Below are 72089 nucleotides of genomic sequence, written 5' to 3'. Positions count from 1 at the left end.
TTCATGTTGTATGGGCTGCGCACCGCCCATTTAAATTTCTGCATAAGGTTGCTCACCGCCTTTCATATGTTACATGGGCCATGCACCGCCCTTTGTAATTTCTGCATAAGGCTAAGCACCGCCTTTCATATGATGCATGGGCTGCGCACCGCCCTTTGCATCGCTTTCATATGTTACATAGGCCATGCACCGCCCTTTGTAATTTCTGCATAAGGCTGAGCACCGCCTTTTATATGTTGCACGGGCCGCGCACCGCCCTTTGAAAATTTCTGCATAAGACATCGCACCGCATCTGCCTTGTTTTATTATTATTTTCTTAATGCCCCTGCGTATGCTCGCAGCCGCATTGCACTGCACCTGCATTGTTTTATTGTTTTCAAATGCCCCTGCGTATGCTCGCAGACGCATTGCACCGTATCTGCATTTGTTTGTTTTAAATGCCCTGCGTATGCTCGCAAATGCACTGCACATACATTGCATCATTACTTTCCGAATGCTCGCAAATGCACTGCACATACATTGCATCATTACTTTGCGAATGCTCGCAAATGCACTGCACATACATTGCATCATTACTTTGTGAATGCTAGCAAACACACTGCACATGCATTGCATTATCACTTTCAGATACCCTTTAAACGCATTGCATCATGCCTTAAAAAAAAAAAAAAAAAAAAAAAAACGTGCATTAGTTATCACCTTTCGAACTACATTGACCTGATTCTCGTGATTGACAAGATATGTAGGAAGCTCTATGCAGAGTTCAGTCACATCAGGGCGAGAATCATTCTTTCCCCAGCAAGTACACAATCTTGCACCTTTCCAGTATCTCGTAGCTCGATACTGGGGCAATTTTGGAAGAGACGACGTGGGTGTGCGAACATTTTTTTTCGGCCCTGAACAATCCTTCCCGTTTTATCATTTTTCTTTTCATTGCAACCCTACCTACAGACTGAGAGTATTGTCAAAGCTCTACCAACGTCTGGCCTCTTTCTCCGTACATATCCTTTTAACAATTCTTTGTCAAGCCAAAATAGGCTACATATCAACGTCTTCGTCCGAAAACTCTTTCATCGTCTCCGGTCGAAGAGGGACAAGTTGTTGACACCTAATTTTGGCTCGACGTGCTTAAAATTAACGTTTTGGGGGGCCCTGATTCGTTAAAGAGCACGAAATACATTTTTTTACACATTTTTACATTTTTTCAACAATTTATTGATGATTACCCTTTTTTAGGAATTTTCTCAGTTTGTTGTCATTTTTTTCAAGAACCATTATTTTGCACATGTATAGCACAATATTACCATTTTCGTGCAATTAAATTGTTTCTTAATTTTATAGCAATACATTTTCATATCTTGCACATTAATATTTATATTTTATACTTACGTTATTATTTATACATGTATTAATTAATTATATTTTAGTGCAGTCTGACAGTGTAAAAAAAATTGGAGCAATTAATTTTTAAACGCGGAGCAAGAATTCGATCAAGTAAAGGTCTTATCACTTTTTTTTTTTTTTTAAAAAAGTTGATTGAGGTGATGTGTTGGGGACAAAGGGGTATGGCTTCATTATTTTTTGGACAAAAAAGAGGTGTTTATTTATATTATAAGAAAAGGGTGGAGTTAATTTAATTATTGGACACACACATATCACAACATCAGATTTTTTGTTTCTAAACCTAAATATTTCTCTCTCTCTAAATATTTCCCTCTCCTCACTTTCTCTCTTTCCATCCGCCGCCACCCACCACCGCGAAACCACCAAACCCCAACAACAGCAGCCGACGAGCAACAACACATGCCCTCTGTTCGCTCCTTTTCTTCTCCTCACTTTCTTCTTGTATTTTTGTTTCCATGTATCTCCGACGAAGCTCGCTGCTCCGACGAACTCGTTGGCCCGACTGATTGTTCCTCGCCCATGTTTTGCTATTTTTGTGCTTCTGTATTGCTGCTACAAAATCCTTTATTGTGTTGCTCATTTTAGTTATTTTTGCCATAGTTTGGTTGCTGCCCATTATAAATTTTTCTTTGTTTGGCTATTTTCCCGTCACACTTTGTTGTTGCTTCATTCTTGTTTTTGCCACTGGTTGTTGACATTTTCGGACCACTTTGGATATTCTTTTGTTAAATTTGTGTTGATTGTTGCTCCTGCTTTTTGTGTTTTAGGACTGATTTTTTATTTTTCAACAGGGAATTTTGCTTCGTTTAGCCACTGCTCATTAAGTTGTTTCGTTTTGTTTGGTTGCGGTCCCTCTATTAATTTTGGGACTGATTTTGCTGCTGCAATTTGAGGCTAACGCTGCAGCGTTTTTGTCCATTTTCTACTATGTTTTCCGTTTTGGGACTGATTTACCGACTGCGTTTTTTTGGCCATTTTCTACTGTGTTTTAGGCCATTTTACACCTCAGTTTGGGACTGATTTAGTGCCAGCATTTTTGGTTGAATGTTCACTGCATTTTGGGGCTAAAAATTTCATCTTTTAGCCATTTAGTTACTATGCAATGGCTGCACTAAAGGGCTAAGTTTTTGCTGTATTTTGAGGCTCATTTGGGGTTGAAATTGCTGGTATATTTAGCTAGTCTTTGTTGATAATTTGAGCCAAGTTTTGAGCAGCTTCGGAGTCATAGGTTGCTGGTTATTAAAGACAAATGGTTACTGCATTTTGGGGAGAAAAATGCCACACTTTGACGATTTGTTTGCTGTACTTGAGACTTCACTTTGCTATGACATTTTTTAGGCTGGGGTTTCTAGAGGGAAGCCTATTTCTCTGCTGCATCTTGGGGCCATGGGCTGCTGTATTTTTTGAGTTGAATCATTGCTACATTTTGAGGCATCTGCTGCTGCATTCTCTAAGCCAAACGTTGTACTTAGTTGCAGCACTTTGTCAAGTTACTGTCCTGTTTTACAAGAAAACAAATGCTGCACTTTGACATTCAGTTTTGCTACTAATGCCTTGATGAATTTGCTGCTATATTGAGGAGTTATTGTTGCATCTTTTGGTCCAATTGCGTTACATTTATAAAGGTAGTGTCACAACTGCTTGGGTCATTTTGCAGTTGTCTTTAAAGGCAAATAGCTATTACTTCGGGATGGACTAGTCGCTACGTTTAAGTCCCAGTTGTTTGATAAAAAATAGCTATTGTTATGCTACTCGATGAATTACTTCCTTCTTTAAAAGGAACAAGTTGCCACTCGTGATGTCCACCTAATTCGAACTGGATACAATACTTATGGCCGATGAAGAAATTTCCGTCGATTTCTAAGGCCTTCCATGTACAAAGACGGATTTTTATTTTTAGTTTATTCATTATTTTTTTAATTCATCCGATAATTATTTATTCTCTTACTAACATTTTTTTATTAAGTCTCATGCAGGTATCCGAAGTTATTTTTTGAAGATGACACTCAAAAGAAGTTCAAATAGCTTCTTAGATTCTTTGTTTATATTTATTTTACATTCTTAAATTATGCAAGCATAAAATATAGTGCAACTTTATTTTTTAGGGTGTAGGTTGGTGGTATTTATTTATGATCTACTTAGCTGATTTAAATTTTATGTGTTTTAGACATATTAATATTAGACAGTTATTATTTTTGTAATTAATATTCTTATAGTTATCATGTTTTGCTAGAGTTTTAATTCAATAGCTTAGCACACTTAAGTGAATAAATAGGGTGATTTGCCTCAATATTTAGGCTTTAGAATATACTCTCATAATTAATTGATTAGGCGTACATACTTAGCTAGTTAAATTAGTTAACTCACTTCGAGGGCAAAATAATTTCATGCCCATTTTTTATACCTTTGTCACATACCCAAGCTTCTAAGTTGCACATAACTTCTTTTTTTAAATAATTATTATATCACATATGTATAAAATACGTATTGCATGATTATTTATGTGAATAGTCATATTAGTTATTCTTTAGTCTAAATTTTATTAATTTTTGTAAATAATAATCAAGCCTTTTTACACATCCCTCGTATAGTTAAATTGGTCCAGCCGGGAACCACATTTGTGGATTCTGAAGGATGCCTAACACCTTCCCTTTGGAATAATTTGAACCCTTACCTAGAATCTCACTTATTTTCGTAGACCATGTTAAGCTGCATATATTAATAATTTATAGGTACCCTAGTATACCTTAAATGCTAGGTGGCGACTCTGTACATAATTAATTATTTCAGAGTTCCATAAGTTGTGCTTTGTTTAGCCCTTGGTAAAAATAGGGCGCAACAACAAGTAGGTTGGTGGTATTTATTTATGATCTACTTAGCTGATTTAAATTTTATGTGTTTTAGACATATTAATATTAGACAGTTATTATTTTTGTAATTAATATTCTTATAGTTATCATGTTTTGCTAGAGTTTTAATTCAATAGCTTAGCACACTTAAGTGAATAAATAGGGTGATTTGCCTCAATATTTAGGCTTTAGAATATACTCTCATAATTAATTGATTAGGCGTACATACTTAGCTAGTTAAATTAGTTAACTCACTTCGAGGGCAAAATAATTTCATGCCCATTTTTTATACCTTTGTCACATACCCAAGCTTCTAAGTTGCACATAACTTCTTTTTTTAAATAATTATTATATCACATATGTATAAAATACGTATTGCATGATTATTTATGTGAATAGTCATATTAGTTATTCTTTAGTCTAAATTTTATTAATTTTTGTAAATAATAATCAAGCCTTTTTACACATCCCTCGTATAGTTAAATTGGTCCAGCCGGGAACCACATTTGTGGATTCTGAAGGATGCCTAACACCTTCCCTTTGGAATAATTTGAACCCTTACCTAGAATCTCACTTATTTTCGTAGACCATGTTAAGCTGCATATATTAATAATTTATAGGTACCCTAGTATACCTTAAATGCTAGGTGGCGACTCTGTACATAATTAATTATTTCAGAGCTCCATAAGTTGTGCTTTGTTTAGCCCTCGGTAAAAATAGGGTGCAACAACATGGCGACTCTGCTGGGGACACTTAGGTTCTAACCATATGGACTCAATTTGTTATTCGAGGTATGTTATCTTTATTTGAGTCTTTGTTTATTATTTTACTTGCCTGTATTTATTCGTCATGTATATCCTTTCCCTTGTTTCCTTATTTGTTTACGTACATATCTGTTTTTAATTTCATACACTGTATTATTGCCTTTATTTTACTAACAAGTTTTATTTACCATATCTATTTTTTACTTTATTGTAAATTATGCATCTTGCTTTTACTGTTTTTTTTTTTTAATTTCTATCTTTTTGTGGTTTTATATTAATATTCATATGTGTTATCGGTTTATATAAAATGGCATTCCGTTCATATTTCCTCCACTCCTGGAAAATTCACACAAATTCACATACTTAAAGCGGTTTCGCGGTTCGCGGCCGTGCACTACTAAATTACCCTTTTAGTTGGATCGATCTTGTGGATTTAGTCGATCGGCGGTGCAGTCGACGGCCACAGACTTTCCACTCCCAAGTTGTCCGCTTGGGGGAGCCTTGTGTCATAGGAAAACCAACTCTTAGAATTCCTAGGTTACTGTACATTCCATTTTGCAGTTGTTTTTAGCTAGGTTGAATTTTATCCTTTATTTCGAACATTCTTTTTATTTTTTTCACATATTCTTTATTTGTTACATGTTTTTCTTTTTAAATAAATATTGTTGTTATTTGCTTTGTACTACCTTAGCACTTTATCTAACTATTTTAGTTGACTTGTGTTGAACCCTGCATTTTGTAAAATATTTTTTCTTTAATCATGCATTTTATACCCTATCTGCAAGAAGTACGCACACCTGATTCTCTTCTTTGATGAGATACGTAGGCAACCCTTTTGGGTTCGGTATTCATTATTCAAAAAATTAAAAAAAAAATCCTTTATTTTGAAAAATCACAAAAATATTTTATTTCTTTCTATCCTATCTGCAAGAACTACGCACACTTGATTCTCTTCTTTGATGAGATACGTAGGCAGCCCTTTTGGGTTCGGTATTATTCTTCAAAAAAAAATCACAAAAAAATCCTTTATTTTGAAAAAAAAAAATCCTTTATTTTGAAAAAAAAAATCACAAAATATTTTATTTCTTTCTATCCTATTTCAACGAACTACGCGCACCTGATTCTCATCTAAGATGAGATACGTAGGCAACCCTTCTCGGGGTACGGTACCCCTATTAAAAAAAAAATACAAAAATATTTTTTTAGATTCATATCTTTGACTTGGTTGGTACCAACATAGTTAGGGTTGTGCATATGAAAGAAACAAGTGATAATCAATATAATGGAGAGGACTGACTTCGTGGTAAAACTATAGATTCTTTTGGTACCTCTCATTCACACTTTAAGGGACACTTGAAAAATTCTCTTGCATGCTTGTAAGACAAGAACAAAACCAACCTCATTGTTTCATGTGCATTGTGTGGTGAGCTTTATATAACGTTCAATTGCATTGCATTGTGATCTAGAACTTGGCCTGAATGTCTGTTGAGGCGAAATTATGAGTAACATTCAGCATAGAAAAGGATCGTAGGCTTTCTTTGACCCGTTTGAGCCTTTCTAGCCTACCAAATGACGTTATCCCTAGCATTCCCCCTTTAATCCTAAAGCCTTTTCTTTGACAACCACATCATAAGCCTATACCGTTTCTGAGTGCTTACATGCACTATCTCTCTCTTGGCCCAACCTCCCTGAGCGCACTAAAAACATGCAACCGCGGATAGAGATCTGAGCTGAAGCTTCAAAAAAAAAAAAAAAAAAAAAAAAAAAAAAAGAGAGATTCGACTGTCCCAGAAAAACAAAGGCTAAAAACGACCTCCAAAGCAAGAAAGAGCCCACAAAAAAAAAAAAACTCAGTCATTCGGGATCTCGGACATACAACCCATTATTTGTTTTTATTTTCACACTCAGGCATACAACCCGGAATTATTATCAAGACCTCGGGCATACAATCCAGGTCAATTCTCCTAATCCCCATAGAGTCTCGGGCATGCAACCCTATACAAAAAAAATGACATTAACTTGCAAAAGAGGTCGCACAAGTACAAAAGAAAGGGACAATAAAATTAAGTAGATCAGCGTCAGAGCACACAAATACCAAGCACAGACATAGTGCAACGCTCAAGGAAGGATTAGTCACTCCTTACCCAAATAATATCCTACCCTTTTCCCAAGCCTACATTACAACCCCATATCAAGCCCTACGTGATCCTATGCTAATGTTTCTCACATTAGTGGATACTTACATGACGGCCAAGCTTATGGTATTACAATTGCAAGCATTGAACATCTTTCTGAGTTTGAGTGTATTTCTCTAGATGTCCCAAAGTTCAAAAATACTGAATATGTGTGAAAAAGGGACTTTCTTTCTGGTGAGGGCACTTGAAACATGAAGATAGGTATAGTTCATAATCCTTGTTTGAAGCAAAATGAATCAATCTTGTCGATCCTTAGGTATGTTTGAGGTACCACTTAAAGCTGTAAAAATTACCAATAAGTCGATCTTGGTTTGTTGGACGATAAATAATGGCGAATTCTTATGCACAATACTAATTGTTCGTACCAATTGAAGTTAAGGCATGTTATATAAATCATTGTTATTAAAAAAAAAAAATCATTTTTTGCTAGATTTTGCTATCATGATTTTGCTATTTTTTTTTATTTACTATTTTTTTTTATTGTTGCACAGTAAATATAGTTCAATGTTGTTGTGTTGTTACTAACTCTACGAGGTATCGACATCTGGTCTTACCATGAAAGATCCTCGTATTTCTCCATTGAAGCATGAAATTGGGAGAACATTTTGAGTAGCAAAAAAAAACCGCAAGTGCACATCGCATTTCGCGGGAAGTATGCAAATTTTTGTTTGTTTTCTAAACTGGGACAGAATTTTTGAGGGGGCCCTCAAAAATTCCACCAATGGCACATTTTGAGAGAAAAGGGACGGGCTCGTCCAGCCCCACAGTAGGACACTTCATTGGCTCGTCCGGCCCCACAGTAGGACACGGCATTGGCTCGTCCAGCCCCACAACAGGACACCGAGGGCGTCATAGTCTAAAGGCATCATTCTCATCGCCTAAAGACACCATTTCATGGCCCAAGGACTTTACCTTCTGCACCTGCATTATTCCCTGCCTTTCATATGATGCATGGGCTGCGCACCGCCCTTTGCATCGCTTTCATATATTACATGGGTCATGCACCGCCCTTTGTAATTTCTGCATAAGGCTGTGCACCGCCTTTCATATGATGCATGGGCTGCGCACCGCCCTTCGCATCGCTTTCATATGTTACATGGGCCATGCACCGCCCTTTGTAATTTCTGCATAAGGCTGAGCACTGCCTTCGTATGATGCATGGGCTGCGCACCGCCCTTTGCATCGCTTTCATATATTACATGGGCCATGCACCGCCCTTTGTAATTCCTGCATAAGGCTGTGCACCGCCTTTCATATGATGCATGGGCTGCGCACCGCCCTTTGCATCGCTTTCATATATTGCCTGGGCCATGCACCGCCCTTTTTAAAATTTCTGCATAAGGCTGAGCACCGCCTTTCATATGATGCATGGGCTGCGCACCGCCCTTCGCATCGCTTTCATATGTTACATGGGCCATGCACCGCCCTTTGTAATTTCTGCATAAGGCTGAGCACTGCCTTCGTATGATGCATGGGCTGCGCACCGCCCTTTGCATCGCTTTCATATATTACATGGGCCATGCACCGCCCTTTGTAATTCCTGCATAAGGCTGTGCACCGCCTTTCATATGATGCATGGGCTGCGCACCGCCCTTTGCATCGCTTTCATATATTGCCTGGGCCATGCACCGCCCTTTTTAAAATTTCTGCATAAGGCTGTGCACCGCCTTTCATATGATGCATGGGCTGCGCACCGCCCTTTTGCATCGCTTTCATATATTACATGGGCCATGCACCGCCCTTTGTAATTTCTGCATAAGGCATCGCACTGCACCTGCATTGCTTTATTATTTTTCAAATGCCCCTGCGTATGCTCGCAGCCGCATTGCACTGCACCTGCATTCTTCGCCGAAGCAAAGGCGTTACATAGCACGACCGTTCTTCATCCTACACTTGCTAGGACCATTCTAACAACACTGGGGCAAAATTTGATTGGACGATCAAAATTTGCCACAGCATCCATTATCTATCACCTTTCGAACTACATTGACCTGATTCTCGTGATTGACGAGATATGTAGGAAGTTCTATGATGAGTTCGGTTACATCGGGGCGAGAATCATTCTTTCCCCAGCAAGTCTAAAATCCTTCCCCTTTTATCATTTTTCTTTTTATCGCAACCCTGCCGACAAACTGAGAGTATTGTCAAAGCTCTACCAACGTCTGGCCTCTTTCTCCGTACATATCCTTTTAGCAATTCTTTGTCGAGCCAAAATAGGCTAAATGTCAACGTCTTCGTCCGAAAACTCTTTCATCGTCTCCGATCGAAGAGGGACAAGTTGTTGACACCCAATTTTGGCTCGACGTGCTTAAAATTAACGCTTTAGGGGGCCCTGATTCGTTAAAGAGCACGAAATACATTTTTTACACATTTTTTACATTTTTATATAATTTATTGATGATTGCCCTTATTTTGAGAATTTTATCAATTTATTGTCATTTTTTTCAAGAGTCATTATTTTACACATGTATAGCGTAATATTACCATTTTCGTGAAATTAATAATTGTTTCTAAATTTTATAGCAATACATTTTCATATCTTGCACATTAATATTTATATTTTTATACTTACATTATTATTTATACATGTATTTATTAATTATATTTTTAGTATAGCCTGACAGTGTAGAGAAAATCGAAACAATTAATTTTTAAACGCAGAGCAAACTTCAATCAAATCAAGGTCTCGTAACTTTTTTTTAAAAGTGAACATTTTGAGGTGATGGGTTAGATTTTGATTAGTTAAAAGAAATAAGGGGACAAGGGGGTATGGCTCCACATTTGTTTTTGGATTTTATGTTATAAAATAAGGGAAGGTGTTTAATTTTAGAAGAGGCCAACACATGTTTACACGCACACACAACACTAATTTTCAGATTCTTTTTTTTCCTTCTTCTCTCCCAAGAAACCCTAAACATCTTCTTTTCCCCTCTCTCTCACTACAAAACCGCCGCCAGACGCACCAAAATCAACCCACCAACAACACCAACCCCGCCTTCTTCCTCCCATAACTGTCGAAGTTCCGACGAGCTGGTCCATCTCCGACCAAACACCACCGCGCCATCACCAACGCGCAAACCATTCCCTTCCCTCTCTTCCCTGCTGCTCTCTCTCATCTCCCCCTACTGATTTTTTTTTGGTTTGATAATGGCTACAATAAAGACCAACAGATCTGGTCACCATGAGCTTGTCACCATCGAAGCAACGCGGTTTGAACGAAAAAAGAAACTCCGGCGTACTACGCCGGAAAATAAATGATTGACGAACTCCGACAGCCTTTGTTCTTACATTTTTGTGCATCATCTCTATTTTTGGTTGTTGGTTATTTTTTATTGTTGAAACTGTTTTGGAGCTGCCCCCCATGTTGCTCTGATTTTTCCGGTAACGTTGTGGTCATTCAGGTGCATTGGATCTTGGAAGGTGGGTGCATAATTATTGCGAAAAGAGTGGAATAGAAATGAACGTTATAGTGAAGAATTCTTTGATTGTTATGTACTCTAAATGTGGACTAGTTGATAAAGCTATCGAAGTTTTTGATTCGTTAACTAATAAGGATATTTATTCATGGAGTATGATAATTTCTGGGCTAGCTATGAACGCAAGGTCCACAGAGGCTTTGCAATTATTTTCATTGATGGAAGAATCGAGTAAAGTAAGTTCAAATGAAATAACATTTCTTGGGATCTTAACTGCCTGTAGTCATGGTATGGTGGATTTGTTGATGAAGGGTATTACTATTTTGAGAAAATGACTAGGCAATACAAATTTCCCCCGGGGTTGAGCACTATGGCCGATGAAGAAATTTCCGTCAATTTCCAAGGCCTTCCATGTACAAAGACGGATTTTTATTTTTAGTTTATTCATTATTTTTTTAATTCATCCGATAATTATTTATTTTCTTACTAACATTTTTATTAAGTTTCATGCAGGTATCTGAAGTTATTTTTTGGGAGATGGCACTCAAAAGAAGTTCAAATAGCTTCTTAAATTCTTTGTTTATATATATATTTTTTTTACATTCTTAAATTATGCAAGCATAAAATATAGTGAAACTTTACATTTTAGGGTGTAGGCTAGTGGTATTTATTTATGATCTGCTTAGGTGATTTAAATTTTATGTGTTTTAGATAAACTAATATTAGACAGTTATTATTTTTGTAGTTAATATTCTTATAGTTATCATGTTTCTCTAGAGTTTTAATTTAGTAGCTTAGCACACTTAAGTAAATAAATAGGGTGATTTGCCTCAATATTTAGGCTTTAGAATGTACTCTCATAATTAATTGATTAGGCGTACATACTTAACTAGTTAAATTAGTTAACTCACTTCGAGTGCAAAATAATTTCATGTCCATTTTCTTTTTATACCTTTGTCACATACCCAAGTTTCTAAGTTGCACATAACCTTTTTTTAAAAAAAGTAATTATTATATCACATATGTAAAAAATACATATTGCACGATTATTTATGTGAATAGTCATATTAGTTATTCTTTAGTCTAAATTCTACTAATTTTTGTAAGTAATAATCAAGCCTTTTTTACACATCCCTCGAATAGTTAAATTGGTCCAGCCGGGAACCACATTTGTGGATTTTGAAGGATGCCTAACACCTTCCCTTCGGAATAATTTGAACCCTTACCTAGAATCTCACTTATTTTCGTAGACCATGTTAAGCTGCATATATTAATAATTTATAGGTACCCTAGTATACCTTAAATGCTAGGTGGCGACTCTGTACATAATTAATTATTTCAGAGCTCCATAAGTTGTGCTTTGTTTAGCCCTCGGTAAAAATAGGGTGCAACAACCCCACCACCCACCCCACCATGCCCCTCCACCCTCACACATTTTATTTTATTTCATATACTTTATTTTTTTTCTTTTTCTGCTATTATCTGTGCTTTGATTATCCTATGTTATTTGTGTCGTTTGCATTATTTCATTTCCATATCGCTTTGAATCTCTTAGCCTTATCTGACCTCTTTTTATGCTTTTTTTTATTGAGTCGAGGGTCTTTCGGAAACAGCCGTTCTACATTGGTAGGAGTAAGGTCTGCGTACACTCTACCCTCCCCAGACCCCACGTTGTGGGATCTCACTGGATTGTTGTTGTTGTTGTTGTATACTTTATTTTTCTTTTATAAAAAGCTTTTAAAAAGGAGAAATTTTTTCCTTACTTCCCACTCCGATCCCTACCCCCCCCCCCCCCCCCCAAAATTCAATTTCATATATTTTACCTTTATAAATTTTATAAAAAATGGAAAAAAAAAATCTTACCCGACACCCCCCCCCCCCCCCAAACCTCAAAAATTTCAATTTCAAATGTTTTACTTTTATAAAAAATGAAAAAAAATTCTTACCCCCAACCCACCCCTCTCCGCACCCCCCCCCCCCCCAAAAAAAATCAATTTCAAATATTTTACTTTTATAAAAGTTTTATAAAAAATGGAAAAAAAATTCTTACCCCCGCGCCACTAGCTCCAGGACCCCCCCCCCCCGCGCAAAAATCAATTTAATATATTTTACTTTTATAAAAAAATTATTAAAAAAAGAAATTCTTACCCCCACTTATATAATATGGGCTAACCCATAACCAACCCAACCATTTATCGCTCAACCCATATTTACCGATATAAAATATGAACGGTTTGAAACCCAACCCATTTTTGTTCAAACCAAATCCACCCATTTGCCACCCTAGTGACCAAGAATGGCAAGGCATAGTAGGACGGTTGCAAGGTGCAACCAGAGAGAGAGAGCACGCTGGACCACAATATAGACTTTAGGAATGAGTCATATTTATTTTATAGCTCTATAATTAAGAATACTTTAACCGAAAGGATTTAAATATCATTAATGATGCTCATATTATTTATCGGTTATTTAAATTAGAAGAGTTCAAATATATACCCCACATATATGTTTAAAAAAAGTCCAGTTTCGAGTATATGGAGTAATAAACACGCAAAGGTGTTGGGTGTTGCAACTTTTTCGTGTAATAAGGCTAGAAATTAGAAGAAAATATGACAATCGAAGAGATGATGATTTCAAAAATTCGAAATGCGCTACTCCTCATTGACTTATGGTTCAAGCACATGAAATCTTGATAAACGTGGAGTTTTAGTTTGGAAAACCTCCTAAATCTCCAATTCATAACTAAAATTTGTTAGTTTAGATAGATATTTGAGTTTTGCATTTCATAGAGGATTTCTGCTATTTATTTACTTTCTTTTATTCTGTACATGACATCTCAATTGATGTACAATTGAACGATTGTCCTTCATACAGACTGGTCTTAAATTTTTGGCCCTCAATTCGTTGGTCTTTAATTTTTGTCCTTTGTTTAAAAATGTAGCCGAAAAATACCCCGAAGTTCTGGGTTCGAAAATCAATAGAGTGAAAAATAATAGAAACCTATGCCTCTTCAGGCGAAGTTCCATAAAACCTATGTCGGAGACGACATACTTTGTCTTGTAAGACAAACTTTTAGTTATGCCTTAAAGCAAAGTCTGACGCATAAGGCAGACTTTTTGCAAAAAGTCATGTCTTGCGTTTTTTTTTTTTTACTGAACGGGAGTTCGAACCTAGAACCTCAGGGTATTTTCGGCCACTTTTTTAAGCAAATGACAAAAATTAAAGACCAGCAATTTGAGGGGCAAAACTTAAAGATCACCCCAAAAGAAGGACAATCCGCGGAAAAAAATGATCAAAACTCACGTTATCAGCTGCTGATTTTCCTTGATATGTTTGTGGGGGAAAAAACGTATATAGCAACCCATTAGTGCTGATTAATTTTTGTAGCCCTAGAATCATGTTTAAAATAAAATAGCCCTAAAATAGTATTAAAATATCCTTTTTTTTCACTTATCTGCTAAAATAATCCTCTGGTATGAAAATAATCCTCACGGGGAATATAAAAATCCCAAAGCTGAATAAAAATTACAATTTCATGTTAATAAAAATTACATCAATTATAACTAAAAAGTGATTATACACCAGATACTTAGTCTTCATATACATTTTACACATCAATTATACTAAAAAGGTGATTTATACACCAGATATCCAGTCTTCATATCCATTTTACACATTAAATATACCAAGAAAGCTTTATGATTTTAAAAAATAACAATTACAGTCTTTTTATCCAATTTACACATCATTTGTACCAAAATGTGATTTTTCCACCATATATTCAGTCTTTATATCCATTTTACACATCAATTATACCAAGAAGTGATTTATACGAGATCGTCATCCATAGCATCAAAAGGGATAGGTTTATTCTCGTTTCTCTGCATGTCTTTGTACTCTTGTGAGAAGCCTTCTTGACTAGAGAAAATCGAATAAAAATTTATGGAGTAAAATTTCACCGATTGAGAAAACTGTGTGAGATGGAGAGATATATGTAAAGAGATATATATGTATCTGTGTTTAAAGGGATAATGATATAATTAGATTCTGTACATATCCTAAACCCCTAAAAAATTGTGATTAAAATCAAATCCTACATTTACTCCTAACTATTTGACTGGCTAATAAAAGTTAAAATCATGTGGAAGGTGATTATAATGGGTTGATAAAAATAAAATAGTAAAATTCTCTCAAACAGCTACCTTTTAGTTGCTTCGAACAAGCTATAACTACAAGTTTATTATTTACAATTCGTAGCTGGTTTTTCCTATATTTAGGTCCTGGACGCGTCGCATAAATATAGCCAAAATACAGACTAAATACACGGAACTGTTAAGCAAATAATGTCTCTATTTGAGGGAAAAAATCTTTTTCAAACTAAACAAAAATCTGTTTTTAATGTTCCATAAATCACGCAAATCTCATTTTCTTCCATATCTAATCATATATCTCATTCAACATCTAATCATTCACATAAAATGTGAATTCAAAAACTCTCTTCATATTTTTTCCCAAAATATAACTAAAAAAAAAATCTCTTTTTAATGTTCCATAAATCTCGCAAAGCTTGATTTGTTCATCAACTGAATTGCATAGTGACAAGTTGAGATTGTCTCATGATGCTATGACCATCGGTTTTGTGTTCGTTATTAAAAATATTCAATGAAATTACATTATTAAAAATCAAAATGTTCGTTACAAAAAAATATTAGTTATTGAGTGCAATAAGCTGATATTGAATATTATTTAGTAACTTTAATAAGATGGGAAAACTTGACTCCATAAAAAAACTTTAATCCCTAAGGGTGACTTTTGATTCACTGTATTTTATCTGTATTATAATTGTATTTTTGAGTGTATTCTAATTGATCCGTAGGATTTAAATCGTAATGAGTATATTTACAATATATTTTGTATGTATTTTAGAAGTATTAAAATTGTTATTTAATTTTTGAAGTATATTGTACAGAAAAATGAATTTTATGGTTCAATAATGAATTCAAGTGTACCATGAATATGTAGAGAAAATGCATAGAACTCTTCATGGTTCATCAATAAAATATAGTGAAAATATGTAGGAAATACAAACTTGATATTGAAATGCACTTTGTAATTTTTTAGCAATAACTATACAAGAAAAATATAAATGTAATAAAAACAGAATTCAAATCTACGATTAGACTATACAACAAGCGGGATCATTACCAAAATACATAAAACTTCTTCTAAAATCTTCATAAAAATAATGTCGCAACAGTGATGTTATACATCAAAAAAAAGTTGGAGAAAAAAAAAACAACTTCAAACATAAACTGTTTTGTCTACAAATCTACTCCTGAACATCTACTATAATCACTGCATCATAATCAACGGTAGCCTTGACAGGTATTGGTGGTTGCTCGTTATCAATAAATGCATTCAGGGTTGCCTTGTCGATTTGCGTCGTATCTCATACGGAGAAACTTTACATCAATTTCAGCTGGAATGCGTCAAGATATACTGAAACTTTACATTAACAAAACATAAAAAAAATAACAAAATAACAAATTAACCACAATAAATAACAACACATTCAAGATATACTGAAAATATACTATAAATATAATGCAAATATATCAATGTCAAATGCACTGTGATTGTCACTACAACAGTGTGTGACTGTGCTGTAAAAATACACTTCAAATACACTGAATATATACTACAAAATATACTTTGATAAAAATTAAACACAAATTCAAAATCGCATATATTTACAAGTAACAAATTAGGTAGAAAAAATATATAACACACAATTAAAAACACAAACTAATTGAAATAATAAAAAATACGACAAAAATATACTTAAAATGTACGCAAAATACAGATCTGGTGAATTGAAAAAACCGGAATTAACTGAAGTTCAAAACACAAACTAATTGAAATAATAAAAAATACGACAAAAATATACTTAAAATGTATGCAAAATATAGATCTGGTGAATTGAAAAAACGGGAATTAACTGAAGTTCATCGAAAAATACGATAAAAATATACTTAAAATGCAAGTAAAATACATATATGGTGAAGTGAAAATAGGGTCATTAATAAGAAAAAAATACCTCTTGGAGAACATGAACATTTTTACTCTTGTCCAATAACAAAAACTTCAGATCTGTATTCAAAAATTCCGGCGGCCGGCGGCGGAGGGCATCTAGGAACAGTCATAGCAGTTAAATGATTTGGTCTTTAATATTTTCTGTTCAAATTTGCTGATCTTTTTAATTGCTACAGATCTGACCGTGTCAAATAGGCTGGTCTTTGTAATTGCTACAGATCTGACCGGAAAAGAGAAGACGACTGACGCCGGTCAGATCACGCCGGAGAAGACGGTGGTCTAAAACGACATGAGGATGAATGATATGTAGATCCCTCAAAACAAAAAAAAACCTTTAAACTTCCACTGAATACAGGGAAAGATGAAATCTGTGGCTTAGTAAAGCCCAAAAAAAACAAAGATGATGTGGGAGAACACAAAAATAATAGAGAATCTTACATATTTTAGGAAATAGAGTTGAATTTTGGTTGTAAAAGGTTGAAATTAATGAGCAGTTAATACAGAGTAAAAAAAGGAAGTGAAAGAAATCATAAACTGATTTGAAAAGCACAAAATTAGGGGAGATGGGAGTTAGAAACGTATATTTAGGAAAAGGGGAGAGAGAAAGTGTACAACTAAAAAATAGGGGCATGGGGAATGGTAAGTTAATTGGTAGAAAAGTGGGTAGCTATAAGTTGTAAAAATATAATATTATAGCTACTAAACTTAATTATTAAAAAGTATAGTTATGTTGCATAAATATGTAACATACTAAGCTATGCCAAGTAAAATTTACAATAAAATATGTTTATATTTAAATGTTAAATGGGCTGCTGATTAAGTTAATTTTCCTATGTTATGTTGGCGCTCTAATTCAATCTGCCAAACCGTTAGTTGAGCGTACCAGCCCACTCATGTAGCATGTAGGCACGTACTCGGTTTCCGTTGCTTTAAACCCAAAATTTGGGCCACCATAATTCCTATATTGGATCAGGCCTTCAATTAGTTTCCAAAGTAAAATGTACAAGGCCCATTTTAAAAAATTTCCCTATGAAAATGTCTAACAAACAAATAATTTAAAAAAAAATAGTGAATTAAGAAGTTCAAAGTGAAGTTTTATTGCGTATATAATTTGAACCTACTAAATTTGGGGGTCGTCCATGACGATATGCACTGGATATGTTGATGTTGTTTGGTTTATGACCGTCTAAAATCAAATACACGTTAGAAGTCATTTGATTAGATTATAAAGAACAATTAATCCTAACATAAAGTTTGCACGATTATATAATATTGCACTAGTCTATTTGGACGTACATTGCATGTTATTACTAATATATATTATACTATATCCAACAAAAATGTTATTAATAACCCTAACAACTATAATTAATTCCTCCTTCGGAGAAGATTGAATATTTACCTACAAATGCTATTTGTCAATTGCCAGTGCAGACATTATATAATGATGTATGTAAATGTGCAAACAAATTCGACATAATAGAAATGACTTATATTTTTAAACAATTATAGCAAGATATCTCGAACATGCTGAAATATAAATTATTTATTGTCAATAAATTAATAATTAATGCTGAAATCTAAACACCATAACTAATTGTTTAACTTCTTAAATTCTTGTAATATCTTTCATTTTCTAAAGATCCATGTTTGGTGAAAGATTCATCCATTTATCAATTAATCATTATAGTATTAAAATTTCTTTGGAATAGTTTGCATTGTTAGATAAGATTTGCTTGGAGAACACGTACACATTCATTGAAAGTAATATAAATCTTATAGAAAGTGTACAAGTAAATTCCCATCTAACTTTTCATAACCATTTTATAATCGACTACAATTTTTTTTTTTTTTTTTTAAAATATAAAATCCAAAACACACAAGAAAAGAATCCATAGCCAAGTGAAGAGAGGACTATATAAAGAGAGTTCTCACAAAAGCCTCCCTTCCTCTTCTTCATCAACCTGTTAAAACCACAGTCTCAAACACTCTCTTCTCCTTCAGTCTTTTTTTTGTTTAAAGTAAAAAAAAAAGAAAGATTTTTTTCTCTGTTTATTGATTTAGAAACCCTAATTTGTGGCCGTAATTAAGTTTTACTCCATTGCTCATTCCAAAACCCTAGTTCTATAATCTCATCCTAATTACATATCTTGTGATTATTGCAAGCATTAATTGAGGTAAGCCCCAAAAGATCTCTGTTAATCAAATTCATTATTAAGTTGTTACTCAGATTCATAAAACTGATCATTGTTGAGGTTTAATTAGGGTTTAGGGGTTTAAAGAAACAGTTATCATGGATGATTTAGAAAAGGCAATACTAATTAGTTTTGATGAATCTGGGGCAGTTGATTCTACTCTTAAAGCACAAGCAGTTAGTTACTGCCAACAAATTAAAGAAAATCAATCAATTTGTAGTATATGTATTGAGCGTTTATGTTTTACTAAACTTGTTCAAGTTCAGTTTTGGTGTTTACAATGCTTACATGAGGTGCTTCGTGTTCGATATTCGTCAATGGGTTTAGAGGAGAAATCGTTTATTCGAAAATCTGTGTTTTCATTGGCTTGTTATGATAGTATTGATGATAAGAATTTGGTTAGGGTTTTGGATGGTCCGGCGTTTATAAAGAATAAGCTTGCTCAGGTGATGGTTACTTTAATTTATTTCGAGTATCCTATGATATGGCCCTCGGTATTTGTTGATTTTTTATCGAATCTTAGTAAAGGTGGAGTCGTTATTGATATGTTTTGTCGAGTTTTAAATGCGTTGGATGAGGAGGTAATTAGCTTGGATTATCCGAGAAGCCAAGATGAGGTGGCGATCGCTGGGAAAATTAAGGACGCGATGAGGCAACAGTGTATTTCTCAGATTGTTAGGGCATGGTATGATATTTTGATGATGTATAGGAATTCGGATCCGGATTTGTGCTGTAGTGTTTTAGATTCTATGAGGAGGTATGTTTCGTGGATCGATATAGGTTTGATAGCAAATGATGCGTTTGTTGGGTTGTTATTCGATTTGATGTTGGTGAGTGGTTTTCCTGATCAATTAAGAGGTGCTGCTGCTGGTTGCATCCATGGTGTTGCTGCTAAGCGAATGGATCCGAAAGCAAAACTCGCCCTTTTGCAGAGCCTTCAGATAAGCAAGGTTTTCGGTTTGGTAGCAGAGGATAATGACTCTGAGATGGTATCGAGTGTTGCTTCTTTGCTTACTGGATATTCTACTGAGGTTTTGGAGTGTTTGAAACGTTTGAACTCTGAGGACGGAAAAGCTGTCTCGACTGAACTATTGAATGAGGTTTTGCCCTCAGTTTTCTATGTAATGCAAAATTGTGAAATAGATGAAACCTTCAATATTGTGCAGTTCCTCTCTGGGTATGTTGGCACATTGAAGAGTCTGGCTCCGTTAACCGAGACACAGTCCCTTCATGTAGGTCAGATACTGGAAGTGATTCGGTCTCAGATCCGATTTGATCCTGCTTATCGCAATAACCTCGACGTGTTGGACAAAATTGGGAAGGAAGAGGAAGATCGGATGGCTGAGTTTAGGAAAGATTTGTTTGTTTTACTTCGGAGTGTGGGCCGTGTAGCACCTGATGCAACTCAGATTTTCATCAGGAACTCCTTAGCTAGTGCTGTTGCATCAAATGGGGATGTTGATGTTGAGGAGATAGAAGCTGCACTCTCTCTTTTATATGCCTTTGGGGAATCACTTAGTGATGAAACCATGAAAACAGGAAATGGTCTCTTGGGAGAACTAATACCATTGCTTTTGTCGACAAAGTTTCCCTGCCACAACAACAGGCTTGTTGCACTTATCTACTTGGAAACAGTAACGAGGTATATGAAGTTTTTTCAGGAGAATACACAATACATACCCTTGGTTTTGAGCGCCTTTCTTGATGAAAGAGGCATACACCATCCAAATAGTAATGTGAGTCGAAGGGCAAGTTATCTTTTTATGAGGATTGTGAAGCTTCTCAAAGCAAAACTTGTACCCTACATAGAGACTATTCTACAGGTATTGATTTTCCCATTCACTTGCACTGTTTCATCTCCCAAGTTTCTGTTCTTTTCTTTGGATTCTGTTTCTGAACCCCTCACTTGATATGGTCATTCAGAGTTTGCAAGATACATTTGCTCAATTCACAACAATATATGCCGCCTCCAAGGAGCTTTCTGGTTGTGAAGATGGTAGTCACATTTTTGAGGTACATCTGTAGACATGGTTTGAGCATATGTGCTTCAGATTTTTTTTTTCTTTTTTCAACTTGCTGGTTGACTTCCTTAACTCACTTTCATGGCATGTTTTGTAGGCGATTGGCTTATTAATTGGAATGGAAGATGTACCACTTGAAAAACAATCAGAGTACCTTACCGTCTTGCTTACTCCTCTTTGTCAGCAGGTCATTTCATTAGCCAAAGAACTCTAAATTGAATTTTCTTTTGATGCTTTCATTGGCTTGATTGATGTATATGCACTCAAATGGAACATATGATGTTCTCATTTTATGTTTGCATGTATTTCTGAACACTTGCTTCCATTAATTAGATGAAACTGACTGTAGATAATTTTAGCAGGTTGAGGCTTTGCTCTTAAATGCCAAAGCTCAGAATCCCGAAGAGTCTCCAGCAAAGATCACCAATATCCAGCGGATAATTATGGCCATTAATGCTTTGAGCAAGGTTCTTACTCGAGCTATCGAACTTACTACGGCTTTTTATATCTTTTTTCTTTGTGGTAGATCAAATTATTTTATCAATAGCACAGCAATGCAGTGTCAAAAGCATGTACAAACTTGATGTGCAATTCAATCACAATCATCTTTCAGCTTAATCAAAAGATAATCACAATCATCTTTAAAAATAGCCCAAATATTTGGGATTATCTCTTGCACCAGAAGTATGACGAAAACAAAAAGATGATCTTCTAATACTGGATACATATATTTTATTTTTATGGACATCTCTATATCTTTTATACCAATTAAGCCACATAAAGACATATTGGTGCATTTCAAGCTACGTTCCTTTCTGTGCCAATCTTAAATACTAGTTGACACTGCGTCACCGTCAGATTTTGATAAAACAGTGAAATGCTAAATAAAGAGAACGCGAGTTCCATATTTGATGTAAAGCTGCAAGGCGAAATATGGTTTCTGTCCTCTCCAAACTCCTTACATAAGCAACTCACAATCAGGTTCAATACCCTGATCCAACCGGTTCCTTTTTCCTTATTTAAAAAAAAAAAAAAAAAAAAAAGGAAGAAGAAGAAAAAATTCACTTCCCCTTTTGTTGTCTGCCGTTAATATTGAATCCTTCACTGCTCCTGATCCAGCATTCATAGAATTACCTGAGTAATACCGTACCTGATAACAACAATTACGCCTCAGTCTACAACAAGTTTGATCCGTTATATGAATCCTTACTTACCATAGTTCTCCATTTAAATTCATCGTAGCCAACATTATACAAAACAGCACCTACGCCTGAGTCCCTGACAAGTTGGGTTGGCTATATGAATCCTCAACATTATACTAAATAAAATTAAATAAAAAGTACTAGAAGATCTATATGTCTTCAGCAATATAATTCTTCTCTTTAAGCATTTTTTCTCTTGGGATTCCTAACTTCTTGCCGAGCTTACTGCCATCTCATGTTTCTAGCACTGGTGATTGATCCTGCATTTGTAGTCTATTCTTTCTACCCTTACCACAATTTTTCTGCATGCCAGGGTTTCAGCGAGCGTCTTGTAACTGCCAGTCGCCCTGCAATCGGTCTCATGTTCAAACAGGTTCGTTGAGTGGTGCTTGAGTTTTTATCTTGCTCTTCTACATTAATTCTGCTAACAGTACATTGTGGCACACTTGATTATCAATAGGCATGTCAACTATTTTGTATTTGTTAAAATTTGAAGCAATCATGAATATTCTCCTTTTAATAGTTTCACTATTTAAGGAGGCTGGTATCTGGTTTGGGTGTTTTACTTAACAGATTCTTGGTTGTTGACTTGGTTCTCAGAAGTAAGTGCTTGACAAAATGTGTTGTTGTTCCTCAGACACCTGTTGTAGCAGACAGATATTGGATCTTTGTGGTCAAATAAAGCCCTATCTAAGTTTTACTTTTATCCATCAATTCTTATCATGTTGATTTCTTTTTCACCCAGACATTGGATGTCCTCCTACGCATTCTTATCATATATCCAAAGATAGAACCTCTGCGGTGCAAGGTATGTATTTAATTTCTTATTTTTTTTGCTCTATTTGATGCACCTTTGGTGATGCAACTCCTTTTCCTGATGATTGTAACTCCTCTAGGTCACATCATTTATTCACCGCATGGTGGACATACTAGGATCATCTGTATTTCCGTATCTTCCGAAGGCACTGGAGCAATTGCTAGCCGAAAGTGAGGTAAATACATTATTATACATTTAAACCAATGTCCAAGCATATTTTCCGAAGTGTACTGCAATCTAAATTCTATTGTGTATCTCCATTTGGACCTATGTGTTGTTGTGAGATTAACTTTGATTTCTCCCATAAACAATTTAATTCTGGGTCTTTCTGGCTCATTGTTTGAGAAAAAAACCATTGACCAATGCTACCGATTGAAGTAAACCTATTAACCAATGCTGCACCTTTTTCTTTGAGAAAAGGTAACGTCGACAAATGTGATGCATTATTGAGATGCATAAAGATAAAATTGATAAAAATCAACAGCAGTAACTTTGGAAAAACCGAAAAACTAAGTTCGCAAAATCTTCAAACAAATGTATTGTTACAAATACCATATAAATGATTTTGACATATTGGAGTAAATTAAACTATGTTAACATGTTTAATATCGTGATATTAAGATAATGTATTAGACTGTAAAATGGCAAAAGTAACTTTATTCAGAGCAGCATTTGCAGTGATGTTCATTTCCCATCAATGATTGATGTCTTCATTGCAATAACTTTCTTTTGTTAATGCAGCCGAAAGAACTTGCAGGCTTTTTGCTATTGCTTAATCAGCTTATCTGCAAATTCAACACTGGAGTTCGAGACATTCTGGAGGAAGTTTACCCTGCTATTGCTAGTAGAGTATTTAATATCCTCCCGAGAGATGCTTTCCCTACAGGTCCTGGCAGCAATACAGAGGTATGTGAAGTTTTTTTAGTGTAATATGTCTTGCTTTCCTGCGTCGTCATTCTCGCACATTCTCCAGTAGTCAAGACCTTCCTTCCTTCCTATCTTTATTTGGGTGTGGTTATGAACCCACTTTGCATTTTTTGGATTCTCTTGGAAATTTGTAATCTGTTACTCTTGTATGGTCTGTCTGTTTCTGATGTAATTTGGTGTACCTTCTTGGTACCTTTCTTTTAATAATACTTTTACCTATCAAAAAGAAAAGAAAAGAGGGAGAGGGAGGGAAGGAGATATCCACTGGTAAGTTTTTTCTGAAGAAACTAAGGCCAATTGATTGCTACCAACCCAATGAAAACCCTCAAAACTGCAGTTACTTTCTAGCAGATGGACAAACATTTCACGCCCATGTCCAAGACCAAAGTTAATACATCTGGCAGTCAAAAGAGAATTCTCACATGCATAACCCAGTCAGCTCCCAGCTCTTTGATATTTACAAACTTCATGTTTCACGCTGATTTTCAAAGCGTGTTAGCCCATCACTTTTAGGAACTAGTACCAATTGTTCCGCTCTTGTTACGTCCCTATTTCCTATGTACCAATTTTTTTGCCCTTGTATGTCCCTGTTTCCCGTACTCCTCATCTATCTTCAACTCCTGGTAATCCTCACTTATGTTTATGGCTATCCTTTGGGAACCTCTTTGTTTGTACTGCGTCCACTTCGATCACACCGGATGACTGTTGGTGTGAATAAGTTCCATCAGATTTGTTGAGATTCTTCATCCGTGATTTATTGCTGTTGCCATTGTTATCTTTCCTTCATTGAGACTAGGTTGGTATGCATCTGCCCTCATTTGTTTGAACGATAAAACCGACAACATACCCCGTGTAATTCCATAGGTGGGGTCTGGGGAGGGTAGAGTGTACGCAGGCCTTACCCCTACCTCATGGAGCGGTGGAGGTAGAGAGGCTGTTTCTGGAAGACCCTCGGCTCTAGTAGCAGTTATCAAAGCAGTTTGAAAAGGAAAACACCAAAGTAAAGAAAACATAGCAAATATGCCTTCTGATCGAATTCTTCGCATGGGGCTTGCCTAGTGCGGGTTATCTCTCCTGTGTTGTTCGGGGGCTATTGCATAGGAGCAGGGTTTACCCTGTGCGCACCCGAAGGGTAGCGGCGGCATGTTCCCTTGTCATCAAAAAAAGAATTGAATGATAAGACCAGTGTATAGGAAATATCTGAAAGGCTCAAATTGTGCAGATCATAATCTGGGCTGGGTTATTATCATCTAAATGTATCTCCTGGATTCTTTTTGTATTTGAATTTGTAACTGAGGATGCATCTGTTTATAATTTTCTTTAGTGTAAATTTCATGATAGCTGTACGTCCATCTCAGGAAATCCGAGAGCTACAGGAACTTCAGAGGACGCTTTACACTTTTCTTCACGTGATTGCTACGCATGATCTGTCATCAGTTTTTGTTTCCTCCAAAAGTAGGGTTTACTTGGATCCAATGATGCAACTGATATTACATGCATCCTGTAATCACAAGGATTTCGTTGTTCGTAAGGTTAGTTTAGCATTAGCTTACTTGTGCTATTTAGTGTTCAGGAACTTCACAGAAACATGTTATATCCCACTTGTTGGAACTTGATTTTTTAACCTTTCTTATTCAGGCATGTGTACAGATATTTATAAGACTAATCAAAGACTGGTGCGCGAGTCCTTATGGTGAAGAAAAGGTGAACTGACTTTGAGCTCCGTTGCAGCAATAGAGATCAGATGTGCTTATTGATGTGTAATAAAATGTCTTCTCTGTTCCAGGTGCCTGGTTTCCGAAGTTTTGTGATTGAGGCCTTTGCAACAAACTGTTGTCTGTACAGCGTCCTTGACAAATCCTTTGAGTTCCGTGATGCAAATACGGTAAGTTGATTCATTGACTAGTCTAATGTACGTTATCAACCCTGTCTTTTATCAGTTGTGGCACAAAAATGTCAGCACAAGGTGGTTTGATATGAGTATTCTGCTGTTTTTGTGAATAGTAGCTCATTCTGACGTGGCTGATATAATTAGGCATGTTTGTGGCCTTTTCCTGCTGGAACTGGCATTTGGTGGACATATTAAATATGTCCTTCTGTTTCTTCCTGCTGCAGCAATTTACTTTCTCTCTCTAATTGCCGCATTTTCAGGATCTTCAAAATTATACTTAGTGTTTGCTGTAGTATTATGATTGCAGGACTCTAATTTTCCTGGGTTGCATAGTTAATCTCCCTTTTCTTTGGATTACCATGGCAGCTTGTTCTTTTCAGCGAGATTGTATTGGTTCAGAAGGTCATGTATGAGAAATTTGGCAATGATTTTCTTGTTCATTTTGTATCAAAAAGCTTCCAAAGTGCTCATTGCCCCCAAGATTTGGCTGAGCAGTATTGTCAGAAAGTGCAGGTATTATACTTTTTGTTTGACATGCTAACTTGATTTTTAGTATATGGGTATTTGTTGCATAGGACTATCTGTTCGAAAAGCATTATTTGAAGAACTGGAGAAAGTTGAAAACACAGTTTCAGAATCCCCCCTTTTTCTTTTTGAAGGGTGGAGGTTATGAGTAAAACCTCCGTTAATCTATCTATACGCAAATAGCAAAAATTATAATTGGACAATCCGCTTTTACTGACTTCTCCTTGTATTGTTCTGTGCTCATGTTGCCAGGGTAGTGATATCAAAGCGCTGAAGTCATTCTACCAGTCACTTATTGAAAATTTGAGACGTCAACAAAATGGAAGCTTGGTGTTTAGATAGCATTTCAGTAACGATGAGATCAATCGCTTTATTGTTGCCTATTTGCTTCTTGTTGTAACCAGTTGTCCTGGTTAAATAATTTTGTCAACAGGTACATGTGCCAATGTATATGCCAAGCATATTATGTAGCATCATATTCTTGTTCTGCACGACTCTTTTATAATATTTTTTATTCTTGATTTTGCAGCGTTCTTTTCTGTAAATATTATTCGTTTTGACTCTCATGGACAGCGAGGTATGTGCAAATAGAATGCTTATTTTGCTGAAGTCGAAACTCCTATTCATATTTTATGTTGTAATCTCTGTTATGCTGTCATTTGGTAGGTGTAAATTTGCGGAAGCAGTTTCTTGATATGGAAATATTAATTAATCACACAATTTTGCTGCTCAAGATGGTGAAGGCTGCTGAAGGCGTTTTTGTGTAAATGTATTTATTTTTACAGCGCCTTGAGGATTTTTTTTTTTTTTTTAACAGCGCCATTGAGTTGCTTTCTGGTCCCGTCTTCTTTTTAACATTTGAAGGATTTTCAGTTCGTTCTGTATGTGCCTTTAAATCTGCAGGTGGGTTGGGACTTTTAGGGAAGGTGAGCGGGTAGGGTGGTTATGCATGTTGTCGTTTAGTATCTTCAGTTTAGATCTGCTGAGATGCTGATTTATTTTGTGGCAGTAAGAGTTTAGTTCTATTTGGGTGGCCAGTGTTTGCATGAAGTAGTGCATTTTGGCTACTTGAATATATCATTTTTCTGTTCAAAAGCGGGAAGAATTAGGAACTTGAAGCTTGTTTGTTTGTTCTGCCGTTGTGTGAGATTCTCGAATAAAGATGCTTTTGCTTGAAGCCCTGCATGTTTAACAAACACTTAGGCGAATGGTTTCCACTGGATCTGTAGCAAGTTTTTCTGTAGTTTGGGTCAATTCTAAATTTGCACTGCAAAATGAGCTTTACACTATGATGTTTCTATAATAAAGGGAATAATTAGGGAAGTTTGTGTAATTAAATGTTTTTGAAACCCACTTCAATGACCAATCAACAATCGATATGAGCCCCCTGCCCTTAAATATTATATGATGCATATTCCTCTTAAGTGCTCAGATATGTTCTTTTTCCTCACTAAGCTTTTCAGACAACATTTTGAATTTGAGAAGCATTCTTTCCTCTTAAGTTTAAAGATGAGGTCGACTAACAGTGTAATATTGAATGGTGAAAAATATCCAAAATTTTATTTAAAATGACTTGTCTTTTTTTTTTTTTTTTTTTTGACAAATTTGAAATGACAATCGATTGTAACTGGTTTTGGTCAGTTCGTATTGAATTATGTCCCACTTTTTCTTTATGATCCGTTTGCATTGGATGTGAGATTTTGCTGCCACTACTTGCAGTTACTTGGATCATGGAAGTTACTAGAACGTGACCAGTAAGTATTACATGGATGCACCGTGCACGAGGGTTAGAGTGTCTAAATTGTCCTGTTTGGCTTCGTACTAAAATACGGATTGTAAGTTAATATAATTCTCTAAGTGAGAATTGAACCCACATTTCGTTAAGTTGCTACAGCGAGCACCCCTTTTTGGAAGCTCAATTTGTAGGACGAGGGAGAACACTTGTAGGCGTGCATGCATTTTATGAGAGTGCAAAACCCTAAATTGAGTGTCTATTTGTTATTCAATGTGATTTATTTGAATTGTTTATTATTCGAGCTTACTTGAACAAATTTAATTTGAAATATAATATGGTCATAAAAAAAGGAGGAGTAAACTATAAATTATTAACTACAACAATATACCCAGTATAACCCCTCAGATGAGGTCTAATGAGGATATTGTTTATGTAAATTGTAGTCCTGCCTTATGAAGGTTGGGAGACTGTTTCCCGTAGACGCTTGACTCAAGAAATAAATTATTAACTAATAAGTTTTAAATAACTAAAAAATTAATTCTAATTTTTCGTTTTTTGTTTAAAATATTTTTCGGCAGATGAATAGTAGTATTTGTTTCAATTTATTTTCTAAAAAAACAATGGGCAAGTCGAAGGGAATATACCCAACGCTCTATAAAAAAAATAAAAAAAATAAAAAATACCCCATTTATATTCCATTGGTTTTAAAGGATCGTTGGTTCGGCCTTTATGAAGTGGAGCATCTGGTATTCAAGGGACCGCTTGGATCGGAGATCCTGGCCGAGAGTAAAAAAAAAATTCTAGGTGATCGTATTCGATAACACAAGTAAGTTTGACAGAGAAATTTGATCAATTTTCAGTGAACAACCATATTTATCATTGTCATTTCCTTGTATTAGACCAATTAGTTTGTTTTCTTCTGAAAAATTAGGGAAGATTAGCGTGAGTTTTTTCGTTATTCCTGATTTCCTTCACTTGAATTTTCCACTAATTAACTTCTGTTTGCTGGTCTTAGAAAGTGATCATGTATAACTGTATAGAAAGTTGAGCATAGTATTTTGCTTTCTCAATTTACGCAACTACTTCAATTGTGTACTGAAATCCAAGTTGTTTGCTATTGCAGTTAATCATCTGACAGTGACCAGATGAATACGATCTACATCTAATGTAGATCAACAATGACAAATCAACTTGTAAAAATAATTAATTAATGAGCGCATATAGATCTCTTCCCCTAAGTTAATTTTTCTTTCCAAGTTGAGTGATGACGTTTAAACAGGACGAGGTAGACCTAAAATCCTGTGGAAGAACATGACTCGAAGGACCTACGATCTTCGGGATCCATGCAAATTTAGCAAAAGATAGGATGCGAGAGAAAAAAACGATCTATGTACGTGATACTTATTACTAGTAAATCTTAGACATGTTAGCACTTTTAGTGCAGGTCTACGGTTTGTACAAGTGGTTTAGCCTTTCAGGATTTATGCATCTATATCTCTATTTTATATTAAAAGCAAGAAACCCCTAACTTGAAAGCTAAATCACGACCGCCAGGCCATTTAATTAGAATGAAATCTCCAATGATTAACTTATGGACAAACACCTCCAACATCAACTGTTTCGGTCTATTTAAAACTAAGAATCATGTATGACACTGTTCCAGCAATCTTCTATATTCTCTGTTAGCCAAACAGATATGTCCTGTTACTTCTCCTTCTCCAATTTTTCTATCTTTTTACATTAGTTATCTTCTTCAAACAGTTTATGTGATTGTAATTTATGTTTGGATTTCTGGCATTTTCACTATTCGTTCCATCTATTTCACTCTATATTTAGACATGTTAGCACTTTTAGCACCAGTTAAATGTTTTCTCTTAATTTAATAGTTCTGTTTTTTTGAAAGAACCAACGACAACTCCGTATTGGTTTCCAGTCTCGCCACGTACGACGCCTTCTCAAGCCTTTAGTTCTTTTAGCCCTTCGTAGCAAATAATAATAATGATCAATAGCTTTTTTACAAATATAAAGATTCGTCCGAAATTCATCATCTTGCGCTTACTGTTCAATGAGGTTGGAGATAGTTTTGTCCAGTTTGTTTGTCGTCAAGATGTGGTCGGATTGTTCTCCTCTGCTTCAGCATGAAAATTTTCTTCCAATAATGAGAAAACCATAATGGAAGATTCACTGCTAAGACATAGGACCCAAAGTCCTGCTTTTTCTTGTCAGGAAGACACCCAAAAATGGGTTTACGTGATCCGGAGTTACCATGCTAGCCATTAAAATCAGAAATTTTATAAAGGAACATCATAAGGAACAAACCAACGGTAATCAGGTGACAAAGTATTAACTTAGATTCACAAATTTAATCGACAATATGAGTAGCAAACAACAAAATGCCTAGAACAAAGAAGCATATGAAAGTTAGGGATTTTTAAATATATACTCAGGGCGACTCTTAAAAAGAAAATCTTAGAACGATTACGGAGAGCGTATCTAAGTTAAATTTTAAAATGTACCTGAATTTGAGATACTATAGACTACATCCGTGGGAAAACAAAGCCGAGGAGAAGGGTGAACAGGCATGAACTTTACTATTATAGTAGTTAAATAGGGATCTTCGGATCAATTAGTCAAGTGTTTTTTCGATCACTTATTAGTCTGTCAAACAAGCTGTATAAGTTTTGGGACAAGGTGATAAAGCTCAAAATAATGAAGGTGGTGCCACCACCTAGAAATGACTGGGCGTCATATAGACGTACGATTTTGTTATATATCTTAGTGTCGCAGCTATTAGGCTTCTTTTTCCTATGAAATATTTGTAACCACAAAAAACACAAGCATGACTTTGGATGATATCACTGGGAGGACAGATTAGCAAGAGTCGGATTATTTTAAAATAAAATAAAATTTGGAACTAATGTAAATAATTCTGAAATGTTATCTGCTTTATTATGACATACACGTTTTGTATTCACTACAAACCACTTCGATACAAAGAAAAAGACATAAGATAGAAGTTGGATAACCAGACAAAAAAAAAAAAAACATCGTAAGATTTAGAGAACCATTGAAACATAGAAAAAGTCTATCTTGATGGAACCACAGTAGTGTTGAATCAAGCAGAGTAAAGATTTGCTGGAAGTCTTGGCTCAATTACAGCAGCAAGTGGAAACTTTTTTGGCGTGGAGAGCCCAAAAATCTCATCCATGTTGAGGTCCTCAGGGCTCATATTATCAGGCAATGACCACTGAAATCCATGTAGAAGATTAGCTAAGCTAGCTTGAATCACCTTAAGCCCCAAGCTATAGCCCGGGCACATCCTTCTTCCAGCTCCAAATGGCAAAAGCTCAAAATCGTGTCCTTTGACATCGATGGACTTCTCTAGGAATCTCTCAGGTTTGAACTCCTCAGGCTCGTCCCACAATGTAGGGTCTCTTCCGATGGTCCACACGCTCACGAGGACCCTGGTCCCTTTCTGAACGTCATAGCCAGCTACCTTGCAGTCTTCTCGACACTCACGTGGCACCAGCATTGGTGCCACGGGGTGCAATCGCATAGTCTCTTTGACAATTGCCTCAATGTAAGGAAGATTTGTAATGTCCTTTTCTTGTACCCATCTATTCCGACCAATTACACGATCCAATTCTTCAGTAGCCTTATTGAAAATATCTGGCTGCTTTAGTAGCTCTGAAATTGCCCACTCCACGGTCACTGCTGAACTCTCAGTTCCACCGGCCAACAAATCCTGATTGTGCAATACACAATTTACTCAGCTATAACCAAGCATAAAAAACGAATACGAATAATCTGACCAGTCTAACTAACTATGATCTTCGTCACTAATCTATTCCTAAATATCTTGCAGCTAACAATTATTTTTGATAATCTATCGCTAAACAGGATTAGCCATGAATTTTGTCGCTGATTCCTGTTTTTGTTTTTATAGTGTCTTTCTATTTTCTAAAACTTGTAATTTATCTGCGGTTGGATTCACTCATTTTGTTCGTTCTACTCTGATAGAAAGTGGATCTGATATCATTTTCAGTAACATTATCATTGGCAGTTCAATTATTACGAGTAGATTCTCTTTCCCGTTGAAACATGATAACTAAATTTTGGGGCCAACAAAAAGTTCAACAATATCTTGTCAATGTACATACCAATCAAGTTGGAATTCATAATTATACTGTCACCCCGAGTGGAGCAGAGCAATTGGGATCTAGTGCGCGGTTAATGAAAATTACTCATAACTATATAGCCTTTTATGTTTTTCATTCTACTAACCGTTACTTCTATTATTTTCTTGAGTTTAAGTTATATACATCGTCAGTAAAGAGTGAAGCGGATACCTGAGTGAATGCTTTGACTCCATGTCTTTCCAGCTTAATCTCCAGAGTTGGATCATCAGCAAGCTGCAATAAAACGTCCACCATGTCTTTAGCAACATAATTTTCCACTTTGTTCCTCCTCGCGTTATGCTCATCAAGTACATGCTCCAGAAACTTGTCGAATTTCTTGCTCACAACTTTCATCCTCTTAACGTAACCTTGCAAGTCCATGAAATCAATCCAGGGGATTGAATCTCCAATATTAAGGACACCGTTTAGCAAAAACAACTCGTCTAACATCTTCTTAAATTCCTCAGGATCCACGATCGAGTTTTCGGACTCGTCCAAGTAACTCTTCCCTAGTACCATCCTGCTAATAACATTTAAACTCAGCGTCGTCAAATGATCTTTCAGCATAATCGGTTTCCCTGATAATTTGTTTAAATTATGGAGAAGAGAATGGAGTTCCTCTGCCCGAATATACTCATATGAATCGAGCCTTTTAGCACTGAACAACTCCATCAGGCACATTCTACGTGCCTGACGCCAATAGGATCCGTACGGGGACCATGTGATATCAGAATAGTTATAGGTGGTGTATTTTCCTGCAGCCGTTTTAGGCCGGCCTACAAAGTTGATATCCATGGATTTGAGGAAAATTTTGGCCATTTCAACGGAGGAGCCTACTACGACTGGGAATGCCCCGAATTGGAGATGCATAATGGGCCCGTATTTCATGGAGAGTTCGTGGATGGCGCGGTGAGGAAGGTCGCCCATGAGGTTTAGGTTTCCCATGATCGGCCATGGTTTTGGGCCTGGAGGTAAGTTGAGTTTCTTCTGGCGAAGAAATTTGGTAAGGAGTGAAAGAAAGAGAGTACCGAGAAATACTGCTGCATATGCAGCCCAGCTTGTACCTTCCATGGAGTTGTTGGTACTTTATGACTCAGAGTGAATGAAGATGACTGATAGTGATTGTAATTGTTTCAATGGTGGAGTTTATGGTTCCAGTGATGGGCTGGATTTATAGTGTTGGAGAGAAACTTTAATAGTGCTAGTACAGTAATGAATAATTTAATAAGTCAATAGATATTGATTATTTTATAATATTATTTTTGCTTACTTTATAATCTGTGATCGTCATTTGCTGTTATTCTAATGGAGAGAGTGGGACTTCTGTAGAAAAAGTCCAATAATTTCCTGGAAACTTTGGTTCGGTTGCCTCTGCTCTTCCAAGAAATTATTTCTCACTTCCTTGGGTGATAGATTAATATTATACGGTACCTCAGAAAAGAAAAGGTAAGAAAATATTTTGAGATGGACGTTGGCCTGATCTGGTTCAAGTAAATGATTAACAAGGGAAGGCAATATTATCCTAGTGGTTGCTTAATGGGCAAAAAACATAATTGTACATGAGTATATTTACAGAACACCACGATATTTTTCAGTTTACAAAATATATCAATAGACTTGTTACAAAATATATACGAATTAGGTAAATTAAAAAGAAGGAAATAAAACACATTCTTTAAGGTAAGGAAATCGTTTTACTTATTTTATCCACTTTTCTCTCTCCATTCAAAATTTAGAGATATATTTACCTAATTTTTTCCAATTTTTGCTTCCTTATTTCATCCACTTTTCTCTCTCCATTCAAAATTAAGAGATATTGTTACCTAATTTTCTCCAACTTTTACTTAAAAAGTCCATTATAATCGGTAATTTTTATGTACAAAGTTCATACACCAAAAAACATATATGTATAATTTTCGTATGCAATATGTATAACTGTATAGATTCTTATAATTTTTATATATGAAATATGTATAAAAATTATATGAGTATTTTGATTATTATAAAGTACATATAAATTGTATAAAATCTAATCAAAGTATGTATAAATTTTGAGAAAACTATGTATAATAAACTTGTAATTGATACAAATCAGATTCCATACAAAGTTCATACACCAGAAAATAAATATATATTAATTTTTGTATGCAATTTGTATAAATGTATAAATTCGTTATAATTTCTACATATGAAATATGTATAAAAGTTGTATGTATATTGTGATTATGATAAAGTACATATAAAATGTATAAAATCTTATCAGAGCATGTATAGATTATGAGAAAGTATATATGTATAATAAGTTTTCTGATTGATACAAACCAAATTCCATCCACATTTCATGCACATATCAGTTTTCAATAATTTTAAGACTAATTGATATCGAATTTGTTCGCATTTCATACACATTATGCCGTATATATATAAAAAATAGCATATAGCAGACTCCATACACATTTCATACATATATTAGTTTTCAACATATAAAACTACAGTTTATATAATTTATACATATTTTCAAACCACACAATGATCATATATATATATATATCTCAAAACGATACAAATCAATTTTTATATACGATTAATACACAAGTTAGTAATAAAAAAATACTTTATAATATTGGTTTGAAAATTTATATTAGGAGAGAAGATGAACTTTAGGTATGAAAATGTTGTCTATCATAGAGGGAGAGAGAGAGAGAGAGAGAGAAATATTTTTAAAAAGAAGAAGAAGCTGAATGGTAACTATCCTAGAATTAAGTCCACATTTAAAATCAGATTTTCTTCTTTAAAAAAAGCCTAAAATCGTGGGTATCCTATTAAGCCTAAATCTGATATACTTTCTAATTTTGTTGGTATGTTTTGTAAATAAGGAAAAGTATCCTTATATTTCTAATATGTGTTAACAAATACAGTACCAGAAGGTCAAGTTTTTCAAGTTTGGCACATGATGCAGCTTCCGCTAAATTTTGTAAAGGCTTGACACGAAGTTTACCTAGACTTTGACTCTTGACTCTTGACTCTTGATCTTAATTTGGAATGGTGATGTTAAAATTGTAGGAAATCAATTTCTTTATTAATTATGATGTTAAGTCATCAATATATACATAAGACTTGCCTTATTCTAGGAGATATTCTAGCTGTACATAATATTCTAGGAAATAGATATTCTAGCTATACATAATATTCTAGGAAATAGATATTCTAGCTGTACATAATATTCTAGGAAATATTCTAACTGTACATAGTAATGACTAATTACAACGGTTATCACACCCCCGCAGTCGAAGCGGGAGGTGGACGAACGCTTAGACTGTCCTGAAAGTCATCAAACAGTACGCGCGGAAGCCCTTTTGTAAAAATGTGTGCAATCTGATATCGGGACGGAACATGAAGGACACGAACCTCGCCACAGGCAACTTTTTCGCGAACAAAGTGTATGTCCATTTCAATGTGTTTAGTGCGCTGATGTTGTACCGGGTTGCCTGATAAGTATATCGCACTCACATTGTCACAATAAACAAGTGTCGCCTTTTGGATCGGGAAATGTAGCTCAAGGAGTAAAATTCCTGATCCAGCAGGATTCAGAGACAACGTAAGCAACTCCCCTGTATTCGGCCTCGGCACTAGAACGAGAGAGTGTAGGCTGACGTTTTGAGGACCAGGAAATCAAGTTGTCACCGAGAAAGACACAATAGCCAGAGGTGGAGCGTCTGGTATCCGGGCAGCCACCCCAATATGCATCTGTATAGGAGACTAAGCTGTTGACAGTAGACTTGTAGAGATGCAAACCAAAATCGATAGACCCCGGAATGTAGCGCAGAATACGCTTAAGAGCAGCCATGTGTTCATTACAAGGGTCATGCATGTGGAGACACACCTGTTGGACGGCATAGGAGATATCTGGTCTAGTGAATGTAAGGTACTGCAAAGCCCCAGCAAGCTGACGATACTTAGTCGGATCATCAAATGGTGCATCGTTGGAGGCACTTAGCTTCGGCTTCGTGTCAACAGGTGTAGGAGACGGGCTACAGTGTGACATACCTGCCCGTTCCAGGATTTCTTCGGCATACTGCTTCTGTGATAAAAATAAGCCATCTGCATTACGAGTAACAGCAACACCCAAGAAATAGCTCAGTGGACCAAGGTCTTTCATGGCAAACTCAGCACTCAAGAGTGCCATAATAGACTTACGGAGATCGTCTGAAGAGGCCGTAAGAATGATGTCATCGACATAAAGCAGTATATATGCAATATCAGAACCCCTGCGATAAATGAATAATGAGTGATCAGACTTGCTGTGTGAGAAGCTAATGGTGGCGACAAAATCAGCAAACCGCTGGTACCAAGCCCGAGGGGCTTGTTTTAGGCCGTAGAGAAACTTCTTCAATAGGCAGACATGATCAGGAAAATTGGGGTCCCGAAAACCTAATGGTTGATGCATATAAACAGTGTCAGAGAGAGTGCTATGAAGAAAAGCATTCTTGACATCGAGCTGGTGGATGGGCCAAGAATAAGATAATGCAATACTTAGCACAGTGCGAATGGATGCCGACTTGACCACCGGACTGAAGGTTTCCTCACAGTCAACACCCTTCTGCTAAGACCTGCCATCACCTACAAGACGGGCTTTATGCCTCTCAAAAGAACCATTAGATTTCTTTTTATGACGGAAAATTCACATTGACCGAATCACATTAACATTAGCAGGCGAGGAACTAACTCCCATGTCTTATTTTCAATTAGAGCATTAAATTCATCCATCATGGCATTCTTCCAATTTAAGTCACGAAGAGCACTTACGGGATTTTTGGGTAATGGAGAGATGGAGGTAGTGGTCTCGGTGTTAAGGTTGGAGGAATATTTCAAGTTGGGTTTGAAAATGCCAATTACGGGACCGGGTAGTCATGGGGTGTGGCTGCTGTGGGGAGGGGGCCGTAGGTGGTGGTGACGGGCTGGATGGCAGCGGTGCTGTCACACCCCATTTTAACCCGGAAGTTAAATCAGGGAGTAGGAGTATGACATATTGGTGATTCCTATTTATTTGTTTTAAGGAGTCGCCACCTAATTAATTTAACGGTGAATTAGGACACCAAGATGTTAACTAAGGCAAAGTTAAAACTGAACCTCAATTAATAGTCTGCTTAACCAGTATGATTCTAGGTAAGGGCTCTATATTATCCTAAAGGGAAGGGGTTAGGCATCCTTTAGAATCCGTTAACTTACGGTTATCCGACCAAACTTAGGTTAATTAATTTCAGATTAAATATAATGTTTAAATCTTAAGAAAGTAGGTTGTAAATGTTATTGAGGTTTTAAAGGAAAAAACATATTGATGCTATTTAAACTGACTTGAAAAAATGCATAGTAGTCCACTTAAAAATAAAACTTATAAATGTTATTAAGCTTAAAATAATAATTTTTATTGTAAAAATGAGACTGGCAAAATATAACGATTTGTATATAAATAGAAGCTTTTAAAAGAAAACCTAACCAATATGACATTATATCAGTATAATAGTGTAAGAAATCTAGACTTGTCTTAAAAATAGAATGCGAAGATGATGAGTTTCTTTCTCTTTTTTTACTGATTTTTTTAATTATGCTCAGCTAAAAATAGACGTGATTGATTCAAACTTGAAGAGTTATTTATAAAATATACTTGAGTTTATACTTGCGTATTAGTGACGTTTTAAAAATGTATATGATAATAAGAATAAAATATGATTCCCTTTACTTAAAATATATAGTCATGTTATTTTGCAAATCGATTTTTTTAAATAAAATAAATATTAGACATTGTAAATGGTTTTAACATGAAAAGAAAGGAGTGAAACTTATGAAATTAATTGTTAGCTCCTCTTAAGCTAACTACCCACTACTAAAACTAAACCCTACTAGTTTGCTAAGGTTCATCTAATTTAAGAAAAAACAAAATGTTAGTCATGCAATACAATTAAATGCTTAAAGGAATAAAACGGAGGAATAAATAAGATTGAATGGGTCTGGCCCATTTTCCAGGCCCAACTGCTGCGAACTATTCATGTTGTTGGGCTTTGGCCCGATAAATTTATATGTTGCTGCTACGAGCTGTTCCCGTTCATTGGGCTTTGGCCCAGGATTTTTATGCTTCTTATTTTGGCTGCGAACGGGACTGATGGAGGATGACCCGAGAAGATTGTGTTGGGTTTTAGCCCAACACCGAATGCGGAAGAAGAACGAGTCCCTCGGACTCGTATGCGATGGTCATGCAAAAAAAGGGAAAGAAAAAGGATTAGTATGCAATCAATAGATAAGGTTAAACATGTAGAATATGAACTCAGAACAGATCTAAACTTAATGAACAAATTAATAAAGGATTTAAGTAATAAATGCAAACATGCATAAATTATGTATTCCTATATCTATGCTAAGTGTATGTACTGCATAAAGTGGAATGGAAACTAACTGAACACAGGCCCAAAAAGACAGAAATCAGAAAAACAGACCCAAAATACAAGTTTATAAAGTAATAGGCCCGAATCTAGGATCAGACAAAGATAACAAACCCAATAAAAAGAAACATAAAAATAGGCCCAAAGCCCTGCCACAAAGTATGCAGGATAAGAAAAATCCCCAGTTCAACTTAATGATATACAAAATATACTCTCTTATACACAACGAGGTGTATATAGACTGTATATACCTTGTATATTGCATGTATACTACTGAAGCAAACAAAGGGCAGTCTTTTCACCAAACTTAGGCTAGTACCAGGTTATATATCAACTCATACTTGGGATGTTCTGAGTTCTATTGAGGCCTATACATGTTATATTGACATTCAATACGTAAATGCGCAAATTCCCGATTCTAAGTTAGGCAAAAAGGCAGTAATCAAAGGACATGGAAAAAAAGAAACTATATAAGAATACCAATAAGTTCGAACTCAGGGGACTTAATGGCGATAAGAATCTTCGAGCAAACACTGAAGTATTGTGGACATGGCAGAGATGGAGCAAAGTAGATAAACAAACCCATAACAGAGCATAATATTGATATAGTAAAAGAAGGACACCCGCATGCTTTTGACTCAACAAAAGGTTTATCTCATATGGCTACTAATGGGGAAACAGTCCTAATGATAAAATGTTCATCAATCTTAATCAACACATTTCATAGTTGTAACTGATTGCAGACAGGGTAAAAAATTCACCACAGAACCACATCAAACAAGATCACTGCGTAGAGAGTTCAATTTTAGACTCACACACATTGCAGATTCAACCGATTGAGACCAAAGCTAAACACACAGAGTAATAGCACAAGTTTGGACTCTTATACTAGTATACAGGGACTCAAACAGATCTGTAAACAAATGAACATTTAAACTAAGTAATTTAGCCTTAATGAAAGTCTCAACATAAGTAGGAAAGACAAAGTAGACATAAATCCCCTATGATGAAGTAACCACAGACTTAAAACTCATCTTTAGTTCCTCAAATCAAACACTTACTAATCCAGGCTATGATACAAGCTTCTCATTCAAACCAGATTTAAAGAAAAAGAAAGAAACAGTGCTTCTCCTAGGATCCTATAGAGTATTTAAAGCAACATATGAGTTAACAGAATAAGGAAGCATGAGCAAAGGTAGGGGAAGGCAACCTTGGACATACTAATTGATCTAAAGGGACCTAAGTGAGATCATAAACAGATCAGAAAATATACTCAATAAGAATAAGAAGAGGTTATTGAACCAAAAGGGTATGATTATACTAAAGAGATAAGCTATTAATCAGTAACTTACGTTTAATGACAGATTAAGACTAGACCAAACATTAAAAAAAAAACTCAAATCAGGCATCTCGCCCATATAGCAACATACATAATTTAAAAGAAGGTGTACTGCCAACCTATAATACATGCGAAGTCTAAACAGGGCAGATTTGTGATTTACAAAGCACCCACTGAATTCAAGAAGGATATTTTAGCATGCAGGCATATTCCAATCTACATTCTTTATATTAACAAGGCAAGATACCAATAGTTATAGCGAAATCATCTCTGCCAGTGGCTTAGAAAGGTTTGGACCTGTCCTCGAAATGGAAAGGGAAAGAAGGTAAGCATAGCTTATACAGAATCGCGAAGTTGAAAGGTGGTGATCATACTAAGACTAAAGTAAAAATCCTTTCCCTTGTTTCTTCTTTAAAGAAAAAAAACAAACAGGATTCATGACCATTCTCTTTGCTTTCCCGGAACAGATTTTAATACTTGAAACAGTTATATATTTTTTCACATTTTTTCATATTAATAAAAAAAAAAGTAGAAATTATATATATTCCTCATGTATCCTAACAAACAATGACCCCAAGAATTGTATTAACCAACACGTAAACTCTCTATATAACTGTTAATTCGGATTCAATCGCAACAAGATTAAACAGCTAACTCAACAATACTTCAAGTTAAGGTAAGCCATTATTAATCCTTAAATTACTCCCTTATGTGTAGAACCAGGAAAGCTGAAAAATGACTACTTGCGCAGCTTTACTTAAACAGCAAATATTTTGAACTTAAACACCTAATTTATAACTACGTTTCACATCCATATTTACCCAATCATATCAGAACCGAAGCTAAATCATTTTAACAGTTAGCCAACAAACCAACACACACATAACCTTCATCATACAACAAAGTGGTTTCGATACTTCACACTAATCAAACAACAACACACTAATCAAACAACATCGCAAACAAGTACTGAACACACTAATCATCCTTCAAAAAAAAACATAAATTAGGATTGAAACTAAGGGAAAGGGAACTAAGGATTACATATTAAAGCAGGAACTAAACTAAAACATAGCTAATCTCAAGAAGTCGAAAATAAACAGAACTGAAAGACAGTAAAACTAAAATGAGGAAGAAGATTACTTTTCCGGGTGCAGCGAAATAAGGCTTCGGATTTCCGATATACCCTCGAACACTACAAACCTCCGAATTTACGCGCACTCGGATTCGAAATAGTAAAAAGGGAATAAAATACGTAGTGTTTTTGAATCAATATCAAGGAAAATTATGAAAAGACTAATATTTTAGGGCGGCTGAAAACAGAACCTTTTCAAAGGGGTTCGAGGAGGCTAAAGACTCTTTTTTTTTTTTTTTTTAAAAAAGGATTTTAGCCACTGGAAAAAAACTTCTTATTTTTTAGGGGATTTCGGGTTCAAGATCTCTTCCAAGGGATTTCTCCTTCCCTCAAAATCCCCCCTAAAACGTTTCCCCTCACCACTATTTATAGGTTTTTTTTTTGTATGTGTAGAAGAAAGAGAGAGAGGGAGTGGGGAGAGTGAGGAGCGGGGTGGTGAGGACGAAGAAGATGATGATGAAGAAGAGGCGCGGGTGGTGGTGGGGAAAAGGGAAGAGGAGCGGCGGTGGTGGGGTTAGGTGCGGCGTGGTGGGGTGACGATGAAAAGGAAGCGGCGGTGGTGGGGAGAAGAGAAAGGAAGGAGCGGCGCTGAAGGGAAAGAAAGGGAAAGAAAAGAAAAGGGGGGGGGGGGGGGTTTAGGTTTAGGAAGGGAATGGGCCGTTCGGGTCGGATCCGAAATTTGTGGGCTGGGTCAATTTCTTTTGGACTGGTATTAAATGAATGGGCTAGATTTTATTTTAAGTGATAATGGGCTAGTCCGAAAATAATGTTGTTGATTGGGCTTTGACTTGGGTTGGGATGAATTAATAATGGGCTGGTAAATTAAAAATGTGGACTGATTTTGTGAATTGATCCGAAAATAGTATGAGTTGGTTGGGCTACTACATTTTAAATAAAAGACTTATTTAAATAACTTGTGTTAAAATATTACTCGATATAAGACATGCAATCATTAATGCTCAGATAAAAAATGGCGTTGTAATAGCCGTGCAATAATATTTCGAAAATCTCCAGTAAAATAAATACTGTTATTTAATTATGCAAAGATAAATGCGATGCGTGTGCGTAAGCTGGTAAAATGTGCTGAAATGATAAAGATGTGAATAATAATAATAATAGTAATAATAATAATAATAATAATAATAATAATAATAATAATAATGGCTAGTAACTGTATAGAATAATGAAATGCCGATATTGATAAAAGGCTAATAATTATAGTAAAAAATAAATATATATATTTTAATTTTTCTAAAAATATTAAAAGCGTAAATAGGTATTTTGGAGGAGAGGCGGGAAAAAATTGGGTGTCAACAACTTGTCCCTCTTTGCCCGGTAATGATGAAAAGAGTTGTCGGGCAAAGACGTTGACTCAATAGCCTATTTTGTCCCGGCTAAAGGAAACTTGAGAAGTATATGACCGAACTCCGGTCTCTGAGTTGCCTACATATCTCGGGCTGCACGAGAATCAGGTCGAGTGTAGTTCTGGAACAATTACGACACCTGAACCCGATTAGCGCGAATCTTGCAAAATATTGTCACAGTGTTGAATTATGATAACACTGGGTATTATGATAGAGACTTGAGAATTCAATTGCTGGAATGCAAAAGAATACTTGTGATTAGAGACGAGTGTTCGAGGTAGATCCTTGACCCGTGTCGGGAAGTCTGATTATCCTTCCCGACAAATTGCCCCAGTTCGCTGCCGAAGAAATAGTTCCACGAGTTGATGTGTGATGCCAACTTCGATATTGTCAAAAGCCACCAGCTAAAAACAATTGTTAGCAACAAAGAAATATATGTGTAAATAAGACAGGGTTTGAGAAGTTTACACTTGTAACCCCCTGTTTCGAAAGTTGAATCCACAACATACCCGCATTCGGAGGTGGGTGCCTGAACTGAAATATAAAATACCCGCATTCGGAGGTGGGCGCCTGAACTGAAATATAAAATACCCGCATTCGGAGGTGGGCGCCTGAATTGAAATATAAAATACCCGCATTCGGAGGTGGGCGCCTGAACTGAAATATAAAATACCCGCATTCAGAGGTGGGTGCCTGAACTGAAATATAAAATACCCGCATTCGGAGGTGGGTGCCTGAACTGAAATATAGAATACCCGCATTCGGAGGTGGGTGCCTGAACTGAAATATAGAATACCCGCATTCGGAGGTGGGTGCCTGAACTGAAATTTGAATCCCCGTCCATTTCCACGGTGCAAGAGAATAAATCCACCTCCACTTTCACACACTTTAAAAATAAATCCACTTCCACGTCCACAATGTTCAATATGGATCCACATTTCTTTCCACGATATAAATCTACTTCTACTTCCACGTCCACATCCACAATGTAAATGTAAATCCACGTCCACTTAAAAAAATAGTATTGTAGAAAGGTATCCACATTTATATCCACACCCGTGTCCCGTTTGTGAGGGAAGTTAAATCCGTAATTATCCCCACAATTTAATATACGACGCAAGATTTCAATCTCGTTATCTTATTAAAATACCACATTCTAAAAGAACATGTTAGCGATTTGAAATAAATAAATATGTACAAAGTGATGACAAAGTTGAGGAATTCAAACCAATAACAGGTGTCCAATGTCAGTATCCACTTTGAAGAAGGTTAAATCCACGATTATGTGCACTGTTGACACCCAATTTTGTCCCGTCTCTCTGCCAAAATACCTATTTTTAAGCTTCTAATATTTTTGGAAAAAAAATAAAAAATATATATTATGTTTACTATAATTATTAGCCTCTTATCAATACCGCCATTGTATCATTCTATCAATCATTATTATTTACCGTATTTTATTATTATTATTATTATTATTATTATTATTATTCACAATTTTTATCATTTCGGCATTTTACCAGCTTACGCGCACGCATCGCATTTATCTTTGCATAATTAAATAAAAAGTATTTATTTTAGTGCGGATTTTCGAAGAAAAAATAATATATATTATTACACGGCTATCATAACACCATATGATCTTATTACCCGAGTCTAATAATCACACATTTTTTGGTATTAAGTAATATTTTGTCACCTTCGGTATATTCATTAATTAAATGAGTCTTTTATTTAAATTTAGAAGCCAAACTATTTCTTGCACTCGGTCCGTATTTTTGACTTACCGGGCTCCAAATCAAATCCCGATTGACTCCTAATATTTTTTTGGACTAGTCCATATCTCTTATCTCAATTTTTAGAATAATTCGTGTTTTAATTTATTAGCCTATTGTTTTAATACCCAGTCTAAAATTGACCCGGTCCACTCGTGGACCGGGTCCGATCCATTTTGTCATTTGAATAAGGGAACCCTTTTAGGGTTCCCCTTCATTTGCCCCACTTTCTTCCGCCGCTCCCTCCTCACCTCCTCTCCTCGTCTCCCTCCCCATTTTCATCGTCATCTCCACCATCGCACCTCTTCTCTCCTCCCATCTCCGCCATCTCCATCTATCTCTCCGTCGCCTCCATCACCTACACCCATACCTCCTCTGTTCCCCACGTTACCCCTGACACCCCACGTTACCTCCATTATTCCTACACCCACTGCTCACCTGCCATCTCCCACGCTCACCTCCACTCTTCACTGCCGTTCCACTTCATTGTGTCGCCTCCACCATACCTCTGACACTCCCACACCTTCTTGTTCCCCACGCTCCTCTTCTCCCTCGATTCCCTTTATCATTTTCTTTTCAACCCAAAAACCCTATAAAATGGGGTTGAATAGTCTCAGATCAGGGGGGGATTTTTCGGGTTCATGAAATGACCCTCAGGAAACGGAGAAAAATTGGAACTAAGTAGGAGTCGCACAAAATCCCTTTAAAAGTTAAGTCCGTTAGCCGCCTATAATCCCCTAAAATACGAGTTCGATTAACAGTTTTTATCTTGTTTTGTTATCAAGTCAAAATATCAAATCAATCTTGTTTTCTGTCGATTACTGTGGTGTTTCTGCGAATCCGAACATCGCGAGCTCGAATTTGGTAGTGTTCGAGTGTAGATCGAAGACTCGAAGCCTCACTTCGCTGCACCCGAAGCAGGTAATTCTCCACCCCTTCTTTTATTATGTATTTTGCATTAGTTGGTTGCCTTGTTTATTCTGGTTTAATATTCCGTGATTTCAGGCATGCTAGTTTTAGTTAAGTTGATTTAGTTTGACAGATAAGCCTGCTTCTGTGTTGGTTTGTTTGTGCGATTAAGCATGTTTGAGTATGGTAATGCAGTCTAGTGTGTTTAAGTATGTGAGCTGCTTTTCCTTTAGTGGATTTCAGTTTTAACGGTTTAACGTGTGGTCGTGTGTTTATATGCTAAGTTCGATTCATGTTTAGTTAGACACGCTTCCGCATCAGTTGTTTTACTTTATGCTGTTAAGCCATGTTCTGTGCAGTTTAGTCGACTGCTTTCGTGTGTTGTTGTTCATACTGTTTATGCTATATGTTTATTCCTGCGTTAGAGTAAGCTTGATTAGGATAATTATGTTTATTTTGGTCAGAGTCACAGTAATAGGCGTTATCGGGATTAAGTTATGTTACTTGTTTAGTTGTAATTATAGTAGTAAGCATGATTAGTGGTTAAATGCTTGTATGCCTATGTTGCTTGGCTAAGATTTATTGTTTAGATGCTCATATAATGAGCATGATTGGGGTAAAGACATGCCAATACGATTGTGTTGTTTGATTAAAATCATAAGAAATGTTATTAATAAGCTTGACTATGAGTCCTTAGAATGTTATTTAATCCAATGTTTTCACTAAATGTCCATTTAAGTGGCCTATCCGCTGATTAATTGGACTATGTTTGGTTTAAAGCACTTGCTAGTTTCCATAAGCATGTCTGATCTCCAGATGACAATGTTCGAACGTGTTTAGATGTGCTGTGGGATTGGCCCTCTATTAATATAGTTGGTAACTCAAAAGCGATGTTTATCTTAGAGTGTTCGAGTCCTGCTCCTTTACTCAAAAAATGAATGCTCATATGCTGAACTTAAAAAACAGAGGACTAGTTTTGATTCGGTCTGTTTAGTATGGGTCTGTTCCAGAATTGTGTATGCTCACGGAAGCGAATGTGAATGATGTTTTACTTCTGTTTGGAACTATAAGTTGTTGCTTGTTCTCGGGTCATGGTGTCTCCTTTGGTTGTCTAATTTGAAGGCAGCATGCTGATTACAATATAAGTTGTTTTGTTGGCATTGCGGCTGAGTAATTTAGTCTCTGCTGAAATCTCAACTAGCCTCGACATGCTTACTGCTTAAGAATGCTGAAATAAAAAATGAGGATGTAGAGCTAGAGTATGTCTGTCCATTCAACTAGCCCCCTTATTTTAAGAGATAAAGAAAATCTGTTATAGGCGTTGTTGCCTTCCTAATTGTTAATACTAAGTCTTCAAGTTGGCATCAAAGTTCTGTGGTTCGGTATTCCAAAGTCGCAGAGTGTGTATAAAAGGATTATTAAATGAAACTTGTAGCATCTGTGAATCTATTCTGGGAAATTTACGACACATGTTGAGGTTCTATTTTGGTCAAATTTGATGAATACATGCTGCGTGAACCCCCTCGGAACCTGTTCAATTCTTGAAGGAGTTGCTGTGCTTAAATGTAGAAGTCCATTGTGTTGGTTAAGTTACATATCAGTTAGTTCCTATCTATATTTGTAAGAGGTCTTTAATAGTTAATTTCTTCTTAGCAGATATATTTTAACTCCACGCTTTTGAATTGCCAAATTGTTTTGAATAACATTCGAATATGTATCTGTGTTTAATGGAGCCTATTGTATCATGCTTTGTGTTTTTTTTTTACTGTGATACCATGACTCATATTCTATTAATAAAACTAGCTGTACGATGCATCTTTATCAACTCAATGACTCATATTTCCACTATTCCTTTATGTTCTAGAGATTATATTTGTAGCTTTAATTTAGTTGCTTAGCCTCATTTTCTCTTATTGTCTGAAGTTGTGTCTGGTGTGAAAATTAGTCTTAGTGTGTTAAATGTGCTTTAGTTTCCAATTGGTTGAATAGACGAAAATGTATATTTATTTTTATCATCCTTCGGCATGCTATTAGACTTACAAGTGTATTTCTAATCTTTATTTCTCTTTTTATGCATGACCATCGCACATGAGTCCGAAGGATTCATCTTCTTCCGCATTCGGAGTCGGGCAAAAAGCCCAACAAAACCATCTCCGCCCAGCCCAATCCGCAGCAAAAACCCAAAAGAACGAAAAAAATGGAAATTCTGGGCCAAAGCCCAATAGCGTGGACAGTTCCCAGCAGTAAAAAAAATGGGCTGGCCCATTCGATATTTATTTACCTCTTTTATTTTATTTTGTGCATTTAATTTGTATTATGCAACTAACTTTTGTTTGTTTTGTTTTCTTAGTCTAGATAAATCCTAATGAATTAGTAGGTTTAGTTTTAGCAACGGGTAGTTAGTTTAGGGAAAACTAACAATCAATTCCATAAGTTTTATCCTCTTCTTTTCATGTTAAAACTATTTATAAGGTCTAACATTTATTTCATTTGGAATAATTTATTTGTAAATGGCATGACTATATATTTTAGGTAAAAGGAATCATGTGTTATTCTTACTATCACATACCTTTTAAAATGACACTAATACGCAAATATAAACTCAAGTATGTTTCATAAACATTATTTTCAAGATTCATCCAATTATACATATTTTTTAGCCAAGCATAATTAAATAAAAAGATAAAGAAAATTCATCTTCTTTTGCATTCTATTTATAAAATAAGTTTTAGATTTTCTACACTACTACTCATATAATGTAATTTTATTCTAAGTTTAAATTGGCTAGGTCTTCTCTTAAAAATTTCTATTTATATGCGAATCATTATATTTTGCAAGTCTCATTTTTAAAAAAATAACATTATTAGTTAAAGCTTAGCAATATTTATAGTTTACTTTAAATAACATTCAAAATCTCTTTTTGTGCAAATTATCTTACGAATCTTGTTCTAAAAATAGCATTTTATTTAAAGCCTTATCATATTTCTAAATTTTATTTTAAACAGTGTTATTATATTTTAAAGCCTTAGTAACTTTACAAGACATTTTCTTAAAATTTAAGCACCTTATTTAACTCTAATTAATTAACTTAAGTTTGGTCGGATAACCGTAGTTAACGGATTCTAAAGGATGCCTAACCCCTTCCCTTTAGGATAATATAGAGCCCTTACCTAGAATCATATTGGTTAAGCAGACTATTAATTGAGGTTTAGTTTTAACTTTGCCTTAGTTAATCTCTAGGTGTCCTAATTCACCGTTAAATTAATTAGGTGGCGACTCCTTAAAACAAAAATAAATAGGAATCACCAATACGTCATACTCTTAAATCAAACCCGGTTAAAATGGGGTGTGACAGCTTGGCGACTCTGCTGGGGACTTTAGGCTCTAACCATAACAACTTAGGTTAATAAATAATTTGTGCGATATTTTGTTTGTTTTATTTTATTTTGCCTGTATTGTAGTTTTATATGATTTCAAGTATTATTGTTCCATTCCTTATATGCATTTTTTTGTTCTATGTAATATGTATATTATTGTTTTCCTTAAATTGGCATTCCGTTCATATTTTCTCCACTCCTGGAAAATTCACACATATTCACACACTTAAAGCGGCTTCGCAGTTTGCGCCCGTGCACTACTAAATTACCCCTTTAGTTGGATTTGTCTTGTGGATTTAGTCGATCGGCGGTGCAGTCGACGGCCACAGACTTTCCACTTCCAAGTTGTCCGCTTGGGGGAGCCTTGTGTCATAGGAAAACCATTCTTAGTCTACCTAGGTAGAGCGAAAACCAAAACCTTGTAAGGACATGCATCATTTTAAACCTAGGAAGCTTAATACCCTTGGTGTATTAAGTTCATTAGTCAACCTTACCAAATGTCCAAATGAGTCTATGACTCTAAGTGACACTACTCACTATCTATGTGCATTATTTGAAGGACAAATATGTGGAATATGTGGACCTAATACTCTATAGATAAATATTTCAAGGAAACTGACATTTTGTTGCAGGTTGCCGTGGAGCATTAATTAATGCCGGAGGTTGAAGACAACCAAAGGAAATTAGTGAAGTTGAAGTATTAGATATCTTAGGTTGATTTTGAGATGTATTATTGGCATGTAATAATTTTTATTCTTGCAAATTACTTTTAGGAGGAGTTGTGGAATGATACATAAAAGACATGTTTGTCCTTCAAATATTCGTTAGGCCTACCTCTGGCATAAAGAGGTCCCTTGCATTATAAAACGCGATGTATTATGTGCAATAATGTGTTTATATGCAATAATATTATCCTTACCGTATACTGACTCATTTTCCTTTTCTTTTTCTTGTTTTTATCTTTTTTCTTTTTAAACTTATTTTCAAAACAAAAAAGGTTGACTTGTGCTAAAAGGGAACTGGCGGAGCATCCATATTTCACACGGTCTAAAGCCAAGAAATCAGATTCTGACTCATCACTAATCACCTGGTTAACTAAAAGGACGCGTTCTAAAATGGAGCAAAGTTTGATCAATGCAACCACTTCATCTGAGCCATCTCTTAGTTTACCAATCACGAGTGATCCCACATCCTCTAATGAACCAGAAACACATTTGGAGACCATTGCTCGTCTGGAGCGACGAGTTGCCGAACTAAGTCATATGGTACTTCATAACCGGTCATTTTCTCAAACACCGCCACATATGACTCCGTCCCAGGGAGTTCGTCAAACTTTGCCTGTGCCACATCCATTCCCAAATTTGGACGAATTTAACCAAGCAAATTATTTCACCACTTCTCAGCCAGTTCGTTCCGAACACCTCACTCAAAATGCTCCCTTTTTATTTACAACCACCTCTTCAAAAGCTCAATTCATACCGCCAGCACATGACACACATCAAGTTCCGCCGGTGTATACTTATACCACAGCTCCACCCATGACACAGATTCAAGGACAATGTCGCACAGATGTTGATCATTATGTCGAAGTTGAAAATGAGGCACGGTCAGTTAATGATGAAATGATAAATAGAAAGCTCAAAAGTTTGGAAGATGCCATGAGAAGTTTGCGTGGACTTGGTAGTAACCAAAGCGTGAGATATGAAGAATTATGTGCATTTCCTGAGGTAGAATTGCCACCAGGTTACAAGATTCCAAAATTTGAGAAGTTTGATGGGTCGGGGAACCCTTTCTTCCATTTGAAGGTCTATTGTGAAAAGTTGATTGGTGTGGGGAAGAATGAAGGGATAAGAGTCAAACTATTCAATCAGAGTTTGAGTGGAAAAGCCTTGGAGTGGTATTCTAAGCAAGATACAACCAAATGGCGTACTTGGGATGATTTGGCAAATGCTTTTGTGGATCACTACAAGTTTCATGTTGAGATCGCTCCTGACAGAATCTCAATTACAAAATTGAAGAAGAAGTTCACCGAATCATTTCGAGAATATGCTATACGGTGGAGGGAAGAAGCATCTAGGGTACACCCACCCATGGAGGAGACAGAAATGGTTACTTTCTTCATTCAAGCACTAGAACCGGAATACTATGAACGTTTGGTGACAATGAGTGGAAAAACTTTTGCAGAAGTGATCAAAGCTGGGGACATGATCGAAGATGGCATTAAGACAGGGAGAATAACAAGTCTAGCAGCTTTGCAGTCTACCAGTAGGGCTATACAAACTGGTACTCTCGGAAATGGAAAGAAAAAAGAGAAAGAAGCAGCATCGGTGATGGCCTTGGGAAACACATCATACCGCCATCAACGACCACCGCGATACCAGCCTAACGCTCACCACTCCCAATATTTCCAATATTCTCCACATCCCTACGACCAAGCTTTGTCATCTTACCAACCTCAATCACCACAAATATCCTACCCTGTTTACAACACACAACCAGCATATCGAGCTCCACGACCACCAACATATCCAGCGCCATCACAAACTCATCATCCAAACAATGCATCCGCACCTCGCCCAAATAAACCGTTTCGCAATTTCACACCATTAGGAGAGCCACTGAGCGTTGTTTTTGAAAGGCTGCAAGCTTCAGGCTTAGTATATCCCGTGGAAGGTAGAATTCCAGATCCATTACCCAGAAGCTTTGATCCCACTAAAACATGCGCATATCATTCGGGGGTAAAAGGCCATTCCACTGATCGTTGTTACGCATTGAAGCATAAGGTTGAGGATCTTATTGAAGCAAAACAGATCACGGTCAAACCACCAACACCAAATGTGGTTAACAATCCACTCCCGACCCATGATGGGGCCACGATAAATATGATTGGAATAGATGAAAATGTTGACGACCCAGCCGAATTTATAGTGCCTGTGGATCGTGTGGAGGATCATGATTTTGTAGCCGTTGCTTCTCCGGCTGTAGTGATAAGGGGTTGTGTGCCTGTCGAGATATTAGGAGCTTCATCAACGCCTGTGGAAGTAGTTCAAGCACCAAATCAGTTACCAGTGCTCGATACAAAAGCCGTACCATGGAATTATCAACAAACTGTGATGGAATGTCGAGGAAAGGACACGATCACTGACAAGGTTAAGACATCAGGAATGACAAGGTCTGGAAGATGCTATTCTCCAGAAGAGCTAGTTAGATTGGGGCAAGTTAAGGAGGCCAATGTACCTCCCAAAAGGGTCGTGACTGAAACCGAAGCAGAAGAATTTTTGAGGAAGATCAAGGCTAGTGAGTACTCAGTTGTGGATCAGTTGAAAAAGACCAATGCTCAAATTCCTATTCTCTCTTTGCTTTTGAGTTCAGATATGCACAGGAATGCATTGTTGAAGATCTTGAATGAAGCGTATGTTCCAAGCGAAACAACTAGTGAGGCGTTAGCTGGGATGATTGAGCGCGTACTTGATAGCCATCGAATCAGCTTCGATAATGAAGAACTGCCGCCAGAAGGATGTATGCATAACAAAGCACTCTATATAACTGTCAAGTGTCGTAACATGTTTGTGGCTAAAGTATTGATTGATGGGGGTTCTGGACTCAACATCTGTCCATTAGCAAGTCTGAAGAAGATCGGATATAATGTTAGTGAGCTCAAGACCAGTGATATGAATATTCGAGCATTTGATGGGGCTCAAAGGCGCCCTATTGGGGAAATAGAGTTGAAAGTGTTGATTGGCCCTGTTGAATTCATTATGGATTTTCAAGTACTTGATATTTCCACGACATACAATATGTTGTTAGGTAGACCGTGGATCCATTTGGCTGGGGCCGTACCATCTACTTTGCACCAAACTGTCAAATTCAAGTGGGATCAGCAACAAATATGTATACACGGAGAAGGAGACACGTCTTTCTATCTAGAGCAATCCACCCCATTCGTCGAGGCAGAAGGAGGGTTCGACGGAGCAGCTTACCACGCTTGGGAGGTTGTGAATGTCACTAAGGAGAGTGAAGTATGTCAAACTCAAGAGTTCAAAAGATCATGTGCCGCAATTATGGTTGCAAAAGAAATGGTGAGAAATGGGTACCAACCTGGATTTGGGCTAGGGAAAACACTAAATGGGCGAGTTGAGCCAGTCGTTCTCCCTACGCAACAGTTTACATTCGGTTTGGGATATGAGCCAACTGAGGAAGAAGTGAAGAAAGCACGAAAGAATAAAAGGAAGGAGATTGCATTGCCAAAACCTATTCCTACCATTGATCAAACTTTCTCAAAACCTTCAGATCTGATTGTTGAAGTTGCCTATGATGATATCGTGGAGGGAGTCAAGAACCTGTGCGTGGAAGATAAAAATGATCATGCTGCGATAATCAAAGACTTTGCTGAAATATTGACTTTATAGGCTGCTGAGCCAGGACCTGAGTTGCAAAATTGAACTTCTATCTTAGCCCCGGTTCGTCGGGAGTTTCAGTTTTTAAGTTTAAATTTCCTTTTGTAGTAGGCCGGAGGCATCAACTAGAACATTTAGTTCCTTTTGTCATGTTGCCTCTATGTTTTGTTACGGCCTTTTTAAATTAAGATTTCTGTCATTTTGTTTGTAACGAACTACGTTTGGCCTGACTTCCTGTTGGATACGTAGGCAGCCCACATCGGGTTCGGCCACTCTTTTCAAATCATTTCAGTATCTTTGTTTGTGGAACGAACTACGTTTGGCCTGACTTCCTGTTGGATACGTAGGCAGCCCACATCGGGTTCGGCCACTTTTTTTCAAAATATTTTAGTGTTTTGTTGTATGGGTGGAACTACGTGTGGCCTGATTTCCTTTTGGATACGTAGGCAACCCATATCGGGTTCGGCCCCCCCTTTATTAAAAAAAAAACAAAAAAATTCAAAAGTCTTTATTTTTACCACGAACTACGTCTGGCCTGATTCCTTTGGGATACGTAGGCAACCCGAGGCGGGTTCGGCCCTTCTATCTTAAAATTTTTATCTTCAGTTTGTCCAAACATTTTGGTTCCTATAAAATACATAAGGATTTTTATACAAGACTTGGTCTTCCCACCGCTTAAATTCATGTGTCTTAGTATCTTGAAACTGGGACAAATTTTTGAAATCGGTCAAATCACTTTCAAAAAAAAAAATTTCATTACAATTTTCTCACTTTTCGATCGTTTAGAACCAAGCGTTCCCAGGACTTGAAACTGGGACAAATTTCAAAGTCGGTCAAATCACTTTCGAAAACTTTCATTATAAGTTCTTATTTTTCAATTGTCCAGAATCAAGCATCTCTAAGACTGAAACTGGGACAAATTTTTAGAAGTAGCATAAAAGTGGTTTTAAACAAAAGTCCATCCATATTTCTAAAATGTGAGTAAATTCAAAAATCGAGTCTTCTTAATCATGTTACATATTAGAGCCACTAAGTATTTCCTTTCAAAGTCATCCAAATCTCATTACTTTTATTTTCAAAATACATTTTTTATAACTGAAACTCCCCGACAAAGCAAGATATGTGGTGAGACATCGAAGAACGTGGACGCGACCAAGACAAAAGTCAATTCAAGGGCCAAGTTCCCCGACATGCACAAGTCAACCAATTTTATTTTAAACTCACAATTTTTCTTTGTTGAGACAGGTCCAATTAACATGAACACGGTGCATGTATTAAATTATGGGCGTGATCAAAAGTTAACTTTCTTCAAAATGCAAATACTCCTCAGCGTGGATGCAAAGGTAGCTTATGCCGAACGGTGGGCGTCGTTCCACTCATCACGAAATTTCAATTGCAACAGTGGACACAAGTTCATCTTCTCAACCAAGGGCTGTAAGTATAATTCTTTCAGACCCAACTATTTATTCTTATCACTAACAATTGTTTTAGCTCGTGACATTCATTGATGGATCGAATACATATAATCATGGACACTGACCTTGATCACCTGTTATTGGTTAGAATTCCTCAATTTCGACATCATTTCATACATATTCAAATCATTATCAAATTCTTTTAAAATGAGGTATTTTAATAAGATAGCAAGATCTAAATATTGCATCGTATATCAAATTGTGGGGTTAATTATAGATTTAATTTCCGTCACAACGGGACATGGATTAAGATGTGGATATCTTTTTACAATACTATTTCTAAAGTGGACATGGATTTACATTTACATTGTGGATGCGAGCATGGAAGTGGGAGTAGAATTATATTACAAAAATATACATATAATTGTAGAAAGTGGATACAGATTTATGTTTCGAAAGTAAAAGTGAATTTATTTTTGCGCCGTATAATGCAGACGTGAAAGTAGATGTAAATTTACTGTTGTACCGTATAATACGGACGTCAAAGTCGACGTGGATTTATATTTTGTACCGTGAAATGCGGACGTAGATTTATATTTTGAACTGTGAAAGTGGACTTGGATTTATTTTTCTGCACCCTGAAAGTGGATGTGGATTTACATTTTTGCACCATGGGAAGTGGACATGATATAGGCACCCACCTTAAAATGCGGGTATTTCCAAATTCAAATTAGGCACCCACCTTAGAATGCGGGTATGTCAATTTTCAATTTTAGGCACCCACCTTAGAATGCGGGTATGTCAATTTCAATCCAGGCACCCACCTTAGAATGCGGGTATGTCAATTTCAATCCAGGCACCCACCTTAGAATGCGGGTATTTCAATGTTCAATTCAGGCACCCACCTTAGAATGCGGGTATTTCAATGTTCAAATTAGGCACCCACCTTAGAATGCGGGTATGTCAATTTCAATCCAGGCACCCACCTTAGAATGCGGGTATTTCAATGTTCAATTCAGGCACCCACCTTAGAATGCGGGTATTTCAATGATCAACTTTAGGCACCCACCTTAGAATGCGGGTATGTCAATCTTCAATTTAGGCACCCACCTTAGAATGCGGGTATTTCAATGTTCAGTTCAGGCACCCACCTCCGAATGCGGGTATATTATATTTCAAGTTCAGGCACCCACCTCCGAATGCGGGTATCTCATATTTCAAGTTCAGGCACCCACCTCCGAATGCGGGTATCTTATATTTCAAGTTCAGGCGCCCACCTCCGAATGCGGGTATCTTATATTTCAAGTTCAGGCACCCACCTCCGAATGCGGGTATCTTATATTTCAGTTCCGGCATCCACCTCCGAATGTGGATTCAACTTTCGAAACAGGGGCTGCAAGTGTAACTTCTCCAACCCTGTCTTATTTACATATATTTCTTTATTGCTAACAATTGTTTTTAGCTGGTGGCTTTTGACAACATCAAAGTTGGCATCACACATCAAATCGTGGAACTATTTCTTCGGCAGCGAACTGGGGCAAGTTGTCGGGAAGGATAATCAAACTTCCCGACACGGGTCAAAGATCTACCTCGAACACTCGTCTCTAATTGCAAGTATTCTCTTGCGTTCCAGCAATTCAATTTTCAGAATTCTAAAGTTTCTATCACAATACCCAGTGTTATCATAATTCAGCACTGGGACAATATTTTGCAAGTTTTGCGCCAATTGGGGTTCAAATGTCGTAATTATCCCAGAACTACACTCGACCTGATTCTCGTAAAGCCCGAGATATGTATGCAACTCAGAGACCGGAGTCCGGTCATAATCCTCTCAAGTTTCCTTTAGCCGGGACAAAATAGGCTACTAAGTCAACGTCTTTGCCCGACAACTCTTTTCATCATTACCGGGCAAAGAGGGACAAGTTGTTGACACCCAATTTTGTCCCGTCTCTCTGCCAAAATACCTATTTTTAAGCTTCTAATATTTTTGGAAAAAAAATAAAAAATATATATTATGTTTACTATAATTATTAGCCTCTTATCAATACCGCCATTGTATCATTCTATCAATCATTATTATTTACCGTATTTTATTATTATTATTATTATTATTCACAATTTTTATCATTTCGGCATTTTACCAGCTTACGCGCACGCATCGCATTTATCTTTGCATAATTAAATAAAAAGTATTTATTTTAGTGCGGATTTTCGAAGAAAAAATAATATATATTATTACACGGCTATCATAACACCATATGATCTTATTACCCGAGTCTAATAATCACACATTTTTTGGTATTAAGTAATATTTTGTCACCTTCGGTATATTCATTAATTAAATGAGTCTTTTATTTAAATTTAGAAGCCAAACTATTTCTTGCACTCGGTCCGTATTTTTGACTTACCGGGCTCCAAATCAAATCCCGATTGACTCCTAATATTTTTTTGGACTAGTCCATATCTCTTATCTCAATTTTTAGAATAATTCGTGTTTTAATTTATTAGCCTATTGTTTTAATACCCAGTCTAAAATTGACCCGGTCCACTCGTGGACCGGGTCCGATCCATTTTGTCATTTGAATAAGGGAACCCTTTTAGGGTTCCCCTTCATTTGCCCCACTTTCTTCCGCCGCTCCCTCCTCACCTCCTCTCCTCGTCTCCCTCCCCATTTTCATCGTCATCTCCACCATCGCACCTCTTCTCTCCTCCCATCTCCGCCATCTCCATCTATCTCTCCGTCGCCTCCATCACCTACACCCATACCTCCTCTGTTCCCCACGTTACCCCTGACACCCCACGTTACCTCCATTATTCCTACACCCACTGCTCACCTGCCATCTCCCACGCTCACCTCCACTCTTCACTGCCGTTCCACTTCATTGTGTCGCCTCCACCATACCTCTGACACTCCCACACCTTCTTGTTCCCCACGCTCCTCTTCTCCCTCGATTCCCTTTATCATTTTCTTTTCAACCCAAAAACCCTATAAAATGGGGTTGAATAGTCTCAGATCAGGGGGGGATTTTTCGGGTTCATGAAATGACCCTCAGGAAACGGAGAAAAATTGGAACTAAGTAGGAGTCGCACAAAATCCCTTTAAAAGTTAAGTCCGTTAGCCGCCTATAATCCCCTAAAATACGAGTTCGATTAACAGTTTTTATCTTGTTTTGTTATCAAGTCAAAATATCAAATCAATCTTGTTTTCTGTCGATTACTGTGGTGTTTCTGCGAATCCGAACATCGCGAGCTCGAATTTGGTAGTGTTCGAGTGTAGATCGAAGACTCGAAGCCTCACTTCGCTGCACCCGAAGCAGGTAATTCTCCACCCCTTCTTTTATTATGTATTTTGCATTAGTTGGTTGCCTTGTTTATTCTGGTTTAATATTCCGTGATTTCAGGCATGCTAGTTTTAGTTAAGTTGATTTAGTTTGACAGATAAGCCTGCTTCTGTGTTGGTTTGTTTGTGCGATTAAGCATGTTTGAGTATGGTAATGCAGTCTAGTGTGTTTAAGTATGTGAGCTGCTTTTCCTTTAGTGGATTTCAGTTTTAACGGTTTAACGTGTGGTCGTGTGTTTATATGCTAAGTTCGATTCATGTTTAGTTAGACACGCTTCCGCATCAGTTGTTTTACTTTATGCTGTTAAGCCATGTTCTGTGCAGTTTAGTCGACTGCTTTCGTGTGTTGTTGTTCATACTGTTTATGCTATATGTTTATTCCTGCGTTAGAGTAAGCTTGATTAGGATAATTATGTTTATTTTGGTCAGAGTCACAGTAATAGGCGTTATCGGGATTAAGTTATGTTACTTGTTTAGTTGTAATTATAGTAGTAAGCATGATTAGTGGTTAAATGCTTGTATGCCTATGTTGCTTGGCTAAGATTTATTGTTTAGATGCTCATATAATGAGCATGATTGGGGTAAAGACATGCCAATACGATTGTGTTGTTTGATTAAAATCATAAGAAATGTTATTAATAAGCTTGACTATGAGTCCTTAGAATGTTATTTAATCCAATGTTTTCACTAAATGTCCATTTAAGTGGCCTATCCGCTGATTAATTGGACTATGTTTGGTTTAAAGCACTTGCTAGTTTCCATAAGCATGTCTGATCTCCAGATGACAATGTTCGAACGTGTTTAGATGTGCTGTGGGATTGGCCCTCTATTAATATAGTTGGTAACTCAAAAGCGATGTTTATCTTAGAGTGTTCGAGTCCTGCTCCTTTACTCAAAAAATGAATGCTCATATGCTGAACTTAAAAAACAGAGGACTAGTTTTGATTCGGTCTGTTTAGTATGGGTCTGTTCCAGAATTGTGTATGCTCACGGAAGCGAATGTGAATGATGTTTTACTTCTGTTTGGAACTATAAGTTGTTGCTTGTTCTCGGGTCATGGTGTCTCCTTTGGTTGTCTAATTTGAAGGCAGCATGCTGATTACAATATAAGTTGTTTTGTTGGCATTGCGGCTGAGTAATTTAGTCTCTGCTGAAATCTCAACTAGCCTCGACATGCTTACTGCTTAAGAATGCTGAAATAAAAAATGAGGATGTAGAGCTAGAGTATGTCTGTCCATTCAACTAGCCCCCTTATTTTAAGAGATAAAGAAAATCTGTTATAGGCGTTGTTGCCTTCCTAATTGTTAATACTAAGTCTTCAAGTTGGCATCAAAGTTCTGTGGTTCGGTATTCCAAAGTCGCAGAGTGTGTATAAAAGGATTATTAAATGAAACTTGTAGCATCTGTGAATCTATTCTGGGAAATTTACGACACATGTTGAGGTTCTATTTTGGTCAAATTTGATGAATACATGCTGCGTGAACCCCCTCGGAACCTGTTCAATTCTTGAAGGAGTTGCTGTGCTTAAATGTAGAAGTCCATTGTGTTGGTTAAGTTACATATCAGTTAGTTCCTATCTATATTTGTAAGAGGTCTTTAATAGTTAATTTCTTCTTAGCAGATATATTTTAACTCCACGCTTTTGAATTGCCAAATTGTTTTGAATAACATTCGAATATGTATCTGTGTTTAATGGAGCCTATTGTATCATGCTTTGTGTTTTTTTTTTACTGTGATACCATGACTCATATTCTATTAATAAAACTAGCTGTACGATGCATCTTTATCAACTCAATGACTCATATTTCCACTATTCCTTTATGTTCTAGAGATTATATTTGTAGCTTTAATTTAGTTGCTTAGCCTCATTTTCTCTTATTGTCTGAAGTTGTGTCTGGTGTGAAAATTAGTCTTAGTGTGTTAAATGTGCTTTAGTTTCCAATTGGTTGAATAGACGAAAATGTATATTTATTTTTATCATCCTTCGGCATGCTATTAGACTTACAAGTGTATTTCTAATCTTTATTTCTCTTTTTATGCATGACCATCGCACATGAGTCCGAAGGATTCATCTTCTTCCGCATTCGGAGTCGGGCAAAAAGCCCAACAAAACCATCTCCGCCCAGCCCAATCCGCAGCAAAAACCCAAAAGAACGAAAAAAATGGAAATTCTGGGCCAAAGCCCAATAGCGTGGACAGTTCCCAGCAGTAAAAAAAATGGGCTGGCCCATTCGATATTTATTTACCTCTTTTATTTTATTTTGTGCATTTAATTTGTATTATGCAACTAACTTTTGTTTGTTTTGTTTTCTTAGTCTAGATAAATCCTAATGAATTAGTAGGTTTAGTTTTAGCAACGGGTAGTTAGTTTAGGGAAAACTAACAATCAATTCCATAAGTTTTATCCTCTTCTTTTCATGTTAAAACTATTTATAAGGTCTAACATTTATTTCATTTGGAATAATTTATTTGTAAATGGCATGACTATATATTTTAGGTAAAAGGAATCATGTGTTATTCTTACTATCACATACCTTTTAAAATGACACTAATACGCAAATATAAACTCAAGTATGTTTCATAAACATTATTTTCAAGATTCATCCAATTATACATATTTTTTAGCCAAGCATAATTAAATAAAAAGATAAAGAAAATTCATCTTCTTTTGCATTCTATTTATAAAATAAGTTTTAGATTTTCTACACTACTACTCATATAATGTAATTTTATTCTAAGTTTAAATTGGCTAGGTCTTCTCTTAAAAATTTCTATTTATATGCGAATCATTATATTTTGCAAGTCTCATTTTTAAAAAAATAACATTATTAGTTAAAGCTTAGCAATATTTATAGTTTACTTTAAATAACATTCAAAATCTCTTTTTGTGCAAATTATCTTACGAATCTTGTTCTAAAAATAGCATTTTATTTAAAGCCTTATCATATTTCTAAATTTTATTTTAAACAGTGTTATTATATTTTAAAGCCTTAGTAACTTTACAAGACATTTTCTTAAAATTTAAGCACCTTATTTAACTCTAATTAATTAACTTAAGTTTGGTCGGATAACCGTAGTTAACGGATTCTAAAGGATGCCTAACCCCTTCCCTTTAGGATAATATAGAGCCCTTACCTAGAATCATATTGGTTAAGCAGACTATTAATTGAGGTTTAGTTTTAACTTTGCCTTAGTTAATCTCTAGGTGTCCTAATTCACCGTTAAATTAATTAGGTGGCGACTCCTTAAAACAAAAATAAATAGGAATCACCAATACGTCATACTCTTAAATCAAACCCGGTTAAAATGGGGTGTGACATGCACTTGATCCATCGAGAAATGCCACGAGCTAAAACAAACTGTTCGTGATAAGAATATGTAAATAGCTGGGTTTGAAAGAATTATGCTCACAACCCTTGGTTGAGAAGATGAGTTTGTGTCCACTGTTGTGATCGAAATTTCATGATGAGTGGAACAACGTCCACCGTTTAGCACAAACTACCTTTGCATCCACGTTGAAGAATATTTGTATTTTGAAGAAAGTTAACTCTTTGATCATGTCCATAATTTAATTTTTAAGATTAGTCAAATATGCACCATATTCATGTTAATTGAACCTGTCTCATCAAAGAAAAATTGTGAGTTTAAAAGAAAATTGATTGACTTGTGCATGTCGGGGAACTTGGCCCTTGAATTGATTCTTGTCTCGGTCGCATCCACGTTCTTCGATGCCTCATTCCATATTTTGCCTTGCCGGGGAGTTTCAGTTATAAAAAGTGTATTTTGAAAATAAAAGCAATGAGATTTGAATGACTTTGAAAGGAAATACTTAGTGGCTCTAATCTGTAAAATGATTAGGAAGACTCGATTTTTTTTTTGAATTTATTCGCATTTTAGAAATATGGATGGACTTTTATTTAAAATGGTTAAACATTTAAGACCACTTTTATGCTACTTCTAAAAATTTGTCCCAGTTTCAGTCCTGGAGACGCTTGATTCTGGACAATTGAAAAGTAAGAACTTATAATGAAAGTTTTTGAAAGTGATTTTGACCGACTTCAAAATTTTGTCCCAGTTTCAAGTCTTGGAGGCACTTGGTTCTAAACAATCGAAAAGTGAGAAAGTTGTAATGAAATTTTTTGAAAGTGATTTGACCGATTTCAAAAATTTGTCCCAGTTTCAAGATACTAAGACACATGAATTTAAACGGTGGGAAGACCAAAGTCTTGTATAAATATCCTTATGTATTTTATAGGGACCAAAATGTTTGGACAAACCGAAGATATTAAAAATTTAAAAAATAGAAGGGCCGAACCCGCCTCGGGTTGCCTACGTATCCCAAAGGAATCAGGCCAGACGTAGTTCGTGATCAAAATAAAAACTTTTGAGTTTTGTTTTTAATAAAAGAGAGGACCGAACCCGATGTGGGTTGCCTAAATTGAAATGAGCTGGTCGAGAAGAGGTAAAATAGCTTGCTTGTTTTGAGAATCTGGCATAGGCAAAGTCTAACGAACCCCCTGAAATGGAGTCATATGTGGTGGAGTTTAAGAAAATGACCGATTTTGAAGTGCCATGTGGCTTAATTCAGCAAAACTGCTATCTCCAAATGTGTTTCTGGTTCATTAAAGGATGTGGGATTACTTGTGATCGGTAAACTAAGAGATGACTAAGATGAAGTGGTTGCATTGATCAAAATTTGCTCCATTTTAGAACGAGTCTTTTGGTTAACCAGGTGATTGATGATGAGCTAGAGTCTAATTTATTGGCTTTAGACTTTGTGAAATATGAATGCTCCACCAGCTTCCTTTCAACACAAGTCAACCTTTTGTTTTGAAAATGAGTTTAAAATAAAAAGATAAAAGAAAGAAAGAGGAAAAAGAAAACGAGTCAGTATACGATAATGACATATTATTGCACATAAGCTCACTATTGCACATAATACATCGCGTTCTATAATGCAAGGGACCCCTTTATGCCAGAGGTAGGCCTAACGAATATTTGAAGGACAAACATGTTTTTTATGTATCATTCCACAACTCTTCCTAAAACTGATTTAGGAGAATAATAAAAATTATTACATGCCAATCAATAATACGTCTCAAAGTTAATCTAAGATATCTAATACTTCAACTCCACTAATTTCCTTTGGTTGTTTTCAACCTCCGGCATTAATTTGGATGCTCCACGACAACCTGCAACAAAGGTCAGTTTCCTTGAAATTTTTATCTATAGAGTACTAGGTCCACATATTCCACATATTTGTCCTTCAAATAATGCACATAGATAGTGAGTAGTGTCATTTAGAGTCATAGACTCATTTGGACATTTGGTAAGGTTGACTAATGAACTTAATACACCAAGGGTATTAAGCCTCCTAGGTTTAAAATGATGCATGTCCTTACAAGGTTTTGGTTTTCGCTCTACCTTAATGCATAATTTTTATAACTTACACTTAGTCTAATTAATTCACTTAAGTCCGGTCGGTTAACCATTATTAATGGAATTTAAAGGATGCCTAATACCTTCCCTTTAAATTAGTTGAACCCGTATCTAGAATCATTTGGTTTTGTAGACCTTAAACGGAGTTAACATTAGAAAATAACTTTAATGAACTTTAGGTCTCCTAATTCACCATAAATAATTAGGTGGCGACTCCCTTAACTTTAATAAACCCCGAAATTAACGGGATGTTGTAAACTATTTTGACTTCGGTTAAAATAAGGTATAACATCATGCACCTATCAGTTTTCAATATTTTTAAGACTAATTGATATCGAATTTGTTCGCATTTCATACACATTATGCCGCATATATCTAAAAAATGACATATAGGAGACTCCATACACATTTCATACATATATTAGTTTTCAACATATAAAACTACAGTTTATATAATTTATACATATTTTCAAAACACACAATGATCATATATATCTCAAAACGATACAAATCAATTTTTATATACGATTAATACACAAGTTAGTAAAAAAAAATACTTTGTAATATTGGGTTGAAAATTTATACTAGGAGAGAAGATGAACTTTAGGTATGAAAATGTTGTCTATCATAGAGGGAGAGAGAGAGAGGGAAATATTTTTAAAAAGAAGAAGAAGTTGAATGGTAACTATCCTAGAATTAAGTCCACATATAAAATCAGATTTTCTTCTTTAAAAAAAGCTTAAAATCGTGGGTATCCCATTAAGCCCAAATCTGGTATACTTTATAATTTTGTTGGTATGTTTTGTAAATAAGGAAAAGTATCCTTATATTTTGTAATATAGAGTCTTAAATAGGTATTATGGGTCATTTTCCCTTGTTTAATCCCTTTGTTTAATAAACCACTCCTAGGGCGAAATATATAATCTAAGTTGTTTTGTGTTCGTTTAGAACTAATAGGCTGTTTGGTCAAAGCTTTTAAAATCAGTTTATTTGAAAAATGCTTTTCAAAAAATTACTTTTGACGAAAAGCAGCTCGTGTTTGGCCACTTAATTCAAAAAAGACTTTTGAGCAGTAATTAGTATTTGATCAAGCTTTTAAAAAATACTTCTAAATGTATTTTTCTCAAAAGTGCTTTTCAAAAAAGTACTTTTGAACAAAAGTTTTTTTTTTAAGCTTTTGAAAAACTGTTTCTGCTACTCTCCAGAAGTATTTATTTTTTCCAAAAGCTTGAACAAACATTCACTTTTTAAAGTAAGCACTTATTGAAAAAAATAAGTATTTTTGGAGAAAAATAAGCTTGGCCAAACTATATGGTGGATTCAACTAGATAAATCAACCATTTATAGTTAGTATAAAAAAATTACAGATGAATCAAAAGTAAAAACTGTGAAGATTTTTTTTTAATTTAATAATTTGTTAATCAAAGTTCATTTATTTGATTAACTTAAATCGGCATGAATTTAAGCGGTTAAACTGGTCCTTGTAAGAGAATGACAAGTTTCTGCGTTTTTGCCTTACATTAGAAATGTGTTAACAAATACAGTACCAGAAGGTCAAGTTTTTCAAGTTTGGCACATGATGCAGCTTCCGCTAAATTTTGTAAAGACTTGACACGAAGTTTACCTAGACTTTGACTCTTGATCTTAATTTGGAATGGTGATATTAAAATAAACATTTCTTTTTGTTCTGTGTAATCGTGCTATATATTTTTTATTTGTGAAGTGTTCGATTTCACATTATAACAACCAATAAAGTATCACGAAATATGAATCAAACTGTGTCAACAACCGTAAAGGCCTTTCTTTTTGCATCTTGACCTCTTTTTTTTTTTCCTATCAAGCAAAAGAAAATTCATAGCTTTGGACCCTTAACTACTCTTACGAGTTAAGTGTGGATTTATTATCACCACTATCCAACCGAGAAAGAAAAAGAAAACAGTGCGTATAGATCATAAGGAAATTAATAAAGAACTTCCCGGATTTTTTTCCTATTTCACAATTGATTGTGAGCTATCCACAAGACAAGTTTCTATTTTTTGTTGATGGATCATTTTCTCAAGTTTGGCTGCTTTTGATGCTATTCTCTATGTAGATTTGCCCTTCAAACAACCCGTACAGTTAACGACAAGGGAATATTAAGAGCTCAAAATAATGAGGGTGGCCACGCATATAAAAGTGTGAGCTGGTGGTCAATAAAGTAGGTGGAACCTTAGAGATTAGAATCCAAATTCTAGAATAAAAATACAGTTGCCTATTTTTTCTTATTTGCCTAAGCTTTGATTGGTAGAGTTATCAAATTCTGAGTTGGTGGAACTAACATATATCTAGTGAAATGATCGAGGTCCGAAAGCTTTCCGATATCACAATTATTTAAAAAAATGATGGTGGCCCCATCCAAAAAATGCCATTAGACGCAAGATCTTATTATCCTAGTGTGGCAGCTAGTAGTTTCTTTTCTCTATTAAACTTTTGAAACCAGAAAAACCACAAGGATGAAGAACCAAAGTCAGAATTATTTTCCAGTCAGAATTATTTTCCCAAAACGTGTTGTTATACGTAAAAAGAGGTTGACCTCTCGTCATACATCTAGAGCCTAGAGGTGTTTTAAGCTCAGTAAAATCAACAACTTGCAATTTTGGCATAAGATAAAAATTACTAGTACCACTACTTTTAAGGTAAGTGTAGAGTGGCAAAAGTGCATAAAGCTGATGAACATTTGTGGAAAGTTAGAAATTTTACTAAGAAAATTTGATTTTGAGACTAACTGAGCTTCAAAAGTTATTTTGTGAGGTGAATCTAGTCCAATGTGAGATTATCTGACATTTATAGCATGGACACTATTGAATGTTTCTGTTGACTTGCTAGAATAATTAGTTTTATTTTAAGTTGTTTAGTTATAGGAGGAGTCTAGTTTCTATTCTAATATCTAGAATGTTTAGCAAGGCTGTGATAATATGATTCTGATTTCAAGCTGATTCAACTTCAAAAGCCAATTCATGATGTTAAGAAGTCTCAAAGCTTAGAAGAAGAAAAACAATCCATTCCCTGAACTGATATGAAACATAATTACAGAACGGAAAGTTGGTAATCAATCCATTTCTCAAAATCAACTACCAAGATCGAATGAGAAAGAAAATATGTACTTACATGTCTTTATTGGCCTCATGATCCCCTGCTTTTATTCTTCCCCAGTTTAACTTTGCTTAAATAATCCAATTTAGTAATCCTTCTGCATGAATTTTTGAAATAGCAGATCTACTTTTAAAAAATAGCAATTTATGAAACATTTTCTTACAATTTTTGACACATTGTTTACTTTACCATAAATGTTCGTGCATTGTCAACCAAAATTCTATTAAGAGAATAAAATGTGCTGAATTATTTTTGAAACAATTGAAAAACATAAGACCAGTGATATGATTTATACTATTCGTGGATTTAAGATTCAATAAAGACATAGCTCTGCTTTAATGTAAAATTTTGAAAATTCATCTGCATTATTTATGACATAGATAGTTTTGATACAGGACTACAATAGACTTGGAGCGCCAATTCAAACAAACAGTCTATCTTGATGGAACCACATCATGCTGAATCAGACAGAGTAAAGATTTGGTGAAAGTCTTGGCTCAATCACAGTTGCAAGTGGAAACTTTTTTGGAGTGGAGAGCCCGAAAATCTCCTCCATATTGAGGTCCTCAGGTGTCATATTATCAGGCAATGACCATTTAAATCCATGTAGAAGATTAGCTAAGCTAGCTTGAATCACCTTAAGCCCCAAACTATATCCCGGACACATCCTTCTCCCAGCTCCAAATGGCAATAGCTCAAAATCATGTCCTTTGACATCGATGGACTTTTCGAGGAACCTCTCAGGTTTGAACGCCTCAGGCTGGTCCCACAATGTAGGGTCTCTTCCGACGGTCCACACGCTAACGAGGACCCTGGTCCCTTTCTGAACGTCGTAGCCAGCTACCTTGCAGTCTTCACGACACTCACGTGGCACCAGCATTGGTGCCACGGGGTGCAGTCGCATAGTCTCTTTGACAATTGCCTCAATGTAAGGAAGATTTGGAATGTCCTTTTCTTGTACCCATCTGTTCTGGCCAATCACACGATCCAATTCTTCAGTAGCCTTTTTGAAAATCTCTGGCTTCTTTAGCAGCTCTGAAATTGCCCACTCCACTGTCACTGCTGAACTCTCAGTTCCACCAGCCAACAAATCCTGATTGTGCAATACACATTTTACTCTTGTCATCAACTATAACCAAGCATAAAAAATGAATACGAATAATCTATCCGGTTTGACTAGCTATGATCTTCGTCACTAGTCTATTCCTAAATATCTTGTTGCAAACAATCATTTTTGATAATCTATCGCTAAATAGAATTAGTCATGAATTTTGTTATTTAGCTACAATATTTGTCTGTCGCTGATTCTTGTTTTTTAATAGTGACTTTCTATTTTCTAAAACTTGTAATTTATCTACAGTTGGATTCACTCATTTTGACCGTTCTACTCTGATAGAAAGTGGATCTGATATCATTTTCAGTAACATTATCATTGACAGTTCAATTATTACGAGTATATTCTTTTGCTTGTTGAAACATGATAACTAAATTTTAGGTCCTCCAAAAAAGTACAACAATATCTTGTCAATGTCCATACCAATCAAATTGGAATTCATAATTATACTGTCACCCCGAGTGGAGCAGAGCAATTGTGATCTAGCGCGCCGTTAATGAAAATTATCCATAACTATGTAGCCTTTTATGTTTTTCGTTCTACTAACCGTTACTTCTATTATTTTCTTGAGTTTAAATTATATACATCGTCAGTAAAGAGTGAAGTGAAGTGGATACCTGAGTGAATGCTTTGACTCCATGCCTTTCCAGCTTAATCTCCAGAGTTGGATCATCAGCAAGCTGCAATAATACATCCACCATGTCTTTAGCAACATAATTTTCCACTGCGTTCCTCCTCGCGTTATGCTCATCAAGCACATGCTCCAGAAACTTGTCGAATTTCTTGCTCACAACTTTCATCCTCTTAACATAACCTTGCAAGTCCATGAAATCAATCCAGGGAATTGAATCTCCAATATTGAGGACACCATTTAGCAAAAACAACTCGTCTAACATCTTCTTAAATTCCTCGGGATCCACAATCGAGTTCTCAGACTCGTCCAAGTAGCTCTTCCCTAGTACCATCCTGCTAATAACATTTAAACTCAGCGTCGTCAAATGATCTTTCAGCATAATCGGTTTCCCTGATAATTTGTTTAAATTATGGAGAAGAGAATGGAGTTCCTCTGCCCGAATATACTCATATGAATCGAGCCTTTTAGCACTGAACAACTCCATCAGGCACATTTTACGTGCCTGACGCCAATAGGATCCGTACGGGGACCAGGTGATATCTGAATAGTTGTAGGTGGTGTATTTTCCTGCAGCCGTTTTAGGTCGGCCTACAAAGTTGACATCCATGGTTTTGAGGAAAATTTTGGCCATTTCGACGGAGGAGCCCACTATAACGGGGAATGACCCGAATTGGAGATGCATAATGGGACCATACTTGAGGGAAAGTTTGTGGATTGATCGGTGAGGAAGTTCGCCCATGAGGTTTAAATTTCCGATGATTGGCCATGGTTTTGGGCCTGGGGGTAAGTTGAGTTTCCTCTGGCGAAGATATTTGGAAAGGAGTAAAAGAAACAAAGTACCAAGAAATACTGCTGCATATGCAGTCCAGGTAGTACCTTCCATTGAGTTGTTTGTGCTTTTGGAAATGAGTATTGGTAGTGATTGTAGTTGTAATTGTTTCAATGGTGGAGTTTATGGTTCCACTGATGGGCTGTATTTATAGTGTTTTGGAGAAGACTGAATAGTGCTATGAAGATAGTCGTTTTCTATTAATTTTTCTTTACTTTATAAACTATGATTTTCATTTTCTGTTATTCTAATGGAGAGAGTGGACTTCTGTAATGGAAAAATCTAATAATTTCCTGGAAACTTTGTTTAAGTTGCCTTTGGGTCTTCCATGACATTATTTCTTATTTTCTCGTTACCTTCAACAGGGCGTGAAACAACTTAGTAGAATAATTGTATAAGGTACCCCACCTGATAAAAGGGTTCCCCACAGTCCACTAAATTGAAATAATGCAGTGAAAACAGTTTAGAGGATTATTTTACTATGTTTTAGTTTATAATTTGTGTATGAAAGTTAATAGTCGCTACGTTTCAATCTATTTGACACCGTTTTATTTCTAGTCTTTAAAAAAGTTATCCCTTTTTGGCTATGAAGTAGTTAATTTGAACCTTTCATAATTACCTTTTGATGACAACATTTTATAGCTACACAATATTAAATATCATATGAAAAAAAAAAAATTCAAAAGTCTAATATTCAGACGAATGTTATGTCATATTTAATAGATCATGCAATTTTGAAGTCTTTCTTCAATTTTGTGCTTAGTCGAACAAAATCACATTAATTAGGCGTTTGGCCGTAGAAATCAAAAACTTTTTCATCTTTTTTGGAATTTTGGAGTTGGAGTTGTGATTGGCCATAGTTTTTGCAAATAGTATTTTGATGTTGAAATGTACTTTTTCAATAAGGTTTTGATTGTGAAAAACAAGTTTTGGTTGTTTTTCAAATTACAAATACAATTGAATTTTCATGGTCAAATACTTATTTTTGAAAAAAGTGAATAATTCTTGTGGCCAAATGGGTCCTAAATAAATCGATGAGAGTAGTGAACCAAAAGGAGAAAACAGAGTGACGAGTTGTAAGTTTCTACGTTTTGCCTCAGCCCTCAGAATAGAAATGTGTAACAGAAGGTCAAGTTTTCCAAGTGTGGTACATGATGTAGCTTCCGCTAAATTCTGTACGACTTGGAACGAAAATTTAGCTTGACTTATGAGACTGACTTGTGACCGTTGATTTTTAATATATATTGACGTGGATATTAGTTCTAAATAATAAAATTAGGAATGGTGAAGTTAAATATAAGCAATATTGTTTTCTTCTTTTAATTATTCAGGACGTTCTAATTAAATTATTGCGTTGTAATCGAGTTATATATTTCTGATTTGTTAAGTGTTCGATTTCACACAACAACCACCCAATAAAGTACTATGAAATATGAACCAAACCGTGTCACTAACCATAACGGCCCTTCTTTTTTGCACTTAATTTTTTTCCTTTAATAAGCAAAGAAAGTTCATTGCTAAGACCCTTAACCACTCAAAGTCTGGATTTATTCTCATCACACAGTGGACTGCCCTAACAACCATCCAACTGCGAAGGAAAAAGAAAATAGATAGTGCGTTTGAATAGCAATGAAATTGATAAAAGAAACTTCCAGGCTTTTCTTTCTTAGTTTCACCACTGATTCTGATAAATGCACTACTGGACAAATAGTATAGGCAGACAAGCACATGCAGTCCCAGAGGCGTATGTAGCCTATAAGGTTGGGGTTCAACTGAACCCCAAACTTTGGACGCGGAGCCTAAATTTATGTGTAAAAAATTATTAAAATTGCAATAAATAGTAGATATGAACCCCTAATTTTAAAAATATAATGGATTCAATGCTAAAATTTTATAAATTAAACCCATCCACCCCACCCTCCACCCTACCACCATCCACCATCCACCCCACCCTCCACCCTACCACTCACCCTCCACCATCCTCATCCCACCTTACCTATTTTATTCTTAACCTGAGTTTTATTAATATATATAAACTAATTTCTAATTAAGAGTTAAGGGTATTTTAGTAAACTTACAAGTTATTATACAGTACCATACAGTCAAACCAAACAATACAAATGTTATTAAACCACAATAAACGATATAGTCTATCCAAACATTGTGTTCATTAATACAGTACGATATAATATAACACCATATTGTACCGTACCATACTGTACATTAATGAACCACGGGAAACAACCATCCGAACAGAGGGTTAGAGATCATAGTTCAAATTTCACAAAAACACATTTAGTGAGTTATTCTTATTTGTCTAAGTCTTGATGGACAAAGTTACTCGACTAACATATATATATGATGGAATAATCCAGATTAGAGCAAGATTTCCAGACATTACAATTATTAAACAAAATAAGGGCCCCCCATCCAAGAAATGCCAGTAGACACCGGATTTTCTTATCCTAGTGTGCAGCTGCTCGTAGGCGATTTTTTTATTCCATCTGTTTTAATTTATGTGAACCTATTTTTTTAATCCGTGTAAAAAAGAATAACCTCTTGTCATCTTGGGAAACATTTTTACCTTTGTGTAGTGATTTATAGCCACGCAAAATATATGTGCCTCATTTTACACCACAAGTTTAATAGTCTTCTCTTTTAAAAAAAAAAACTTTGTGCTTAGTCAAATGGGTTCACATAAATTGAAACGGATGGAGTATTTCTTTTCTGTTTCTATTAAATATTCAAAATGCACAAGGATGAAAAACCAAACCTGAATTCTTTTCCCAAAACCTGTTATACGTAAAAGAGGTTTATCTCTTATCTCATCTCTCGTCCATTATCTAGAGCCTGGAGGCGTTTTAAGCTCAGTAAAATAAAAAAAATGGCAGTCCGATACACAAAGTATCTTGTGTTAGCATGGTTCGAAGAAGGGCGATGCACACAAACCTAAGCCCGTCAACCGGTTTAACCGGAACCGGACCGGTAACCGGTTACGGAACCGGCCGGTTTCCTGTTAAAAAATCGGAACCGGCCACCGGTTTCCGGTTAAAAAAATGGAACCGGCCACCGGTTTCCGGTTAAAAAATCGGAACCGGCCACCGGTTCCGGTTTACCGGTTTGAAACCCTAAACCAGAACCGGTTCGGTTCAAACAGTCCAAAACCCTTTTTTTTTGTTTTTCGTATAGTATATATATATATATATATATATATATATATATATATATATTTAAACTTTAC

At 35.9% G+C, this 72089-nt stretch overlaps 4 protein-coding genes across 4 annotated transcripts; 1 reads left to right on the top strand and 3 right to left on the bottom strand.

The window, feature by feature from the left end:
* Positions 1-18603: 18603 nt before the first annotated feature.
* On the top strand, positions 18604-27476 carry LOC132633532 (exportin-T). Its single transcript, XM_060350015.1, has 15 exons — positions 18604-20739; positions 20840-20929; positions 21035-21124; positions 21300-21404; positions 22453-22512; positions 22885-22947; positions 23036-23131; positions 23698-23862; positions 25242-25415; positions 25522-25587; positions 25670-25768; positions 26141-26287; positions 26552-26732; positions 26829-26876; positions 26966-27476. The coding sequence occupies exons 1-13, from the start codon at positions 19015-19017 to the stop codon at positions 26639-26641; spliced, it is 2970 nt and encodes a 989-aa protein (XP_060205998.1). The 5' UTR covers positions 18604-19014; the 3' UTR covers positions 26642-26732; positions 26829-26876; positions 26966-27476.
* Positions 27477-30958: 3482 nt separating this feature from the next.
* LOC132633530 (trimethyltridecatetraene synthase-like) lies at positions 30959-33540 on the bottom strand. The gene is made up of 2 exons (XM_060350014.1): positions 32384-33540; positions 30959-31779 (listed from the first exon to the last, which is right to left on the bottom strand). Exons 1-2 carry the CDS (start codon positions 33281-33283, stop codon positions 31150-31152), a joined length of 1530 nt encoding a protein of 509 aa, XP_060205997.1. The 5' UTR covers positions 33284-33540; the 3' UTR covers positions 30959-31149.
* A 2228-nt stretch (positions 33541-35768) lies between these two features.
* LOC132631543 (uncharacterized mitochondrial protein AtMg00810-like) lies at positions 35769-44678 on the bottom strand. The gene is made up of 2 exons (XM_060347113.1): positions 44565-44678; positions 35769-36710 (listed from the first exon to the last, which is right to left on the bottom strand). Exons 1-2 carry the CDS (start codon positions 44676-44678, stop codon positions 35769-35771), a joined length of 1056 nt encoding a protein of 351 aa, XP_060203096.1.
* Positions 44679-66600: 21922 nt separating this feature from the next.
* LOC132633529 (trimethyltridecatetraene synthase-like) lies at positions 66601-69120 on the bottom strand. Its single transcript, XM_060350013.1, has 2 exons — positions 68003-69120; positions 66601-67364 (listed from the first exon to the last, which is right to left on the bottom strand). Exons 1-2 carry the CDS (start codon positions 68900-68902, stop codon positions 66735-66737), a joined length of 1530 nt encoding a protein of 509 aa, XP_060205996.1. The 5' UTR covers positions 68903-69120; the 3' UTR covers positions 66601-66734.
* Between the last annotated feature and the right edge of the window lie 2969 nt (positions 69121-72089).

Source organism: Lycium barbarum, chromosome 3 (assembly GCF_019175385.1).
Source record: "Lycium barbarum isolate Lr01 chromosome 3, ASM1917538v2, whole genome shotgun sequence".
Classification (NCBI taxonomy): Eukaryota; Viridiplantae; Streptophyta; class Magnoliopsida; order Solanales; family Solanaceae; genus Lycium; species Lycium barbarum.
Note: the sequence above shows the minus strand (reverse complement) of the source record. Positions and strands in the feature narration are given on the sequence as shown.

Bases quoted from the DNA above. Each gene is read 5' to 3' on its own strand.
- LOC132633532 (XM_060350015.1), top strand. From the start codon at position 19,015: ATGGATGATTTAGAAAAGGCAATACTAATTAGTTTTGATGAATCTGGG. The intron at 20,930-21,034 runs GTACATCTGTAG...CATGTTTTGTAG, and splicing joins ATGGTAGTCACATTTTTGAG to GCGATTGGCTTATTAATTGG. The intron at 22,948-23,035 runs GTATGTATTTAA...TAACTCCTCTAG, and splicing joins TAGAACCTCTGCGGTGCAAG to GTCACATCATTTATTCACCG.
- LOC132633530 (XM_060350014.1), bottom strand. From the start codon at position 33,283: ATGGAAGGTACAAGCTGGGCTGCATATGCAGCAGTATTTCTCGGTACT. The intron at 31,780-32,383 runs GTATCCGCTTCA...TTGCACAATCAG, and splicing joins GAGTCAAAGCATTCACTCAG to GATTTGTTGGCCGGTGGAAC.
- LOC132631543 (XM_060347113.1), bottom strand. From the start codon at position 44,678: ATGGAGGTAACGTGGGGTGTCAGGGGTAACGTGGGGAACAGAGGAGGT. The intron at 36,711-44,564 runs GTGCGATGGTGG...CCCATCCACCAG, and splicing joins GAGATGGGAGGAGAGAAGAG to CTCGATGTCAAGAATGCTTT.
- LOC132633529 (XM_060350013.1), bottom strand. From the start codon at position 68,902: ATGGAAGGTACTACCTGGACTGCATATGCAGCAGTATTTCTTGGTACT. The intron at 67,365-68,002 runs GTATCCACTTCA...TTGCACAATCAG, and splicing joins GAGTCAAAGCATTCACTCAG to GATTTGTTGGCTGGTGGAAC.